This window comes from Triturus cristatus, chromosome 5_2 (genome assembly GCF_964204655.1).
Source record: "Triturus cristatus chromosome 5_2, aTriCri1.1, whole genome shotgun sequence".
NCBI classification, from domain to species: Eukaryota; Metazoa; Chordata; class Amphibia; order Caudata; family Salamandridae; genus Triturus; species Triturus cristatus.
Genome location: NC_140588.1, coordinates 251,322,405 through 251,394,493, shown reverse-complemented (window position 1 = coordinate 251,394,493; position 72,089 = coordinate 251,322,405).

Genomic DNA, 72,089 nt, shown 5'->3' with positions numbered 1-72,089 from the left:
ACAGTCACTCTCACACTCCTCCCAATGTTGCAGGCTTTGGTCAGTGCCACCAATTCTGCCACCTGAGCGGATTTAACTCCTTTCAAAGGTGATGCTTCCACAACTTCCCAGACTTTGCACACATCATATGCAGCACTCAACACTCCTTCCTCTGTTCTCAGACAAGATCCATCCACAAACAACACATGATCACTTTCAGGCAGTGGTAGATCTTTTATGTCTGGCCTTGGCTTTGTACAATAATCAAGTACATCCAGGCAATCATGATCAACATCATTTCTCACTCCCACACATTCAGCATCAGGCAAAAGTGTTGCTGGATTCACATTCACACATCTCTCCAGGCTTACATTGGTTGCACCAAGAATGACTTTCTCATATTTAGTCAGCCGGCTATGAGACATGAACTGTGTCCGGCTCCTTGTTAAAAGGATTGCCACATCATGAGGTACGAATACCCGTACAGGATATCCCATTATGATTCCCTCACTTTGTTCCAGACTTTTGCAGGTAGAAGCTACTGCTTTTAAGCAACCTGGCAGTCCCACAGCTACTGGGTCAAGAGTTGCTGAGAAATAGGCAATTGGCCTCCTCAGTTGTCCATGTTTCTGGATTAACACTGAAAGTGCACATTCATTTCTCTCACTACAATACAGCTCAAATACCTTTTCATTATCAGGCATTCCTAGGGCAGGAGCTTCACATAGTCTGTCTTTTAACTCTCTGAATGCAGCCATTTCTTCTGGGTTTAGTTCCAATGGGTCTTTCACCTCACTTTTGGTCAATTTAATCAATGGTTTGGCAATCAGGGGAAAGTTACTTATCCACTGACGACAGTAACCCATCATTCCCAGGAACATTCTCACCTCTCTTTGTGTCATTGGGGCTCTCATTCCTCTAATGATTTTGATCCTGTCAATGGTCACTTTTCTCAGGCCTTTCTCAATATTATGTCCCAGATACTGGACTTCTTTCTTACAGAACTGCAATTTGGCTGGAGATACCTTTAATCCTCCATCTGCCAAGTGATTCAGCAATGCAATGGTGTCTACTTCACAAGCTTCACGTGTTTTTGATGCCACAAGTAGGTCATCAATATATTGGACCAAGACCGAATTTTCAGGCATTGTCAGACTTTCCAAAGACTTCTTCAGCAATTGATTAAATATTGAGGGTCTCTCTGTATACCCCTGTGGAATTCGGCACCATGCCAAAATCCGTTCTCCAAATCTAAAAGAAAATATTGGCTGGCTGTCATGATGCAATGGGATTGAAAAGAAAGCATGACACAAATCAATTACCGTATACCATTCTGCATCATGGGGAATCTGATACAAAATTACTTATGGATTTGGCACAATGGGACAACATGGCACAACAATCTTGTTAATTTTTCTCAAATCCTGTACTATTCGGAACTTTCCATTAGGTTTCTTCAGTCCCATTATTGGTGAATTGCATGGGCTGCTCAATATTTCTCTTAACACCCCTTGCTGGATCATCTTTTCAATTAAGGGTGTTATTCCTTCAATTATTTCAGGTGTCAATCTGTATTGCGGTATGTTTGGGTAAACCACTCCCTCTTTCACAGTAATCTTTACTGGATCTACATTCCTCATCAGACCCACATCTTCGCCAGTAAAATCCCATACTGCTGCTTTCACTGTCTGTTTCAACTCTGGGGGTATTGCATCAGGATTAAATATTGCATATGTTCCCAAAGCCTCACATTCTCTGTTATCCATGGTCATTCTGTATAGAACATCCTCATCAGGTGTCTCAAAGGTTATTGCATCTGGAGTACAGAAAATAGTGCAATTCATCTTGCACAGCAAATCCCTGCCTAACAAGTTCACAGGGCTCGTGTCACACACCACGAATCGGTGCATGTCTGAAAATTTCCCTATTCTAACCCTTACTGGTTCAGTAGGTAAAGTCTTAATCTGTGTGTTGGACACACCAAACACTTGGATTGCTTCGTCCGAGAGAGGAAGATTCTTTATATCAGCTGACCTGACAAGTGATCTCGTGGCCCCTGTGTCAACTAGAAAAGTGACATTTTCACCATTAATTTTTCCATCTACAAAAGGCCCTGCCTGGTCTATTTCTAGAGTTGCGCCAAGTACGCACTCCTCTTCCTCTCTTCGGCAATGTCAGAAGTCTCCCTCGGAGTCACTTCCCTCATTCTTCAGCCAGTACTGAGAAACTGCACTTGCGCGTTTTGGTTTGATTACCTGCTCTTCATCGTAGAATCCCGACTCTTGGCTGTACTTCTGAGATCCTCTTCTCTGTGGCAAGGATGGTTTTGGCACCTGATTCTGCTGCTTATCAGCCTTCTGCTGTTTCCGATGCTGACCACACCCCTCACTCTAAACCTGTGAATTCAATGATGGATTATCGTCATTAGTAGACGGTGGATTCTTACACTCGGATTTCCAGTGCCCCAATTTTCCACAGTTGTGGCATGGGAACTTTTTCTTGGCTTCTTCGATGTTCCCCTTTCCTTTTCCTGGACCAAACCTGGGCTTATTTCCTGGGTTATTTGCCTGTTCAACCAACTGAGCTTCCTGTCTTTCTGCAACTTTCACCTGTGCCCACATCGCCTTTTCTTTTAGCTTTCTCTGCTTTGCCTCGATCTCATCACTGAAGTATTTTGCATGTCTCAGAATCTCATCAATCTTCTTACTCTGCCAGTCTACGGTGTGCTGCCGTATCATTTCACTGATTTCAGGCCGCAAACCGTACACAAATCTATACACAAAATGACTCAGATCCTTGTCACCCAGATGTTCATCTCCACTGAACTGCTTAAAAGCTAGTATCAGTCTTTCATAGTAAGCGTGGACTGATTCTTTCAATTCTTGATGTGTTCGATCTATTTTAACCCAGTCTGTCTCCTTGGGGGGGGTACTTTATTTTTCAAAAAGGCCATAACCTGCTCGTACTTCTTCATTACCTCCGGGTCTGGAGCTCCTGTTTTTGGGTCTCTCGGGTATTCCTTAGTGGGCCAGTCTATGACTATTTTACATTCTGCCCACAGGTCTGCTGGTACAATTATATCAAACAGACTATTCAGGTCAATCCACAGTACTTTTGACAGCTTTACAAATCTGTCGACCTGTCTGTACCACTCGACAGGCTTTTCCCTTAGTCGAGGGAAATCATTCGTAAATGATAAAATATCCTGTCTGGTCCATGGGACATGTACGTACCCACCTCCTGGAATCTCTCTCATGGGGTAAGCTGTCACTGCCTTTCTTTTTCTTTCAGGGGAAATGCCGAGTAAGTTCTATCTGCCCCATCCTCTCGCTTTCGGTACCATCTGTCTTTCCATCATTCTACATCTCCCCATTTCTTCAGCAAGGCAATCATTTCCTTAATCTGTCCTGTTCGGCCTGCATTGTTCAGATTCTCAATATCCTTGTCTGAAAAATCCACTCGGTAAGGCTTTTGTAAAGCTTTCACCTTATCCATGTCAATTCCCAATTCATTGGCTATTCCTTTCAACCTGTCGTGTATGTTCTTTGCCCTCCACGTGATACTCTTACACAGGAAGACGATCTCCCCTTCCTGATAATCCTTCAGCGTTTCTATAGGTATTGTTCCTACTATCATCTCTTCCATTTCCATACGTAGCCTAGCTACATCAATTCCCTGTGACTCTTTCTCCTTTTTCTGTAAAGTTTTCAGCCAATCATTCAAATCCTCAGCAGTTATCACAGATTTTTCTGCACCCCCTGGTTCTGTCACTCTTTGCGGTTCTAAAATTGATCCTCTGTTCCCTTCCATACATCCAGAATTCAAAATTGAGTTAGTCTGCACACTCAATTCTCCTCCACATATGGTATGTCTCCACTGATTTTCCCCTGTTCTCCACTGAGTTTCTCCTGCTCTCATTTCTGCCTGCTCCGGAGGAACAATCAATCTATTTCCCACATATGGTACCGTCAATTCATTCTCACCCGTCCTCTGCTTGTCAAAAATCGGCATAACCGGGCCTATTGTCACAGGCACTGTAACTGCCTCAAGATTTTTAGTCAGTTCTCTGATTTTCTCTGTCAGTTCAAAGGTAGTTCTTGCTAGTTCTCTGGTCTTTTCATCCTCAAGTTCATTCTCTCTTTCTATCTCTCTCTCTCTCTCTCTCTTTCTCTCTCTCTTTCTCTTTCTCTTTCTCTCTCTCTATCTTTCTCTCTCTCTCTATCTCTCTCTCTTTCTCTTTCCGCCAGAGAACAACTACTTTTCAACCCAGGGGTGTCTCTCATCGTGGTCACTGTTGTCCCTACCTCTGGTTCTCGTCTATACGGGGGTGGTCTTTTATAGAGCATGTCCTCTAAGACATCATCATCAGACTCATTTGCCCCATATCTCCTGGGTTCTACATTATGTTCTTTCTCTGTACACTTTCTTCCTCCTGATTCCTCTGCCGTTCTTACAGGATATAATCCCTCGGTCATACTGGCATCACGCCACCTTCTCATCCGGTCATGATGGGTTTCGCGATCATACTTTCGCCCAAACATGTACCTGTAGTTACCCCCACTCCTCTGCTTTTCTCGCTCATGTACTTCATCTTCCCATTCCACCAATGCCTCGAATTGTGTCGGCCTAGGCCGAGGCTCTAGATTCATCATCTTCTCCCGTAAATTTCTTAACACGGCCAGATTAAATGAGCCATGTTCTGGGAAAGCCAAAACCCCATCCTCTCTAGGATACTTCGCCCAGTTGTCTAACCAAATACAGGTATGATACCCATATTTTGCAACCTTAAAGGATGCGGGGGTTCTGGTCGGAGGAAGTAACTCTCCTTCCCTAGTTATAATATCCTTATCCTTGTCGAACCAGGTCTTTACTTTTCTGAATAAGGACTTCTTTTTCCTCTCTCCATTATGGTAATACATTTTCTTGTTTTTCGTAACTCTTAGTCTGTTCTACAACTGTACGATGTCCTATCCAATTGCAGCGCGACTCACACTAATGCACCAATCTGGAGCGTTTACGTCACTGACTTCAGTCTACGAATCCCAGCGCGACTCACACCAATGCACCAATCCTGGAGCGTCTACGTCACCCTGTACTCCTCCCAATCCCTGCGCGGCGTACACTAGTACACCAATCACCGTGCTTCCACCGTTCCAACCTACTGTCCAATCACAGCGCGGTCTCCCTGACGTCAGCAGTCGCTGCAGTCACTTCTGCTCTTGTCTCCCATTTCTCGTCTACCCCTCCTTTACAAGACTACTTAGTAGACTTTGTTTCAATTTCTACGAGTCTGTTAGTTACAACATTCAAACATCTCCATTGTCTGCTTCGCTAGCCACAGAACAGCAAAAAGACCTTTCCCACGAGAATTCTGCCTTTCCCGAGAACAGCGCTTACCTCTGCCCTACTACAGAATCGTTACTTCCGTTGATAAAGTAGCACATTCCTCTAATTTACCCTTCTTACAAGCATTAATTAACTGTTTCCCTCCGGAATGTTCCTAAGAGTCTCACAATTAACCAAAATTGCCTTCTCATTCACGCACTTTTATACCGGAAAAATGTAGTACATTCACACAGAATTCTGTCTTTCCCGAGAACAGCGAACAGTCTGCCCTACTACAGAATTATATCACACGTTAACAAAACAACGCTTACCTCTGTCCTGTCCTTCTAACAAGCTCCGAGAATACCTATTACTTCTCTAGCGGTAAGCTTTAACGGAATACCTTACGGATCCCTGAGATTTAAGGCCAGAGTTTTACAGATAACCTTCGCTATCATACACACTTCTTTCACACAGAAAATACGTTTCTAATGGCAACACTCGGCGATGCTACCTCATCGAACCCAGACAATGCGACGTGTAACTTCAATTGTCACACGTTTTCCCCTGTCTGCATACAGGGCCAACAATCCCGCCTTTTTCCGAGAGCAACACTCCCTCTGCTCTACTACGGAACTGTCACCGACTTCCTACGTCCCAGAAGCCGTTCACAATACATAAAACTCAACACAACTTCAACATAAAGTGTTAGTACCAATATCAATCAATAATCAGCAAGCCTATATACACGCAATTTCGCTAGACCAAGACAATAGCTAACCATCATTCTGCTACCAAGAAACTGGTGCAGATCGGAGCTTCCAAATCCCCTCTACTTCCACGGACAGAATGATTCCACAGTCACACACGCATACACACATCACACACTGGTGGGGCCCATTACACCAACATTCAAACCTAAATCACTCTATCCGTGCCTTGCAAAGGAGAAAGCACTTTCACAACGTACCTTATCCAATCTGCCTGTACTTTGAGGTCAATGCGACCAGTTAGTTGCTTGTAAATCTAGCAAAATACATTTCAAAGAATACACAATAAATTCAATAAACATGACAAGAAATAACCACCCGAGACAGAAATTCAAACAGATTGTTCATTTATCTCAAATTGTAAGAAAAGCCAATTAGGTGCAAATTCATTTCTCTCATATTTACCTATTCTGTCTAAATGTCAGATCCTAAGTCAGAACCGGTCCTCTGTAGAAGAATTAGAGTTTTCCTGCCGTTATGTAGAGTCAACGTCCTCTCCGTCAGCATTGGGACCTCGGATCATCAGCTCGGGAAGAAGTGGCGCTAGACCTCTCTAGCCTACTATTATTTATACTAAAATTTACATTTCATAAAGTAACAATTCTTTGTTCAGAACGGATGAATGGCAGAAATAATGTCATCTTAGTACATTTTTGATATTGTGCGAGATTTTCCCACACCTAGATTGTTCCAAATAATGAATAGCAGAATTGAACGTCCATGTCTAATTCGATACATTTACGGATGTCTCTACTAGGTGAATTTGTTTCAATAGTGGGTTCATTATAAGTCCATGTGCAACATTTCCATCTTCCAGGGGCACTTGGCTGTGTTCCTGGACTTGTCGTCATGTTTATGGCTTTTCAGTTCATCGGAGGTGCAAGGTCACAGGCAGAGCGAAGCCTTTTGTAAATTTCCAGCAACTCCAATGCAGGCTGCGGGTGGTGGCCATTTTATGACAGGCCACAATGGACAACTTAAGCAAAAATAAACAAAAAACATAATTACTACACGGAATTGATTATACAGTGTTATTTCCCTACTAATACCCTTATGTGTATGTATTTATCTAGCCATTTGTGACATTTAAAGCCATTAATGCATATTAATTATAAGCGCAAAACACAATAACATCACATAAGCAACATCCATTTCTGTCAGTTTGCTCACCAACTTAGTTCACTTATTATTTTAGCCATGCAATAGCATTCCAACGTGTAATTCTCTTGTTAATAAGGTTGATTAGACAACATTTGACAAACTTTTAATACTTAATAATTAATCAGTAGTACTTTTAGTTATAACATGCTAAAAATAAGCAGGTATTCGATTTTATAGTAAAAACCCTGCTCCATCACTTCGTCCCCCCTACCCCTGCACCATCCACACTTCCCACTCCCATGCCTGTCCCAAGCACACCCAGACATTCCAAGCACGCACCCCACCAGACACAGGCAGCACACCAACACGTAAGGGCAAGCGCACACCTCCTCACACGCACACTCAGGGGGATGAAGGCACACCCACTGGGTCTGGGGCACACAGGCATACACGCAGCCACAGTCCGAGTCCGCATGACACACTACCCAGTCCCTCCAATGTCACTCCCCTCGGCTCCCCTACCACACAATCACACAAGGAGGCCTACTTGGCTGTGCTGGGCCTCAGCCCCTCTGGCTCACCAGCAAACAAGAACGGCACTCCACGGGTAGGGGAGTTGACTCCCCCCCTGTCCACCCCCTCCCCCAGTAGCGCTGCACCCCATCCCTCTGACCCCCCCCTCCTTTGAGCCTGTGGTTTCTTCGGGTGCAGGGGATACACTGGACGACCTGGTAGCAGTGTGCAGCGCCGAGCTCAACTCCACCTTTGGCGCTGCCCACCCCCTGTGGTGGAGGCGTCCGTCCCTGCACCCACCACGCCCACCCTTACACCTCCTGTCCCTGCGGTGCCTGGTCCTTCCCCCCATGATGCCCTCCCCAGTCGACAAACCTGAGGGTTCTAATGTGCAGGCTAGCTAGGGGAGACGCGTGGCCATGTGTCCCCCCCAAGCACTTCTGATCTGGACTGGCCATGTGCCTTTGTAAATAGTGTGCTTTAATAATTTTGCTTTTAATGCTGAATAAAGCATTTTCTTTTCACTTTGAACACTATTGCATTTTAGGTATTGATGTGGGTGCTGATACTCCAGGAGTTGGGGTTGTGGTAATGTGTTATGTTTCAGGGAAATGTTGTAGTCTGATGCTCATGGGGTGGACCATGGTATCTGCGTGCCATCACAAGGTCTCTGCAAAGAATCTTAGGTCGTGTGTGCTATTTGTGTTTGGAGACATTGTCCCAAGGAGTGTTCCTTTCTCTGTGGCACCTGACATCTTCCCTGCACGGAGTTGCACAATTGTTGTGCTGACCTCTGTCTTCATTTCCTTTGTTGGTGACGGATCCCTTCAACTATGGCCATGCCTGCTCAGCAATGTCTCCGGCTGCATCGTCTGTGCCATCCTTGCTAGTCACTGTACTTGGGTATTGAGTATGTTGTAAAGCCTTAATGGCGAAATTCTCCATTTTCCGCACTATGCATGTGTGTTATCCCAGCCTAGCACACAATTGGTACTTGTTCTGCAGGGTATTTGGGCACCTGACTGACAATTGTGGGCATTGTATCTGTGGGAACTCCACCCTATTCCTTCCATGAGAGGCAACATCTTGGTGGCTGTCCCAACACCTGTAAATTCCTATCAGTCCTGGGATGTGCGTGACAGTGTGTGTTCCCTTTGGCTCTTTTAGTTTAGTAGGCATTGACATGACTATACAGTCTTGTGGCATGATCTCTGTGTGTGTATTGTGCCGCATCCGCCAGGGGTGGGTATGCATGTGTCATTTGTCCTCACACCCACATGTGATGTGTCATGCAGTGGGGGAAAGACATCCATCCTCATGGGAGTGGGACACTGCTGTCAGTGATGTGTTGTTATGGCACTATCAACATAGTCGAACGTTAGGGATGCGTACATACACCCATGGAGTTGTGGTCATCTGATCATGATGTACACACCCCCATGTCTCTGTCCACTGCTGGTATTCCTCTGCACCCACCCCTCACATGTCTCTGTCTACTGCTGGTATTCTTCTGCGCCCACCCCTCACATGTCTCTGTCCATTGCTGGGAGTGATAGGCACCCACCCCTCACATGTCTCTGTCCATTGCTGGTAGTGATAGGCACCCACCCCTCACATGTCTCTGTCCACTGCTGGGAGTGATAGGCACCCACCCCTCACATGTCTCTGTCCACTGCTGGTATTCCTCTTTACCCACCCTTCACATGTCTCTGTCCACTGCTGGTATTCCTCTGCACCCACCCCTCACATGTCTCTGCCCACTGCTGGTATTTCTCTGCACCCACCCCTCACATGTCTCTGTCCACTGCTGGGAGTGATAGGCACCCACCCCTCATATGTCTCTGTCCACTGCTGGGAGTGATAGGCACCCACCCCTCCCATGTCTCTGTCCACTGCTGGTATTCCTCTGCACCCACCCCTCACATGTCTCTGTCCACTGCTGGTATTCCTCTGCACCCACCCCTCACATGTCTCTGTCCACTGCTGGTATTCCTCTGCACCCACCCCTCACATGTCTCTGTCCACTGCTGGGAGTGATAGGCACCCACACCTCACATGTCTTTGTCCACTGCTGGGACTCCTAGGCAGACACCCACCCATCCACCCGCACCCTTGGTGCAGTACACTGCTGTCCTGGCCATGAACACACCCCAATATACTGGTTATATGCTGCACCATGGCCTAAGCCAACATTCGTGGCGTGTGTACGCCTTGTATCACAAATGTACTGGTGCCCTAGGGGTACGGATGATGCGGTCCGTACCCCCCGCTTTCATAGGTTGGGTATGGTCCGTACCACGCGTACCCCTACATCACCACTACAATGGTGGTACGGGCCGTACCCATGCCCTCAGAGCGTGGGTATGGCCCGTACCAGCATTGTAGTTGTGATGTAGGTGTATGCGCCGTACCCACACCCTCAGAGCATGTGTACGGCCTGTACCACGCGTACCCCTACATCACCACTGCAATGGTGGTACGGGCCGTACCCACGCCCTCCGAGCGTGTGTACGGCCCGTACCATGTGTACCCCTACATCACCACTGCAACAGTGGTACGGGCCATAACCACGCCCTAAAAGCATGGGTACAGCCCGTATCACCATTGTAGTGGTGATGTAGGTGTACGCGCCGTACCCATGCCCTCAGAGCGTGTGTAAGGCCCGTACCACGCGTACCCCTACATCACCACTACAATGGTGGTACGGGCCGTACCCACGCCCTCAAAGCGTGGGTATGGCCCGTATCACCATTGTAGTGGTGATGTAGGTGTACGCGCCGTACCCACACCCTCAAAGCGTGTGTACGGCCCGTACCACGCGTACCCCTACATCCCCACTACAATGGTGGTACAGGCCGTACCCACGCCCTCAAAGCATGGGTACGGCCCGTACCACCATTGTAGTGGTGATGTAGGTGTACGCGCAGTACCCACGCCCTCAGAGCGTGTGTATGGCCCGTACCACGCGTACCCCTACATCACCACTAAAATGGTGGTACGGGCCGTACCCACGCCCTCAAAGCGTGGGTACGGCCCGTATCACCATTGTAGTGGTGATGTAGGTGTACGCGCCGTACCCACGCCCTCACAGCGTGTGTACGGCACGTACGACGCGTACCCCTACATCACCACTACAATGGTGGTACGGGCCGTACCCACGCACTCAAAGCATGGGTACGGCCCGTACCACCATTGTAGTGGTGATGTAGGTGTATGCGCCATACCCACGCCCTCAGAGTGTGTTTCCGGCCTGTACCACGTGTACCCCTACATCACCACTACAATGGTGGTATGGCCCGTACCCACGCCCTCAAAGCGTGGGTATGGCCTGTATCACCATTGTAGTGGTGATGTAGGTGTACGTGCCGTACCCACGCCCTCAGAGCGTGTGTGCGGCCCGTACCATGCATACCCCCACATCACCACTACAATGGTGGTACGGGCTGTACCCACGCCCTCAAAGCGTGGGTACAGCCCGTACCACCATTGTAGTGGTGATGTAGGTGTATGTGCCGTACCCACGTCCTCAGAGCGTGTGTACAGCCCTACCATGCGTACCCCTACATCACCACTACAATGGTGGTACGGGCCGTACCCACGCCCTCAAAGCGTGGGTACGGCCCGTATCACCATTGTAGAGGTGATGTAAGTGTACGCGCCGTACCCACGCCCTCAGAGCGTGTGTACGGCCCATACCACGCGTACCCCTACATCACCACTACAATGGTGGTACGGGCCGTACCCACGCCCTCAGAGCGTGTGTACGGCCCGTACCACGCGTACCCCTATATCACCACTACAATGGTGGTAAGGGCCGTACCCACGCCCTCAGAGTGTGTGTACGGCCCGTACCACGCGTATCCCTACATCACCACTGCAATGGTGGTACGGGCCGTATCCACGCTTTGAGGGCATGGGTACAGCACGTACCACCATTGTAGTGGTGATGGGTACGCGTACGCGGGGATTGGTGGACACGCCCCCCGAAGTGACCAGACCCTGGAGGTAATGTATGGACAGTATATGGTATTTTTAAAATTAGGTAGAGGTTATGTTTCCTGCCCCTCGCCCCTCCTTTGCCCCTGGGTGTTGTGTTGTGCTGTCCTTCTGCAGCGTGCGCGGCGGTTTCGGTGCACCAGGTCGTAGGCTAGGAGGGCCGGGATGACACATAGGATGGGGTCCATGGCTGTCCGTCGCATACCGCTGCTCCTTCTTTGCGTCATCCTCAATTTCCCGGGAGTTTTTGGCTGCTGTAAAATATTTGCCGTGCGCAATGACGTAGGCATGAATCGTACTTGCTGGTCCGTAAAACGCTGCCTGACTCCATCCGGACATCACGTATGCGATGTCCCGGATCGGAATTGTGGGTATTTTTTCGCCGCACGTAGGGCCTCATTTATGAAAAGTGACGCATCACTGCGTGAAAACAGTGATGAGTCACTTTTCACTGCGCCCTCCCTGCGACTCTAATGATGCGTCATATTTACAGTATGACGCATCATGTCGCAAGGAGTCACAGATACGTCAGTATTTCTGACGTATCTGTAGGCGCAAAAGTGACGCATTGCTGGAGTGTGTCACGAAAGTGACGCAACTCCAGCAATGTGTCCTTTCACATGGGGCACGCCCCATGTGAAAGGGCCTGCGTCAGTCTTACGCCTGCTGTGAGGCAGGCGCAAGATATTGACGCATTTGCACCCTAGAAGTGGCGCAGTGAAATCTCGTAGATTTCACTGCGTTACTTCTACGATGCATACTTACGTGGGAACGCCCACCCTGCATTCATTATACCTGACACAGGTATAATGTAGCGCAGGGGTTTACAAAGTGACGCATCTACCTAGATGCGTCACTTTGTAAATATGGTGCAACAAGGTCCAGTTTTTACGCCGCTGATGCGTCACAAAAAGTGACGCACCGGCGGCGCAAAAGTGACGCAAGGACTCATAAATGAGCCCCGTAGTTTTTTATGATTCGTACGGAAATGGTATTTCTGTACGAATCGTACTTGCTGCTTTGTAAGGAGGATTTCCCGGGTACGAGTCGTATGGAGAATACGCTCCGTACGACCATTCGTACCCGGGTTTTACAGGATCGGAATCGGCACCATAGTTTGGTATTTCAGAGCACGCTACATTAAACTTTCCAATTTCTTTTTCAAACCGATCAGTGCTAATCACTTTCTCATCTCCTCCAACATCTGTAATTGTCAAACTTTCACTTTCTACGAACTGCTCTTCTGAACCAAAATATCGCATTTCAATATCATCACACTTTTTTTGAACATCTGAGAAAGACCCATATAAAAGACTTCCATTCAGTTTACTTAAACTTAATGCAGGACTTTTTACATAGTACAGTTTCCTTATAAAGTTCCACATTTCTGAATGGTGTACTACTAACATCCTCAAATGATGAAAAACACTTTTACAAACTTTTCTTGAAAGACAAGCCAGAGAATGCCCATACTTCTCAGTATATTTTCTTACATTACATGGATCTAGTCCTTGTAACAACTTAATCTTCTGTTTTATACTTTTCGGAATATATTATTGTAGCAAATTTCACATTATATTAATGGATTCCTGTCGAATACTACAAATGCTACTACAACTCCACTTATACACAGGACCTCGTGGATGTTTCCCTTGCACTTCTTCAGCTATTAACTCTTCTGCACTTTTACCAACCATTTCCTCCTTTTGGAAGAGGAACACCACCCTGAACTTCGTAGCAACGACCTCCAGTATCAACTGCAAATGATAAACTATTTTCCTGGAAGTAACTTTCCTCATTAAAAAAAGGCTCAGTACTAGAAGTATGTCTCCAATGTCCACTAAATATTTTACAAAAGTTGGTTCTGTTCACAAGTCTTTTTTTTCTACTTTTGTCTTTCAATACTTTGACTATTTTATCCAATACTTTCATTATCTTTGAAATCAAAATGAACAGCTTCTGTTTCAAATTGAAATCAGTATCCCCTATACTTTCAATACGCTACTTCTCTTTGAATTGGATCATTCTTCTTTTATAGTTGCAGCATGTTTTCAATATATTCTGAATCACTCTAGATCGAAAAAGTCTGATGATGTTTTTCACTTCTTCTAGGCATTTCCAAATTTCAATCCAAACGATTTTGAAAAACAAAAAATAGATTCAATTATTTTTCACATTTCTTCACTATGTTAAAATAATAACATACAATTGCAAAACTTCCACTAACAACTTCCAGACCCAGTGCTGCAATGTGATGGAGCACAACAGATGAGCACTAGGATGACAAGTAGTGCCATGGAACATACAGCAAGTATTTATTTAATTATTTACATACTCCTTTACAATTTATATATAACTGCACTACCTCATACTTTTCACCTCTCCGCCACACCCCACCACCCCACGCCCCTTTCTATGCAATCCACCGCACACAACTTTATAAATAGTATTTTAAAAAATGTTAATCTATGTACTTAGAAGGATATTATCAACCAAACAGCACACATAAAAATTTCCATTATTACCTAACAATTTTATCAACAACTTTGCAAACATAACACTGCACCCAGGGCTTTAACTGGAGGGGGTGTCTGTGGGGATGTGACCACCAGCACATTATTTTTGGGAACCTCAAAATGGGTCTTTATAGGGCTCTATTTTCCAACCTCACAAACATAATCAGTTTTTTTTTTCTTAATTGTACTGTAGCGACACTGTGAGAGCATGCACATTACTCACTACTTAGAAGTGCAGACATCATGCCAAGTGACTCACATTGTAGAAGGGAAATCCTTTAAAGAGAGCCATTTTCTCTCATTATTTCCCTCCTCTTCTTGCAACGCACCAGCAACATCATTGTGGGGTGATTAGCAGACAGACAACCAGGCGCGAACGCCCATTGCCCCGGACACTCTGACACAGCTTCCCGGGCGCACACACAGAGCCACACCCGAGTACTTTACCGGTCTTCAAAACATCATTTTTTGTAAAGGAGACTCTGTTCTTTTTCACCCCTTTTTACAACCCCTACATGCCCACTCTGCCTATTGCTGAAAGAATTAGGCTCCCCCGAAATTTCCCTCTGGTTGTGCCTCTGCAAACAACCACAACAAGGCAACTCCAGCACGAACCTGCTCTCACCTTACACACGGTCTTGTTTTAGTGCTACGAAAACACACACTTTGCCTGCCTCACTAAGTTCTCACACGCCCTCTTTAATATGAACATAAAAGCTTTCCAATTACTTTTATATTCCAATACTTTACTTCACATGGAAATATAGAACTCAAGGTTCTCACCACCCCAAATTAGCTCTCTGGTAAACTTTCTCAAATATAAGCAGTACAGGTATTCAGTATCTGTCAGTCACGGCCACTTTAAAACAGTGTACCTATAAACAACTCGACAAAACGTTATGTTTCTAAATTAACGTATTACACTTAAAAGCTCCTTTACATTTCTTTTGCTAGATGAACGTATTAAAACATGGGAATTTGCCAGAAAAACATATACCATACCATAAACCGATTCATAAATGGGCACACTGCCACTGCACCACCCTCTTCCCCATCCTTAACTTCACAAAATTAAAGAAAGAGCCACACCAAACCTAGTAAACAAACTATACCAATACAAGAACTTAATTTCAACAACTGTCTACCGGAACGCTCATGAGCAAAGCGTATTAAAACATACAAATTCATAGGCAAAAACATATACCATGCCATAGGGCACTTTATAAGTGCTCCCATTGGTACTACATCACCTTCAGTAGCTCGACATCTGCACGTTACTAAATTCTGTGTTTTAATTAGAAACATACCCACTTCTCCCACACCCACCCCCGCCCTTCCTTAACCGTACAAAATCAAACAGAAACCCCCACCATTCCTAGTAGCGCCATTATACCCATACACAGGCTTAATTTTAACAGGTGTGTGCCGGAACACTTATCAACAAAAAGTATTCAAACATGCAAATTTGCGGGAAAAACATAAACAATACCATAGCACGGTTAATAAATAGGCCCACTCAAACTACATTACCTTTACTAACTACACATGCCCACGTTACAAATGTCCGTCTTATAATCAGCAACATATGCATATCCCCCACCCCCACCCATACCCATGCTTAACCTTACGAAATCAAACAATGAGCCCCTGCGCTTCCGTTACCGCCACTATAGCCATAGATAGACTAAATGTCAACAGGTGTCTGCCAGAACGCTCATCAGCAAAAGCTATTAAAACTTAAAATTTTGCAACTCAAACATACACCATACCATAAGACGGTTTATAAATAGTCACAGTACCACTACACCACCTCAACACCTGCCCTTGCTTAACATTACGCAATAAAAGAGAGAGCCCAAGCAAACGTAGAAGTGCCACTATCGCAATACACAGCCTTAACTTCAACAGATGTCTCCTGAAAAGCTCATCAGCAAACCGTATGAAAACATGCAAATTTGGGGGTAAAACATATACCATGCCATAGGGTGCTTTATAAGTGTTCCCAGTGGTACTACATCACCTTTAGTAGCTCCACATCTCCACGTTACTATATTCTGTATTTTAAACAGCAACATAACTACCACCCCCACACCCACCCCCGCCCTTGGTTAACAGTACGAAATCAAACAGAAACCCCCCATTCCTAGTAGCGCCACTATACCCATACACAGGCTTAATTTTAACATGTGTCTACCGGAACACTTATCAGCAAAAACTATTCAAACATGCACATTGGCGGGTAAAACTTAAACCATCCCATAGCACTGTTTATAAATGGGCCCAGTGAAACTACATTACCTTTAGTAACTACACATGCCCACGTTACAAATATCCGTCTTATAATCAGCAACATACGCACCTCCCCCACCCCCCACCCATCCCTTGCTTAACCTTACAAAATCAAACAACGAGCCCCAGCACTCCCGTTACTGCCACGATAGCCATACATAGACTTAATGTCAAAAGGTTTCTGCCGGAACGCTCATCAGCAAAACCTATTAAAACCTGCAATTTTGCAACTCAAACATACACCATGCCATAAGACGGTTTATAAATAGTCACAGTACCACTACACCACCTCAACACCCACCCTTGCTTAAATTTACGCAATAAAAGAAAGAGTCCCAGCAAACGTAGAAGCGCCACTATAGCCAAACAGAGGCTTAATTTCAACAAATGTCTCCCGAAACGCTCATCAGCAAAACGTATTAAAACATGCAAATTTGCGACTAAAACATATCCCATGCCATTGGGCGCTTTATAAGTGCTCCCAGTGGTACTAGATCACCTTTAGTAGCTCAACATCTGCAAGTTACTATATTCTGTGTTTCAATCAGCAACATACCCATCTCCCCAACACCCACCCCCACCCTTGCTTAACCGTACGAAATCAAACAGAAACCCCACCATTCCCAGTAGCGCCACTATACCCATATACAACGTTAATTTTAACAGGTGTCTGCTGGAACACTTATCAGCAAAAAGTATTCAAAAATGCAAATTGGCAGGTAAACCATAAACCATCCCATAGCACGGTTTATAAATGGGACCAGTCGAAATACCCCACCTTTACTAGCTAGTCATCTATATGTTATGAAAGTCATTTAAACACTCTGTAGAGTGTATAGCAGGGCATGGGGAGAGTAAACAAAGTTCTAATTCCCAAAATTTTGATATACAGTCCCTTTACTGTATCTATATTAAAGAAATTAAATGGAATTAATAAATTGACGAGTGTCTCAAAAGGGATAGTGAAGCTCACCATCAATAAAACATGAACCCATTCAACACCTACATATATCCGCCACAGCAACACAGCCCGACAAATAGTATCACTTATAATCACATGTAGTTCTCTAATGTCAACAAAGTCATACAGAACATAAACCGCACATTTACAATTTTTTTATCTCTCATATTGTAAAACATCTCTTCTACAGACGCACTCCCCAACTACTTCTATTCCATAAGAACAGACAATAGTTAATACGTTTACTACCATATATTTTAGTATATCTACCTTTTTATTATTCACTAGTCAGAAACTACAAAAACTATTCACTATACCCAAATGCAAACCAGAAACCATATTCATATTTATCTCAACTTAGGATCACATGATTCAAACTATGCGTACATATAAAAGGAACGTATCACTTTTCCTATCTCCATCTCCTCTCCATGTAATCTCCAAGCACTGTACACGGCCCCACTGTACAACAACCTACCCTGGCTTACATTCAAACCTACCTCTCAGTGTCAAAAATAAGACCACAACCTGCCCACATAACATTTCTGCATTTCGTTTTATCGCTTTTAACTTAATAACACATACGTCTCCTACCACCACCCCCCCACCCCACTATTTCCACAAAAAGTATCAGCTGCAAACGTGCAACATTCTCTTTATCTCCCCAAATATATTACAAACTCAAATTAACGCTGTACCTCATTTTCAAAACAATACAGTCCTATAAAGATGACAAACTACACTTCTTCTCTGTGAAAAATTCCTAAACATATATAAATACTTATATAACAACAGCTCAAATTTTTTGCATATTTCATAACCAATATCAAACACCACGCTTTACCAACACTATATTACTTTGAAATAAAATTAAAAACATCACCTCAAATACTTAATCAATACTATAAAACACATAACACACCTTGTTCATTTCTAACTCACCTTTTTAGTTGTTATCCAGATTTCAAATGACACACGCATACAATTCTCTCTTTCCCACATAGTACATGTAAAGCTCCGACTTCATCAAGAATTAAACCAGGAATGGCACAATTTCTCTGTCGCTCCATACATAAATACATGTAAAGAACAAATCAGAATACTTGATTCCTTCAACGACATTCCAAAACTTACCTCTATTGGTTCATTTTGAATTTTCCTTCCGAAAAGCTACGTATTATTCCGCGCCACATACAGGTCACAAGTTCATCCTATTTTATCACCACACTTTCTGTAACCTTCTATGACACCTGCAGGTTAAAAGTTCGTCATTTTTGTTTTTAACCTAACGATATACTTTTGCAACATTTTATCGAACATTTAGCGGCACGTGCCGGTTAAAAGTTCACAATAGGGGTCAGAAGTTCATCAGCTTTATTCCCAACTCCAGCAGCACCTCACCTTATGCCCGCAGCGCCATCAGACCCGTAGGAGTCAGTTCTTTTCCACTTTCCAAATACCAAATTCATTTCATACACACGAATTTGCCTTCGCACTGCCTATATAACACCCCCTAAGCACCATACACAAGTTACAATGTTCGAAACAAAGGTGCCTCCAAGTAGCTATAACTACATGCTGACACCACTTGCACAGATGTGGCACAGCGGCCAGAGCACATGACTTCACAGCATATGACACACAGTTTGGGCTCACGCTTTCATTCCCGAGTCTGGCAACAGCTCAGCTTAGCAGCATGAGACTCTACAGACTACCTCACATATTTTCCGTACCCCAGAACTTTCAGACCAGTACGGGTCAGTAGTTTGTCCTAGTAGTTATAAACACATGCTGACACTACTTCCACAGCTGTACTGCAGCAGCCACGGCACATGACTTCACAGCATAAGACACACAATTTAGACTCACGCTCTAATCCCCGAGTCCCATACCACCTCACCTTAGCAGCATCACACTCTAGGCAATACCTCACTTAATTTTCGTAGCCTAGCACTTTCACACCGGTAGGTATGATTAGTTCACTTCACAACCTCTCTATAGCACACCCTAAACACCCCACAGAGGTGCTCCTACCCTCCTATTTCCCACTTTTTTGCCCTTTTTTCCCCTTACTCGCTTCAATGGAATAACAAAATGGCGGCCAACACTTCCTCCTTCCATGAGACTCTAGACAATACCTCACATATTTTCTGTACCCAGGACTTTCACACCACTACGGGTCAGTAGTTCATTCTAGTAGGTATAAACACATGCTGACACTACTTCCACAACTGTACTGCAGCAGTCAGGGCACATGACTTCACAGCATAAGACACACAGTGTGGGCTCACGCTTTAATCCTCGAGTCGCGCACAAGCTCACCTTAGAAACATCACACACTAGCCAATACCTCACTTAATTTTCGTAGCCTAGAACTTTCACACCGGTAGGTATGATTAGTTCACTTCGCACCCCCTCTACAGCACACCCTAAACACCCCACAAAGGTTACAATTCTCCTACCCTCCTCTTTCCCACATTTTTCGCCCTTTTTCCCCCTTACTCACTTCAATGGAATCACAAAATGGCGGCCAACACTTCCTAGTTGCAAACGCTCGCAGCGTTCGCAGGCAATCCGCAGCAAGCTCGTGCTCGTAACGCCTCAGCCAATCAGATGGCAGAATTCCCAAATATCGATATCTGTAAATTTCGATATTTCTCAAAAACTACTGAACGGATTTACACCAAATAAACAAAAGCGTGCTTTCTAGACCAAGACCCTTCTCCCTGCCAAATTTGGGGTATCTCTGTTCACCCGGTTGACCTGTAGCTTTGTCTAAAGTTTCCTAGGGAAATTAACATTGAAAAAACACATTTTGGGACCCCCCTTTCTTCTCGGCCCCCTTGACGAATCACCCCCAAACTTTCAACATAGGAGCTGATCTCAACAAAGAATTAGTTGGTGAGGAGAGCGACCCTTGACCCTTCCTGGAAGGTCGCTCCCCACGCCGCACAGCACCACCTGTGTGTACGTGCCCTTGAGCCCCAGCTGCCGCTGCTGACAAGAGTTCGAGGCTCTCCTCCACCCGCATGCTACCACCTGTGCCTCATCCCTGGTGGCCAATGGTAGGCCGTAGGTACTGTTATTGTGTTTCTTTAGTTTGTCTGTGCTGCCTTACATTATATTGTATTGCTGTTGCCTTACATTGTCTTGTATTGCTTCTCTGGTTTGTGCTGTTTTGTTTCCCCTTTCCGATTTTGTTATTCTCCCTTTTGCCTTCTGTACCCTTTGCCCATTTTTCCCACCACTGTGTCCCCTGCGTACCCGCCCCCCACTCGCCCATGCGTTCACTCCCACTTCCCAGCGGCTCCTCCCTCCCACTTCCCCTTCTTATGGTGGCCGCTGCGCGGTGAGGAGAGCAACCCTTGACCCTTCCTGGCAGGTCGCACCCCACGCCGCACACCACCACCTGTGTGTCCGTGCCCTTGAGCCCCAGCTGCTGCTGACCAGAGTTCGAAGCCCTCCTCCAACCGCAGGCTACCACCTGCGCCTTATCCCTGGTGGCCAGTGGTAGGCCGTAGGTACTGTTATTGTGTTTCTTTAGTTTGTCTCTGCTGCCTTACATTATATTTTATTGCTGTTGCCTTACATTGTATTGTATTGCTTCTTTGGTTTGTGCTGTTTTGTTTCCCATTTCCTGATTTTGCTATTCTCCCTTTTACCTTCTGTACCCTTCGCCCGTTTTTCCCGCTGCTGCGTCCCCGCCCCCCCGCTCACCCATTTGTTTGCTCCCACCTTCCAGCTGCTCCTCCCTCCCACCTCCCCTTCTTATGGCGGCCGCTGTGCAGCCATGCATAGCGGGCCCGTCTACGCTCGTCCGCGCCTGGACCGCGCCCAGCGCCAGAACCCCTGGCCCCCGTGAATGCCACGACACCCGTCTCCGCTACGATGCCAGCACCCTCCATGCACTCAACACCGGATGATCACACACCTGCTTCCTGGTCACCCCAAAACGCACCCAAGGACCCTTCTCCTGCCAGAGCTGCAGCTTCACCTGCCTCCAAGCCACCAAACCGCCCACCGAGAAAGGACGCTACCACCTCAGATGCATTTTACTCAACACCCGCTCCACCAGGAAACACTCCATCGAACTCTGGGACCTACTTGACTCCACCTCCCCAGACGTCGCCTTCCTGACGGAGACTTGGTTGAACCCCTTCTCAGTACCCAACATCGCCAAAGCCATCCCTGATGGCTACAAGACCACACCAATGGAACAGGAGGATGAATCGCCATCGTCCACAGGAACACCCTCAGAGTCTCGACCAGCACCGATGACACCCTCAGCACCGCCAAACACCTGCACTTCCAGATCCACACTGATCCCAACACCACCCTCAGAGGAACCCTCATCTTCAGACCCCCGGGACCACGGCCACAGTTCAGCGTTGCCATCACCGACTTCGTCAGTACGCACGCCCTCGCCTCCAAAGACTACAGCCTCCTCGGGGACCTGAGCTTCCACCTCGAGAACAACAACAATACCAACTCCACCACCTTGATTGACAACCTCACCAACCTCGGACTCAGACAGCTCATCACAACACCCACCCACTCAGCCGGCCACACGCTTTATCCCATCTTCTCCGCAAGCTCCCACGTCTCATTCAGCCACACCACCGAACTCCACTGGACTGACCATCGCTGCATCCACTTCACCTTCCCGAAACCCAACATGCACCACCGCACTCAACAGATCCCTCGCCGATGCTGGAGCAAAGCCACCAAAGACCAGCTACACACCATCCTCACCCAAAGCCCACCAGACAGCCACGCAGCCCACAAGAACGCCATCACCTCATCAGATCCACCAAAAGGGCCTCCTTCAAAGACCGCCTAGACAACAATGCACACAACAGCAAAGAGCTCTTCAACGTCGTGAAGGAGCTCTCCAACCCCAGCTCCAACCCCAACGACATCCCACCTTCGCAAGACCTGTGCGACGCCCTCGCCAGCTTCTTACATTGCAAGATCGCAGACATCCACAACAGCTTCAGCACCCTGACCGCCCCAACAATCACCGAGACCTCCGACCTCACGGCCACCATCCTCACCGATTGCCTGCTCACCAGGACCAACATAAATGACGACGACATCATCAAAATCATGAACACCATCCACTCCCGCTCTCCATCTGACCCATGCCCACACAACATCTTCAACAAAGCCAGCGCCACCATCGCACCCCATCTCCGCAAGGCCATCAACATATCCATCGAGACCGTGACCTTCCCGGAAAGCTGGAAGCACGCCGAGATCAACGCCCTACTCAAAAAACCCAAGGCTGATCCCAAGGACCTCAAGAACTTCCGACCCATCTCCCTGCTCCCTTTTCCAGCGAAGGTCATTGAAAAGACAGTCAACAGACAACTGACCCGCTACCTTGAGATGAACAGCATCCTGGATCCATCCCAGTCCAGATTCCGCAGCAACCACAGCACCGAAACTGCCCTCATCACTGCCACCAATGACATCAGGATCCTATTGGACAACGGCGAAACCACGGCCCTCATCCTACTGGACCTGTCAGCCGCCTTTAACACTGTCTGCCATCACACCCTACGCACACACCTCCACAACGCAGGGATCCGAGACAAACACTGGACTGGACCACCTCCTTCCTCTCTGGCAGAACCCAGAGCGTCCACCTCCCCTCTTTTCGATCCGAAGCACCGAGATCACCTGCGGCGTACCCCAAGGATCATCCCTTAGCCCGACATTGTTCAACATCTACATGGCACCACTCACTCACGTCACCCGACTGCGTGACCTCAACATCATCTCCTATGCCGACGACACCCAGCTGATCCTCTCCCTCACCAAGGACCCCCTCACCGCCAAAACTAACCTTCACAAAGGAATGAAAGCTGTCGCCGAGTGGATGATGAGCAGCTGTCTGAAGCTGAACTCAGACAAGATGGAAGTCCTCATCCTTGGCTCCACCCCCTCAGTGTGGGCCAACTCCTGGTGGCCGACCGCACTGGGAGCAGCACCAACACCCACCAACCACGCATGCAACCTAGGGTTCATCCTCGACTCAACAATCTGCATGACCAAGCAAGTCAACACCGTCTCGTCCTCCTGCTTCAACACCCTCCGCAAGCTCCGCAAGATCTACAGGTGGATCCCCACCGAAACAAGAAGAACGGTCACCCAGGCCCTCGTCAGCAGCGGGCTGGACTACGGCAACGCCCTCTACGCAGGAGCCTCCGCCAAACTCCTGAAACTACTGCAACGCATACAGAACGCTTCTGCATGCCTGATCCTCGACATCCCTTGCCACAGCCATATCACACCCCACCTGAAAGACCTGCACTGGCTACCCATCAACAAGAGGATCACCTAAATACTCCTCACCCACGCTCACAAAGCACTCCACAACACCAGACCGGCACACCTCAACAGACGTCTCACCTTCTACACCCCGAACGGCCAGCTTCGCTCTGCCGACCTCGCCCTTGCCACCATCCCCCACATCCGAAGACCTACTACCGGCGGCAGATCATTCTCCTACCTCGCCACCAAAACCTGGACCACCCTCCCCATCCTCCTACGGCAGACCCAGGACCTACTTACCTTCAGGAGGCTACTCAAGACCTGGCTATTCGAGCAGTAGCAACACCCCTCCCCCCAGTGCCTTGAGACCCTCACGGGTGAGTAGTGCGCTTTACAAATGTTATGATTGATTGATTGATTGATTGATTGATTGATTGATTGAAGTTGGCTGCCAACACTTCCTGGTTGCAATGTTGTGTAGCCAATACGAGCTGTCCATTTCCTTGCACAAGCTTGTCATTTTTTGAGATTATTCACAAAGGACATGCAACCCTAGTTAACACAAACTTTATTCTTTTAAATATCTCAACAACGGCTGAATAGTTTTACACTAAATAACATAAAGCACAATCTGCGTAACCAAATCTACCTTTCTGCTCAAAAAGAATCACCAACACATTTTTGTTGCAAAATTTCATGAAGATTTGTCAAACTGCTTCAAAGATATAGCCAAGTCAAAAAACACTTTTTCTATGGAAGCATCGTCCTAGCGATAGCTACCTACTGGCGACTGCCAGTAGGTCATATATATATATATATATATATATATATATATATATATATATATATATATATTCACTGAAAAAACCATAGGTTTCAGGGGTGTTATAGTTAGCAGGACATTTCACTCGTACAAAACCATTGAAATTCCTCTGTAATAGTTAGTTCTACTAACTATAACTCGCGCGCCCGTAATCCACTGCTGATGATTTCACATATTACATCATTTTTTTTTTTGTTGCATCTTTTATATAGCGTGAACTCGACCCGAAGGTATTGGAGCGCTGTACATGAGCACCGTATTTACATTACATATTCAGGCACGGGGAGATTAAGTGATTTGCCCAGAATCACAGGATGTGGACGCGACCTCAAGGCTCGAACCCTGGTTTCCTGCACCAAAGTCAGCAGTTTAAGCCGACGGACCACATTCATGACATGGTCAGTGACATCGCTGATGACATCACTGATGACATCTCAAATGACATCACTGATTAAATCACTGATGACATCATCTGGTGAATGTGGTTTGGTTCAATATTGAAATATATATTATATATTTCGCAATCTGTATTGAAGACTGACTGGATGTATAAGTGTCTGGATGGAGGATTTAGTAGCCCTGTGATTGACTGTGTAAGTGACTAATTTAAAGTGTCTCACTAAATATATGGGATAGTGATTAAACTGTGTGAATATCTGTTTCACTTTATCTCTTGTTGTGTAAACTACTACATAAGTTGGTTAATAGCTATGTAAAGTCTATATTAGTATTAATTATTTAAGTGAGCATTTGTATAGGATAGTGAATGTGTGTGTGGTTGGATGGGAGGTGCGTGACTGTCCAAAGATGTATAAATAGTTGATTTGTTAGGTATATGAGTTAAGACTGCACGTGGAAACACTTGTTTGGGAGAGTGAATCTCTTTATGGGTGTGGTGATGAGTAAATATATTTCTCAATGATACATGTCTAACAAAGTAGAAATATAAAAGGCAGTGTATGTGACAGTTGTTGTTTATGAATAAGTATACTTAACACTCAGTGATTGTATGAGTGACTGTATCGAAAACTGTATACTTGTAATAGTGATTTTATAACACACTAAGTATGAGTTACTATCTATATATGAATAAATGAAGTGGTGTTTGTATAAGTATGTAGCTTAGTAAATGTAAGTATGATCAATTGTTTGCATAAGTGAGTAGGATGACTGCATAAGTGAATAGGATGTGTGCTGGTGTTTAATGTCGATGTAGGTGTATAAGTATATTTAATAATGTTCTATTGATCTTTGTTAGCATGTATGAGTGAATCTATAGGTAAGTGTTTAGATGTGTGTGTAGATGTAGGAATCACTGAGTGGGTTTTTAGAAACTTGTATTGGTGTGTCAATGGTTTCAAATATGCTACTCCATATTTTATAATGAGTGTTGAAAGGTTAAACTAGTGTATGATGAGGTGTATCAGATTGTCATGTGGATGATGCCATCAGTGATGTCATCAGTGATGTCATTTGAGATGTCATCAGTGATTTCATCAGTGATGTCACTGACCATGTCATGAATGATGTAATATGTGACATCATCGCAGTGGATTGCGGTTGAGCAAGTTATAGTTAGTAGAACTAACTATAATGGAGGAGTTTCAATGGTTTTGTACGAGTCAAATGTCCTGCTAACTATAACACCCCTGAAACCTATGGTTTTTTCAGTGAATTTCTAAGGTTTTTTTAAATCCTAATTCCTAACTATAACATGTCTGAAACCTATGTTTTTTTCATTGAATTTCAAAGGTTTTTTAAATGCTAATTCCTAACTATAACATATCTGAAACATATGTTTTTTCAGTGAATTTCAAAGGTTTTGTAAATGACAATTTTTAAATATATTAATTGTTATATATTTTTTTATATACTGATTTACCACATTTTTTTAAACTATTTATTTTTAGATATTTTTTTATTTAAATTACATTATAATTACATTATACATTACATTACAAAATATACTTTCTCAGAATGAATTACTTTAGCGTAAATACTTTGCAAATAGGCAATAGACTTTTAAGTACAGTAGTTACAATTGTTGCAATGCGCAACACAATTTCAGACACAATGCAACATTGAGCTCAATGTGAATTTCTAGTTAAATGGAATTAGTTACTTTATGGATTACTTTTCTAACCACAGGACTGGATCCTAGATTCAGTCCTGGGACATCTCCTGTAAACAGTTGAGTAAAAGCGTTTTGGTTACACTACTGATTTTTAAGGAATATTATTGTATTTTAAAAGTTGACACTTAGAAACTTTTTCACATAGAATAACCAATGTTATCCTATGAGAGGAAATTCACTTATCAGGTAAGTAGTGTTATCGTTACTTTTTCTTACTCAGTGGTGGATCCTGGATCCAGCACTGGTGCATCTTCTGTAAACAGTTGAAAGAATGTGTTTAAGTCATACAGGCGATTTTTTAGGAATATTTTTAGTTTGTGAAAATAGACACTTAGAAACTTTTCAGGTGAAAACCAGACAATGGATTCCTATGGAAGGAAATACAAGTTACTGGTAAGTATGGTTAGAATTACTTTTCAGGATTAATGCTGGGCTAAAAGATGCAGCACTGGGTTCTCTCCTGATAACAGGTGAGTAAATCGGAGTTCGTTGTTCGGATGATTTTAGGTGAATATTTAAAAGTTCCAAAACTCCAAACTTAGAACAATTTTCCAAGTGAAACCAGTCAATGTTAGACTATGGAAGGAAATTCAAGTTACTGGTAAGTATGGTTAGAATTACTTTTCAGGATCAGTACAGGGCTCAAATATGCAGCACTGAGGTCCCTCCTGATAACAGGTGAGTAAATCGGAATTCATAGTACATCCAGTAAGCGCCACAGAGCAGCGTAGCAGAGAGATGTAAAAAAGGTCACGGCCTGCACCACCTCTCTGCAACGCAGCGCAGTGGCGCTTCCTGGAAGCACCTGGAGGGCTACTTGGCCCCCATGGTCCCTCAGGTTTGAAGTGGAATTTTTTCCCCAACTTAAAATGCGCCACAGGGCGTGTTTGCACACATCACGTCAGGCCCTGTCCCCTCCCTTCACCACTGTGTAAATGCGCCCTGTCACCGTTCTAAGTTGAGAGATTAAGTCCCCTTGAATACTGAGGGTCCCTGGGGTGCAACTACCCCACCAGCTACCTCCAGTAAGCATCACAGAGCTGCGTTGCAGAGAGGTGTAAAAAGGGGCGTGCCCTCAGAACACCTCTCTGCAACGCAGCTCCCTGGCGCATACTGGAGGTACCTGGTGAGCTAGTTGGCCCCCAGGGACCCCCAGTATTCAAGGGGAATTTGTTCCCCCTCAGCAACCGTGCCAGGGGGCATATTTGCAGAGTGGTCCAATGAGGGGGCGTGGCCTCCGTCCGCGATTCCGTTTTTTTGTATTATTATTTTTTGTTAAGAAGGGGGGTTGTGTAGCCATCTTGGAATGGTCAAATGTAAAGTATCTTATAACGAAACACTGTTGCATATTCTGACATACTGTGTCAAAACTATAAGATAATCATATTCCTGGATTCAAGTGAGTAAAACGTCTTGTAAGTTGATCAATCGTGAAATATACACATGGTGGAAAAGCTTGCTACCAGTTCAAGGTGGTACAGATTCCAAAATTGAACATCCGACAAAGCATGATGTGCAATATGATGCTAATTAAAGCAAATGTTACAATAAATATCGAATTCAATTTGATAAGTCCAACATTAAAAGACGTTGTTATAAACATTACGTTAGCAGTGCTACTCCATTGAGCCCCAACTCGTAAGGTGCACCAATCCAAGGCAGTAAATAATAAGGAAAGAAAAAAAAAATCAAAACACGCTCAAGCATATAAAAAAATCATTGCTAAAATGGAAAAAGCGATAAGGTGTTAAATCGTCTGCTTCACAGTGCACGCCCACTTCGTAACTTGCAAATGGTTTTTGAAGCATAATATTACGGTCATTCCAGACATAGTGCGAGAGTATCAACTAATCATTAAACTAATGTAATACAGACAGGGCAAATGCCCTATTGCATTCATAGACGAATGTCAATATAAAATACTCCTTACTCATCCAATGTGCTTTCACAGATCCCAAAATAAAGTGCCACTCAATTAAGTTCAGAGTCCAAAAATAGGTTGACATCAAAGATCTATTCTAGAGACTAATGCAATCTCAAGTTGACAGCTGGTGAAAAATTATATAATATACCAATACCATGTGCAGAACAATTCAGAGGAAAGGGTAGGATGCCCGTGCTGGTGAGTGCATGTGAAAGGGCACCTTCCTTCGCTCCTCTTGAAAAACATGAGGCATAAAAACATTCAGTTAAAACCAAATACATACAGAATCCAAAGCACATCATAGAATTGGAGGAAACAGGAAGTTAAAGAAAAAATATATACGATGTAATGCAATGTAAAAATTCAAAGAACCCATATCTCAAAACATTAACAATGTAGCTGGTCAATCCATATTTTGCAGATTTACAGTCCTTCTTTCAGATGAATGGACAATTCCTCATCCATATTCAATCCACCCAGGCTCTTAGTTAGAAATTCAATGATATATCTAGATTCACGTTGTCTCAAAGCAAGAACCCTATCTCCACCCCTGGGATTTCTAGGAATGTGTTCCAGAATCATATAACTTAAATCAGAAACATTGGCAAAGTGGTATTCATTGAAATGTCAAGCAACAGGATATTTAGGGTCATTATTCGCTATGGCCCTAAGATGTTCAAGAATATATATATATATATATATATATATATATATTCAGTGAAAAAACCATGGGTTTCACACACGTTATAGTTAGGAATTAGCATTTAAAAAACCTTGCAAATTCAGTGAAAAAACCATAGGTTTCACACACGTTATAGTTAGCTGGACATTTCACTCGTAAAAAAACAATGAAATTCCCCCGTTATAGTTAGTTAAGCTAACTATAACTCGCGCACCCGCAATCCACTGCTGATGACGTCACATATTACATCACTCATGACATGGTCAGTGACATCACTCATGACATCACTCATGACATCTCAAATGACACTAAAACACAATTACCACATTACAAGGTCTTTGAGGGATTAATAACGAAATACTGAAAATCTGGAAGAAAGGGACCATCTAACTTCTGACTTACCTGACCCACCCAACAATTTAATTATCAATTTATATTTAATTGAAATTGCTTGTAAAAATGTTTTTTTTTTCGAAAATTTTCTCTCTCAATCTGAAAAAAAGAAAAAAGTATTAATATTTAATAAAACATTATATAATACAGTACACGTATTTACATATTTTCCAAAAACAATTTTTTGCCATTTTTTTGCTGTTTTCAGAATATATTGCATCTCACTATAAATCGTGAAAGCAATTGCATTCATCACTTAACAGCGGGCAAAAAAAAAATAACAATCTCAAAGATTGTTTTAAAAAAGCCCAGAATCTCTTTTCACTTAAACATAACATTATAGAAATGCAAAATATTCAAAAAAAATATCATCTAATAACAAAAACTTTTTCTTTAAAATACCGTCTGACAATTTTGTTACAGAAGCATAATCACAAAAATAATATATCTCAAATAACTCCACAATGCATCTGGTTACCTTTCCTTTAGGCCAAATGGTAATTTTAAAAATCTTTTTTGATTAAATTTCCAATGGTAATCCAATAAAATTCCAAAATTTAAATTGTACAGATGTTACCGATTCTCTCTAAATTTTTGGTTTCCGAAAGATTCATTAGGAATTAAATAAGTCCACAATACAATTGGTTACCTTTCCTTTAGGCCAAATGGTAATTTGAAAAATCTTTTTATTTGAAAATTCCAATGGTAATCCAATAAAATGGTAAAATTGTTTTGTACAGATCTTGCCAATTCTCTCTAAAATTTAGGTTTCAGGAAGATTAGATAGGAATTTGCTAAATCAAAAGGCAAACGTTGCTTGAAAATCAATTGGGAATCATTACACAGTGTCCAGCCTTTTTCACATTTAAGATAAACTGTGTAATGTCCTGAAGTTACAGTAGATCCTTCATGGAAAATTATTGCAACTGTTACAAAAGTTTTTCCTGAAATTGATAATTGCTGTCCTATAAACTTCTTTATTAAAGTATCCAATTTTGAACCATCAGCTCTACATCGTTGCATCATTAAAATTACATACTGTCCGTATTCCTTTAAAATTAACGTTGAAAACATGTCAGATTTACACTCACTGCATTCCATGCTATGATTAGCATCTTTAACTAATTTAGCAAAAGTGACTGTTTTACTCTCTGGCAATGTTAAATAAATAAACCTTTCAGAATCAACATTAGAGCCACATGTATTGAAACAGTTTTCACAACTATGTTCCCATTTATAAGAGAGACCAAACATATTTTCAATGTGTACCCCTTCTTCTTCCAGTACCTGAAGAAAATACATCAAGAATTCCTGTGCGTCTTGCTGTACATTTTGAGAAAACTGTGTTCGTCCTGAACATACATCTAAAAGTTTTCTAATTTCAGTAGCACTTTCTATTTTAGTTTTATCATTACTCAGCTTTTCAAAAAGGAGACTCAACTCAAAACAGAATCTTTTTCTCTGATTTACTATTATCTGCTCTTGCAAACTTTCCAGATAAAATACAACATTCAGCACTACATTAGCGTAGCAGTTGACACCAGAGCTATTTTCAAAATGACAACCTACAACCTCTTCAACATTTTCCTTTTTCTTTTTGCTTGCAATTACATCACTCCTCTTTTTTTTCCTCCTCTCTACATCCTCATTACAGATATTCTCAATTCTCCTTTTTCGAGAAACAACACGTTTTTCCAACACAGGATACTGACCTAAATGAGGAGCATAGGTTCTTCTTAATCTTTTATACTCCTTTACACAGTTTGCATCAGCACTAACTTTTGAGTCATCAAAGTCTATCATAAATAAACCAGATAATGTTTTCACTCGTGACAAAGCAACATAAGCCATACCTTCTTTGAACACAGTTGAACCAATGTTTACAAAAGCACAATCTACAGTCAATTCTTGAGACTTGTGAATAGTTACAGCATATGCTAGAGAAAACGGAAACTGTTTCCTACGTACATATAAGTCTTTCACAAGCATGAAACGAACTGTACAACGACAAATGTCTATAACTTCTTCTATCTGATCAAATTTTATTTTTAAACATTCAATTCCATCTTTTTTCTGGAAATTAATAAAACCCACAACTCTTCCCATAGCTCCATTCACTAAACCTTTTTCAACATCCAAATTTCTCCTTAAAAATACTCTACAGTTCATGCAAACATATAGATTTTTTTCTAATCCAGCAGTTTTGGAAATGTTCTTCTCTAGTGAATCCAATTTATTTTTCAGTTTGCCTGTTAATGTACTAGTAATTCATTCATGCTGAATTTTGTCCACTGCTTCCAATTTCCTAATCTCTTCCTTTTCCAATTTCAAAAGTTCCTCATTGAATATTGAGCATTCACGTAGAGTTGGCATTAAGCAGATGACACTTTTCTTTTCTGCAATGTTCTTGTATATTTTCTCTGCAACTATTTCTTCCTTTGGGAATAAATTATGTAGCAACCGAGTCTGTAATGCTTTCGTGCCAGCTTCAGTGAGTAGTCCAATTCTGATATCTTTCAGAATACTTCCATATTCTTCATCGTTTGCTTGCCTCATATTAGTAGTAAGTTCCTTGTACTCAAAGAAGGTCCAAATATTTGCATTACCAATGCTTCCCAATGACTTCTTTGTGTCTTCATGTGTCACAGTATTAAACACTGGTTGTCCTTTAACTGGAGTAAGCTGTAGAAGATCCCCAAAAACTATGACATGTTTTCCACCAAATAACACGTCATAGTCTGTCCTTAGAATTTGCTGCATTCTTAAATGCACAAAGGCAAGCATTAAGTTTGATACCATGCTCATCTCAACAATAATGAGAACTTGCATCTTCTTCAATACTCTTGAAACTTCCAAGCATGCTTCTCCAGTTAGCTTGTGGTATTGTATTTTGTTCTCATGCTCCACTGGTAACATTAGCAAACGATGTAAGGTGATTCCTTTTATGTTATATGTTGCTAACCCAGTTGGAGCAGTAACCACACAAGACAAAGTTGAATCCGTTTTTTGCTGTAGGTAGCTTCTGATGACTTTTATTAAGAAACTTTTTCCAGTTCCAGCTTGTCCGCTTACATACATCCTGATTGGTTGAAATGATGTGCATGAGCACTCTTTTTTTTCATGTAGTAATCCGTGATCAATTTTGTTTCTGATCTCTTCATAAATTTGTTGCTGCTCTTCATTCAGTTGTCTTTCCAAATTTGGTAAGTCTATAAATTCTTCTTGAGCTTGATTCATAGCCGTTTCCACTTCAGTCATAGCTATTGCAGCTTCATTTTCAACGATTGGTTGTCCTAGGGGATCTTTACTGAGTGTTCCAGAACTTTGGCTGTCTTGAGAACTGTCTCTAGCTACTTCAGCTGCAATTGTAGTTTCCTGTTCAATTTCTTCATTTAACATTTGCACATAATTTGTGAAAGTACTGCATTCTATGCTGTCTTTGCAAGCATTAAAGGAATCTTCATAGCTTTGAAATTCTCCCAGTAGTTCGTCCTCTGAACGCCATGGTTTAAACAGCTGTAAAAGAGCCAAGTAGTAAAATTCCTTTTTGTCAGTAGTTTCGCAACTGAGCTTCCTGTGATTAATCAAACTTCCTTTTGTTTGCTTCACCAAACATCCTTTCTCACCAATGACTTTATATTTTCCATTGTTGATGTCTTCTGTGGCTTTCCGTGAATAAATGTAGTTCTGCAGCACTTCATAGAGACACATGTTCTCTAGATGAAGACTTCTCTTTGGGTAATATGTGTCCAACATGTTTGATTTCAAAATATCTGTACTTTCTGGGTCATTCTCGGCCAAATATTCAATTTCTCCAACAGATTTCAGTACCCGATTTCTCATTGCTGCAAGGCCTAAACTTCCCCAAATTATTCTTCTTGATTTCGAGTAGAGACTTGCAGAAGATAACCTATCTGAACATTCGTAGGATCCAATTTCTCGATGCGATAACATCTTTAAACTGAAACTGTACGTCTTCTCGTGAGAAATCTCTTCCCACATTTCTTTCAATTCAGTTTTTTCTGATTTAGTAATGTAAGACGTTACATATCGAGCAACAGCAATGGAATTGTCAGCTACATACTGTATATCCATGTTAGCATTCCACATGGATAAAATGACTGGGTTGTAGTCATTTATATTTTTTGATTCTTCTTTTCTTTTTAGGTTGTAGGTATTCTTAGGTGATTTTCTTGTAATAGTATGTCTCACAGCTGACATAAAACTGTTTACTCTTCCTTTTGAAAGAACAGGTCTAGGAAATCCAAATTGACATTTAGTGTAGAATTTATCTTTCGTCTTGTACTTCCGTCGACAGTATTTTCCACACCGATGACTTTGGAAACGTAAAACTTGCTCTTTTAACTTTTTCTCTTCTGTGCTTTTTGGTATAGCACATGTTGCATATTCTTCAATGAAAGATAACACTGCTTCATCAGTATCTGTTCCAAACTTTGGGGCATCCTTGATCCACAACAGCATATGAATATGAGGAGCACCTCTTGCCTGGTACTCTTTTCTCCAGAGGAAATCCACAACTTCTCCAAGAGGTGGATTTTTTTTATTGCAGATGAAGGACATCATAGCCTCAAATCTATGATTGAAATATCTGCAAACATTAACCGGATCCAATGAGAACAGTTCTCCTGCTGTCTTGTATTCGATGTTTTTAATGTTTGAATTTGCCTCTCGTAGAAAATCCAGTAAATCATCCCAAGCGTACTCAGCACAGCTTAGGGTAAGGAACCATGTTGGTGTTCCTAAATTCCGTAACATGCATTTTAATTCACCATGGCGTCGGTACCAATATTCATTTGTCCCACGCTGACAAGCCATCAGATTGATCAGTTGTGTTTCCAAATGATCATCTCGGTGCTGCACTTTCTCCATAAAATCCTTAGCAGACACATTTTGTAAATGTACTCCACTTTTTAAAATGTGATTTACTGCATAAGACAATGCAGACAAGTCGCTTTCAAATAAAAGATGGAACAAATAAGGAATACTTTGTCGAAATCTTGGATCTTCTGCATATAGTCTTGTAGTCCCATACTCAGAAGCTGGAATCTGTTCTGGACGTTCATCGTATCGTCCTCCTTTTCCTGTAGGAAACAGCTGGGGAAAACATTCAGCTTCCAAGCTCTCCTCCCATACACTCACGGGAGTTCCTTTTGCTTTCTTCATCTGAAAGAGATCAATAGTGTCTCCCATAACTTCTTTTGAATGAAGAGGATGTATGCTAAAATGTTCATAAATTTCTTCTTCCTTTGACTTGTCCACTTTTTCAATTTGTCCAGTTGGTGTTTCTGTGTCTTCTTGTAAATCTTCTTCTTCTTCTTCTATATAAATTGATTCATACCATTTGTTATTCCTTTTCAAATACAAATTTGCTCTTTGTACTTTCCGTACATCTACCAGCTCCTGCCAAATCTTCTTATTCTTTGTAGGTACACCATTAACCAGAATAACTAATGGTTCAGTTTCCAAAGTATCTGCATCAATAGTTTCCATATTTTTTTTTCAAATCCAAGGGCAAATACACCACTCTACCTTTTAAACCTCTCAGTAAATCTGAAGGAGGTAATTTACCAGTTTTGGGCTCCATACGTACTATGGTCTGGAACGGATGAACACATTGAATAATTATAGACTCATATGTATTTAATTCAGAAAGTTCGGCAGGAATAGCATCCAATTCTAAATTATTATGTACAGCTCTGGTCGGCATTCTATTTTCTTCTAACTTATTAAAACAGTATTTACAAATACGCTGATCTTCACCCAATTCAAAACAATTTTCAAGAAATATATATGTGGCAAAATCCTTCCACTTATAATTATCTTCATTTTCACTTTTTCTGTAGAGATCAACATTCCTGGTTTGTTTTTTATAATGAGTTCTGCGGCAACAAATACAAGTAATATTTGGTCTTTCATTAGAGATTATTGCAAATTTTGTTATGTGATCAATAAATTTCTTACTTACAGAGGGTTCTACATTCTCTTCCACTTCTTCCTCATTTACTGTGTCCTTTTCTGCACTTTCTTGTTCTGGACCAAAGTAACAAAACTGAATTTCATCAGTAACCTTCTCTACATCTGATACCGATCCACGGAACAGCGCCCTATTCAATTCATCTAACTTTATTGCTGGACTTTTAGCAAAATACAATCGTCTCACAAACTTTCTCATTTCAGTATGATGAACAGCCAGCATCCTAAAATGATGAAAAACACTTTTACACACTTTTCTAGATAGACAAGCCAGAGAATGTCCCTGCAAACCAGTATTCTCTCTCACTCTGCATGGCTCTAGACTTTGAAGCACCTTAATCTTCTGTTTAACACTTTTTTTACTATATTCTCTTAGAAACTCACGAAATTTATCAATAGATTCCTGACGCACAGTGCAAATAGTACTACAATTCCAAGTATACACTGGGGCTTTAGGACGTCTCCCCATAGCCTCATCCGCCATCACTTGTTCCTCATCTCTTGGAACCATTTTCTCCTTCTCCATTATACAACCATTTTTCACTTCATAAGCACGACCTCTGGTGTCAACTGCATGCAGCAAACTATTACTTTGAAGATAACTCTCTTCATTAAAAAAAGGTTCACTACTTGAACTATGCATCCATTCTCCTAAAAACACTTTACAAAAGTTTGTTCTTTTCACTAGTCTTTTCCTTTTGCTTTGTGATTTCAGTACATTGACCATTTTATCTAATGTACGCATCCTGTTCAAAATTAAAATGAATAGTTTCCTTTTTAATTCTAAAGCCTTTGCTACAATGGCTTCAATTTCTTTTTTTCTCTTATAAAATTTAGCTTTTTTCTTATATTTCTTCACATCCTTTATCAAATTGGACATAACTCTTCTCTGAAACATTTTTCTACGAATCTCTTTAAACGCTGTTTTTCTTTTTAAGTTAATCTTTATTGTTTCTGAAGGTATATTTGCATTAACTAAATGCTCAATTTTTTCCTGTTGTTTTCTATTTAAAACATTCTTTCCAGTACAGACATTTTGTACATTTTTCCTTTTTTTGAAGATATTGTTTAAAAAATCTTTTGTCTGCTTACCAGTAGACTTTCTCTTTTTCCCAACATGAGCATCTCCAACTAACTTAGGTCCTCCAGTTGTCTTCAAATATAGATTTGTTTTGTGGTTTTTCCTTAGTCTGGATTTTGTAGGCATCTTAAATTTTGTTCACTGCTCTTCATCAATATCTGAAAAAAACAAAAAAAAAAATCCTTTATTTTATTTAAATATATTACTATATTTTTTATGATCTTTTCAAATCTTAAAATACTATGTACCCCTTTCCTACAAGTGAAAATCACAATACCACCATCACAAATTAAATATCTAAAAACAATTCCTGTGTGCACACAGAGTCATGGTTTGATATTAGTCAGAAAACGAAATTTCTTTGCCAATTTGAAAGCACACTTACTACTCTTTTTTTGGCAAGTGATAAGTACTTTTACAGTCTGACACATTTTGAACCCACTTTTCAGATTCTGAAAACAGCACATGTCCAAACAGCTTTTTGAGACCAGGAACATGTGTAACCTGGGTGACTGACTACACTCCAGCAAGGGCAACCAGCCTTAGTGATGCTGAATGTATTTGCATTACTGACTGCAACCTCAAACCCCACTCGGTTGTAAATACTATGCATGATTCTACAGGATAAGCAGCTGGGTGTGTGCTAAGAGTCTGCTTCTGCAGAAAAATAGCTGCCCCTTTCCTACTAATGCAAATGTAAAATTACCAGAGTAATACGCAATAAATCTCTGTCTATAATTCCTCTTTGCACACAGAGTCATGGTTTGATATTAGGCAGAAAACGAAATTTCTTTGCCAATTTGAAAGCACACTTACTACTCTTTTTTTGGCAAGTGATAAGTACTTTTACAGTCTGACACATTTTGAATCCACTTTTCAGATTCTGAAAACAGCACATGTCCAAACAGCTTTTTGAGACCAGGAACATGTGTAACCTGGGTGAATGACTACACTCCAGCAAGGGCAACCAGCCTTAGTGATGGTGAATGTATTTGCATTACTGACTGCAACCTCAAACCCCACTCGGTTGTGAATACTATGCATGATTCTACAGGATAAGCAGCTGGGTGTGTGCTAAGAGTCTGCTTCTGCAGAAAAATAGCTGCCCCTTTCCTACTAATGCAAATGTAAAATTACCAGAGTAATACACAATAAATCTCTGTCTATAATTCCTCTTTGCACACAGTCATGGTTTGATATTAGGCAGAAAACGAAATTTCTTTGCCAATTTGAAAGCACACTTACTACTCTTTTTTTGACAAGTGATAAGTACTTTTACAGTCTGACACATTTTCAATCCACTTTTCAGATTCTGAAAACAGCACATGTCCAAACAGCTTTTTGAGACCAGGAACATGTGTAACCTGGGTGAATGACTACACTCCAGCAAGGGCAACCAGCCTTAGTGATGCTGAATGTATTTGCATTACTGACTGCAACCTCAAACCCCACTCGGTTGTGAATACTATGCATGATTCTACAGGATAAGCAGCTGGGTGTGTGCTAAGAGTCTGCTTCTGCAGAAAAATAGCTGCCCCTTTCCTACTAATGCAAATGTAAAATTACCAGAGTAATACGCAATAAATCTCTGTCTATAATTCCTCTTTGCACACAGAGTCATGGTTTGATATTAGTCAGAAAACGAAATTTCTTTGCCAATTTGAAAGCACACTTACTACTCTTTTTTTGACAAGTGATAAGTACTTTTACAGTCTGACACATTTTCAATCCACTTTTCAGATTCTGAAAACAGCACATGTCCAAACAGCTTTTTGAGACCAGGAACATGTGTAGCCTGGGTGACTGACTACACTCCAGAAAGGGCAACCAGCCTTAGTGATGCTGAATGTATTTGCATCACTAACTGCAACCTCAAACCCCACTCGGTTGTAAATACTATGCATGATTCTACAGGATAAGCAGCTGGGTGTGTGCTAAGAGTCTGCTTCTGCAGAAAAATAGCTGCCCCTTTCCTACTAATGCAAATGTAAAATTACCAGAGTAATACGCAATAAATCTCTGTCTATAATTCCTCTTTGCACACAGAGTCATGGTTTGATATTAGTCAGAAAACGAAATTTCTTTGCCAATTTGAAAGCACACTTACTACTCTTTTTTTGGCAAGTGATAAGTACTTTTACAGTCTGACACATTTTCAATCCACTTTTCAGATTCTGAAAACAGCACATGTCCAAACAGCTTTTTGAGACCAGGAACATGTGTAACCTGGGTGACTGACTACACTCCAGCAAGGGCAACCAGCCTTAGTGATGCTGAATGTATTTGCATTACTGACTGCAACCTCAAACCCCACTCGGTTGTAAATACTATGCATGATTCTACAGGATAAGCAGCTGGGTGTGTGCTAAGAGTCTGCTTCTGCAGAAAAATAGCTGCCCCTTTCCTACTAATGCAAATGTAAAATTACCAGAGTAATATGCAATAAATCTCTGTCTATAATTCCTCTTTTCACACAGATTCATGGTTTGATATTAGTCAGAAAACGAAATTTCTTTGCCAATTTGAAAGCACACTTACTACTCTTTTTTTGGCAAGTGATAAGTACTTTTACAGTCTGACACATTTTGAATCCACTTTTCAGATTCTGACAACAGCACATGTCCAAACAGCTTTTTGAGACCAGGAACATGTGTAACCTGGGTGACTGACTACACTCCAGCAAGGGCAACCAGCCTTAGTGATGCTGAATGTATTTGCATTACTAACTGCAACCTCAAACCCCACTCGGTTGTAAATACAATGCATGATTCTACAGGATAAGCAGCTGGGTGTGTGCTAAGAGTCTGCTTCTGCAGAAAAATAGCTGCCCCTTTCCTACTAATGCAAATGTAAAATTACCAGAGTAATACGCAATAAATCTCTGTCTATAATTCCTCTTTGCACACAGAGTCATGGTTTGATATTAGTCAGAAAACGAAATTTCTTTGCCAATTTGAAAGCACACTTACTACTCTTTTTTTGGCAAGTGATAAGTACTTTTACAGTCTAACACATTTTGAATCCACTTTTCAGATTCTGAAAACAGCACATGTCCAAACAGCTTTTTGAGACCAGGAACATGTGTAACCTGGGTGACTGACTACACTCCAGCAAGGGCAACCAGCCTTAGTGATGCTGAATGTATTTGCATTACTGACTGCAACCTCAAACCTCACTCGGTTGTAAATACTATGCATGATTCTACAGGATATGTTACGATTCCGTTCCCCAGTTCAACTCTCCTCAGGATTCTGGCGATGCAATAGGGGTTCCACCTCTCGACACCCCCAACTCCTGCACTGATGGCACGGAAGGTTAGGGTGATCAAGAAAGGGAAGGGAAGGAAGGGAACAGCAGGGAGTAGAACCTGTAAAGGAAAGACAATCTACAAACACGAAACAATAATAAAGGATTGTCATGGAAGACTACTCTCTTACATTCTCACTAGTGGCTACGCTCTTTAATTCTCGCTGCCAAGAAAGATCCCTTCTTGGAATATAAACTCATACAACCATAAGTAATACCAAGAACACCAATCTGTATTCTTCTTCACATATATGTACTGTCACTTAGCACAGCCCACTTCATCACACACATTCATTCATGGTATGACTGTAATTGAGGTAAAATAAATAGTGCCCCTTCCCCTGCGTGAATCGGTAATGTCCGGAACATGCTGCCCTATAAACTTAGGATAAACGAACTGCTGTGTTCATTGGCCTCACACAGCGTTTTTAGAAGAGGTTCAGAAACAACACCCCCCTATAATTCGTGAGTCCAAAACAAAAGGTCTTCTCCTCAGGAACGAGACTTCGGAAGTGCTCAGGCAAGGCGACAGAGACTGGAACCAGCTTGGTCACTCGCCGCAACGGAGAACCGGCGACGAGCTCTCTTTCCACTCGGGATCCGGAACGGCTCGCTATCCTGAATTACGCACGACGTCCTGTGCGGGCGTCGATCCTTTTGAACACGCGACTCCTCCCCCATCCGGTCCTAGCGCATTATGGGGGTTGTAGGCCATGCAGGCGCGCACAACCCGATCCCTTACAGTAGGTCCCCCGCCCCAGCGCCTCCTAGAACCGGGCTTGTCCTGGTGTTGACGATAAAAGGCACGGATTCGGGCCGGTGCATGCACGTTGTCGCATGGTTCCCATGAATCCTCTTCTGAGGTGTACCCCTTCCACGAGACGAGGTACCACAAATGTCCCCTCCGGTACTTGGCGTCCACAATACGACGCACCTCATACTCCTGTCCTGTCTCCTTCTCTAGCTCAGGGGGCTGCCTCTTCTGCCCTCCCACCGCCGGCTTCAAAAGACTACAATGGAAGACCGGGTGGATCCGAAGAGAGCCCGGAAGTCGCAGTTTGTAAGCTACTGCATTGATCTTTCTCACCACCTGGTACGGGCCAATGTACTTGGGATGGAAAATGCTACGCAGTTTGAAGCGTATATTCTTTGTGGACAACCACACCTTGTCCCCTTCTCGATACTGCGGTCCCTCTGCGCGGTGCCTGTCTGCCCATCGCTTGTATGTCAGCTTGGTCTTGATCAGGTGATTCCTCAAGGAATCGTGCCCCTTACGGAGCGCTAGCATGTGTGCCTGGACCGACGGTTGAGTGTTCGATACTCGTGGCAGGGCTATCGGCAATATCCGTGCACTGAAACCAAAATTGGCTAAAAAGGGAGAGACGCCGATGGAGCTATGCGTCGCGTTGTTGTAGGCCAATTCGGCCATCCATAACAGGGCGACCCACGAGTCTCGTGCCTCTTCCGCGTAACATCTCAAGTATTTTTTCAGCGTTTGGTTCAACCGTTCTGTTTGTCCATCCGTCTGGGGATGGAAGCTGGTGGACACTGCTGACTCGATGTGTAGGGAACGACACCACCCCTTTCAGAAGCTGGCTATGAATTGGGGGCCTCTGTCCGACACTATGACCTGCGGGACTCCATGGAAACGCACCACGTGTTGAAGCACTAAATGCGCTGTTTGGCCCGCTGTCGGGAGATTTTTACAAGGGATGAAGTGACCCATCTTTGTCAAGCTGTCTACTACCACCAGAATAGCTGCATACCCCTGATCCACCGGAAGTCCGGTAATGAAGTCCAGACTGATGGTCTGCCATGGTAACTGAGGTGTGGGCATGGAAACTAACTTGCCCCTGGGTTTGGATGTATCCGATTTACCCCTTGCACACGTCTCACATGCCACTACCCAGTTCCTAACGTCCGGTACCAGCGAGGCCCACCAAAAGTATCGTTGTACCAAAAGGGTGGTTTTGTGTATGCCGGGATGACCGGCCAACGGAGACTCATGACACCAAGCAAAAGCCCTTTTCCTCAGGGCCTTTGTAGGGAGAAACAACCGTTGCTCCTGAAAAGGAAGCCCCTGTCGGATAGACCGCTCAGGTCCGTGATCAGCCCACCTGTTCCAGGCTTCCGGACTCTTGCTGTGCCGTATGGTATCCAGATATTTCTCAGCCTGTATCACGCAAATTACCTTGGAGGATGGGATGATAGCTGCCTCGGATCCATCGACTTCCTCTCCGGTGGTTAACATCCGGGATAGAGAATCCGCCTTCCTATTGTCCGCTCCAGGTCTGAAGATAATGATGAAATTATACTCCTCGAAGAAAAGCATCCATCTCATTTGTCTGGGGTATAGGCGTCGGGCGGTTCTTAGGTACTGCAAATTTCGATGATCGGAGTACACCGTGATCGGAAACCTAGCCCCCCATAAATATGGACGCCACTCCTGGAAAGCCTTCTTTATGGATAGTAACTCCTTTTCGGCGATGTTGTAATTTCTTTCTGCTGGGAGAAGCTTCCGGGAGAGATAAGCCACAGGATGCAGCTGTCCTGTTTCCTTGTCCCGTTGTGACAATATGGCTCCAACTGCTTCGTCAGAGGCGTCGGCCTCCACTATGAAAGGAGTATCCAACTTAGGATGACGTAACACTGGTGCTGAAGTGAACGCTCTTTTTAGGAACTCAAAAGCCTTTCCAGCGGCGGGAGTCCATTCAAAAGGCACTCCCTTTCTGAGAAGCCTGGTGATCGGAAGGGCCTGTTGCGAGAACCCCTCTATAAAGCGTCTGTGGTAGTTGGCGAAGCCAAGAAAACACTGCGTTTCCCTAACATTACCGGGGACCGGCCACTCTTGTACCGCTTGGATCTTTCGTTCTGACATACTCATTCCCTCAGGACGAAGAATCACCCCCAAGAATTCCACTTCTGACACACCAAACTCGCACTTGCTCAGCTTACAGAACAAGCGCTGCTCTCTCAAGACTCATAACACTTGTCTCACATGTTCTGTGTGACTGCTTACAGATTCCGAATAGATCAAAATATCGTCTATGTAGACCACTACTGTCCTATCTACATAGTCCTTTAGTGCGTCATTTAAGAAGTACTGGAATGCCTCCGGGGCGTTGCACAACCCGAACGGCATTACCAGATACTCAAAAAGCCCATTGCGTGTCTTGAAAGCGGTCTTCCACTCCTACTCTGGTAGACAACCTGAGTTGTTCTGTCTGTTCGATGAGGAGACCTGAAGTGAGTGGTTTTCCGTCTACCGCCAGCACTTCCTCGGGGATTTTGCGAGAAACCTTCCTTATTGCCAATTGGTCTACCAACCCACTATGTATAAAGTTTCCTGTGGCCCCTGAATCCAACATGGCCTTAATCTGATGTGACTGTGGGCCGTTCTCTAACCACATAACCATCTCTATATGTCTTGCGGTGTCTCCCTGACTGACAGTGGCCAGAGAAGGGATCCTCCAAAGCTGCTCGCCTGTATTCTCAGGAGTTTCCAGCGATACGTCGTGCAGATCCTGACTCGTGACCGAGGCTAGGGTTTTACGATTCCGGTTATTCCCACCCGGTCGTTTGGGTCTAGCTGGGCATTCTCGGACATAGTGTCCCTTCTTTCCGCAGTACATACAAAGCCCCTGGGTTCGCCTACTCTCCCTTTCCACTCGGGATAGTGGAGCACGAATGGCACCCACCTCCATGGGCTCTGGTACCACAGCTTGGCTGGTCGCGTCATTCCTTGCTCTATCACCCCTGAACCTCTCACCGCCTCGATCTGCTATGCGTCCATCCTACCGCAAAGCTAAGCTGACCAAATTGTTGCAAGTCTGCGGTTGAGGATCTATTCTGGCTATGACATCCTTAAGCTCTCCACATAACCCCTGGTAGAAAAGAGACATTCTTTTCTCTTCGGGCCATGCCGCTTCAGCCACCAATCTATTGAAAGTGGTCAGATATGTCACTAATTCTGTCTTTCCTTGTTTTAAAGTTAGAAGCTCTCTGTCCGCACTGAAGGTGGTAGTGCATCTGTCAAATACCCCCTCCAGGGCGGCTCTAAACTCGTCCCAATCAGACAACACACGGTCATTATTTCTTACTAGCGGCACCGCCCAATTGGCTGCGTCGCCCGCTAAATAAGAAATGCCAAACGCCACTCTGGAGTGGTTAGTCGGGAACGAGGACGGCCTACAAGAAAAATGCATCAGGATTTGAGTCAAGAACACCTGTATCTTTTGGGGGTCCCCTGTGTACCTCTCGGGGTTGGCTAACGGAATGGGTGGGGGCACGGTGACTTGAATGGGAGGAGTTCCAGGGCTAGCATTAAAAGGGTTCCTCGACAACCGTTCTACTCTGTCCCGTAACGCCGCTGTTTCTGTCCTAGAGGCCGCCAGTTCCTGTTGGACTGCGGCTAGTGCTTGCAACACCTCATCCATACTGTACCCTATCGCACCCCCCCAGAACCGGGAGGAGATTCAATACTTGGGTGCGTAATTCTGTTACGATTCCGTTCCCCAGTTCAACTCTCCTCAGGATTCTGGCGATGCAATAGGGGTTCCACCTCTCGACACCCCCAACTCCTGCACTGATGGCACGGAAGGTTAGTGTGATCAAGTGAGGGAAGGGAAGGAAGGGAACAGCTGGGAGTAGAACCTGTAAAGGAAAGACAATCTACAAACACGAAACAATAATAAAGAAATGTCATGGAAGACTACTCTCTTACATTCTCACTAGTGGCTACGGTCTTTAATTCTCGCTGCCAAGAAAGATCCCTTCTTGGAATATAAACTCATACAACCATAAGTAATACCAAGAACACCAATCTGTATTCTTCTTCACATATATGTACTGTCACTTAGCACAGCCCACTTCATCACACACATTCATTCATGGTATGACTGTAATTGAGGTAAAATAATAGTGCCCCTTCCCCTGCGTGAATCGGTAATGTCCGGAACATGCTGCCCTATAAACTTAGGATAAACGAACTGCTGTGTTCATTGGCCTCACACAGCGTTTTTAGAACAGGTTCAGAAACAACACCCCCCTATAATTCGTGAGTCCAAAACAAAAGGTCTTCTCCTCAGGAACGAGACTTCGGAAGTGCTCAGGCAAGGCGACAGAGACTGGAACCAGCTTGGTCACTCGCCGCAACGGAGAACCGGAGACGAGCTCTCTTTCCACTCGGGATCCGGAACGGCTCGCTATCCTGAATTACGCACGACGTCCTGTGCGGGCGTCGATCCTTTTGAACACGCGACTCCTCCCCCATCTGGTCCTAGCGCATTATGGGGGTTGTAGGCCACGCAGGCGCGCACAACCCGATCCCTTACAGGATAAGCAGCTGGGTGTGTGCTAAGAGTCTGCTTCTGCAGAAAAATAGCTGCCCCTTTCCTACTAATGCAAATGTAAAATTACCAGAGTAATACGCAATAAATCTCTGTCTATAATTCCTCTTTGCACACAGAGTCATGGTTTGATATTAGTCAGAAAACGAAATTTCTTTGCCAATTTGAAAGCACACTTACTACTCTTTTTTTGGCAAGTGATAGGTACTTTTACAGTCTGACACATTTTGAATCCACTTTTCAGATTCTGACAACAGCACATGTCCAAACAGATTTTTGAGACCAGGAACATCTGTAACCTGGGTGAATGACTACACTCCAGCAAGGGCAACCAGCCTTAGTGATGCTGAATGTATTTGCATTACTGACTGCAACCTCAAACCCCACTCGGTTGTGAATACTATGCATGATTCTACAAGATAAGCAGCTGGGTGTGTGCTAAGAGTCTGCTTCTGCAGAAAAATAGCTGCCCCTTTCCTACTAATGCAAATGTAAAATTACCAGAGTAATACGCAATAAATCTCTGTCTATAATTCCTCTTTGCACACAGAGTCATGGTTTGATATTAGTCAGAAAACGAAATTTCTTTGCCAATTTGAAAGCACACTTACTACTCTTTTTTTGACAAGTGATAAGTACTTTTACAGTCTGACACATTTTCAATCCACTTTTCAGATTCTGAAAACAGCACATGTCCAAACAGCTTTTTGAGACCAGGAACATGTGTAACCTGGGTGAATGACTACACTCCAGCAAGGGCAACCAGCCTTAGTGATGCTGAATGTATTTGCATTACTGACTGCAACCTCAAACCCTAAAAGTATTCCTCATTTACACCTGTACACCTTAATTTATGGTGAAAACATAGTCCATAATATTTTACATGTTCCTTACATTTAAATTTCTCCCAAAATACAAAATGATAAACACAACTTCAACAAAAGGAATTCCAATTCTATTATTCATTTCTTAATTTACCACATACATTCCCTCTCAAACTCATAACTGACCTTTAAAATTAGTTAGTTGTGAAAGAAATGTGGCACTCAAACAGCAGATTATCAGAGCCAGGATCTCTGTTCTGTACACCTCTCTCCTCTCAGCAGAACCAGATAATGGCAATTTTTCCCTCTCTTTTTCCACACATATACATGTTAATTTCAAATCTCAGTGCTTCCCCCTTTTTTTCAAATGTAATCACACATTTCGATTGGTTGAAAACCAACCCTTTTCCAAAAGTACCCTTCCCCCAACTTGACTTCTGCCTAGTACCCTTCCCCCAACTTGACTTCTGCCTGCTACCATAGCAACAGCTCATGGAACACTGCTGTGTGAAGTCAGGTCAGAAGTTCACCACACAATGTTTCATTTCCAAAGAGCAAGAGTGCTTGACTTTTCTAACCTAACAGCAAATCCATAGTAATGTTCTTTGGTAACACATTTTTCTGTACCAATACAAAACATGCTTCTATAAATTGACACATACAGCCTAGTTTTTAGTGTAGAATGGTATGAAACAGCCAATGAGTTCTTTTTATTTAAAAAAATATATGTATGCCTCCATTTCCAAACTGTCTTTCATTTCTTTTTCCCATTCTACTGAAATACACCTCCTGAGTGCATCCAGATCTCCTTTGAAGATGTTCACAGTGTGGATTGTAGGGCACAGCTATGTCTTCTGGAGTGAAAAGTATGCAGAGAAAACAGGTATGGTGAGAGACCTTGCTTTGCCAAATGTAGACATTAAATGGATTGGTCAGAGAGGGTTAAATTGGCACCAATTGATGCCATTGGTGAAATCCTTCATGCAAATCCAACACCCTGACCTCATAATAGTGCACTGTGGTGGCAATGACCTAGGCACTTTGACTGGGGTAGGTCTGGAAATGCTTATGAAGGAGACCTTTGCACAACTGTTTTCACTTTTCCCTAAAACTGCCTTTGCGTATTCTAACATATGCCAAAGGCAAAAATGGAACTGGTCCAATCATTTTTGTCCGCAGATTGACAAAGCAAGAAAGCACGTCAACAAATCTGTTTCTGCTTTCCTCCGAGACTATGGTATGGGTTCCATTTACCACAACAACTTGCGTTACGACATGCAAGACATTTATAGAGGAGATGGTGTACTCTTCACTGATGAAGGGAACAGAGTCTTCCTCTTGAACCTTAGACTCTGCGTCGGTACTTACTTGTAGGTACCACTAAAAAATCACTTCAAAAACACAACGGCTCTTTTTAGAGCCCCCTAATATCTAAACACTTAAATCTGAATTTTATTTCTTTTTTTATTTTTTTTTTCTACCGTACGCGTACGGTAAGCTTACCGTACGCGTACCCCGCGATTTTTTTTAAAAATTAATAAATGTTTTTTTCGTACTTTTGTGTCCTTCTTTGACCCCCTTTCAAATGTTAGGGGGTCTGTAACTCTCTTCCTTGCCCCCTTTTCACGTTATCTCCCTTTTTTTTTCTGTGTGAAACACACAAAATGGCGGCCGACACATCCTGATTTCGTCCGATTCGAATGTTTACAGTCATGTGACAACCAATCAGATTTGAGCTCGCGCACGGCGCCGTACGCGTACGGTAAGCTTACGGTAAGCGCACGGAGCGCGCTTACAGATATATATATTGATTTAAATGCTATTTTCTCAGGAACTACTGAACAGATTTACACCAGACCTACAAAAGGCACTTCCTTGACCTGCGGACTACCTCTCTGCCAAATTACAAGTAATTCTGTTCAGCCGTTCGGGCTGTAGCTGTGTCTAAAGGTCCTATGGAAAAATGCATGGGGAAAACGCGTTTTGGGACCCCCCTTTTTTCTCAGCCCCCGCTTGACGAATCCCCCCGAGACTTTCAGGGTAGGAGCGGAGCGTAGCGACCCATTAGTTTTGAAAATTTCGCGAGGATTCGTCGACCGGCGCCAAAGTTATTCCAAATAGAATGTTGCGGATTTCCTATGGAAACAGGGTCCTAACTATAACTACCTACTGGCGACCGCCAGTAGGTAGTTATAGTTATAGTATAGTATATATTCACTGAAAAAACCATAGGTTTCACACATGTTATAGTTAGCGGAAATTTTACAGAAAAAAACCAGTGAAATTCCCCCGTTATAGTTAGTGCAGGCAACTATAACTCACGCGACCGCAATCCTCTGCTGATGCTAATACTGTATTTAGACACTTATTTGCCCATGTCTTCTTCCATACATTTTTAGCTATACATATATTACAAATATTTTTTTTTCATAAAGACACATATGTCATCAGCAGAAGATTGCGGTCGCGTGAGTTATAGTTGCCTGCACTAACTATAACGGGGGAATTTCACTGGTTTTTTATCAGTAAAATTTCCGCTAACTATAACATGTGTGAAACCTATGGTTTTTTCAGTGAATTTGCAAGGTTTTTTAAATGCTAATTCTTAACTATAACGTGTGTGAAACCTATGGTTTTTTCTGTGAATTTGTACGGTTTTTTTAAATGCTAAGTTACTTTACGCCATTCGTGGCGTGCGCGCCCACTTAACACAGTTCGTTCCGTGCGCGCACAGTAAGCACGCGGTGCTTACTGTGCTTACGGTGCTTATAAGCCATGCGCAAATGGTGCCCTTCGGGCACCATTTGCACACGGGGTGGAGAGAGTGTGGATAATTTTTTCTTTTATTATTTTTGTTAGTCTGATAAGCCCTGCACATTTGGTGGCCTGCGGACACCAAAAGCACAGGGGGTGGGGAGAGTGTGGATAGTGTTGTTTTTTTTACATTTTTTACCGTACGCGTACGGTAAGCGTAATCGGCGAAATTAGCGAAAAAATAAAAATGGCATTTTTGGCCTTGGGGGGTCTTGGGGGACTCCCTCATCATGGCTATGTGTGTGTGAGCTGTCAAAACAGCTCCGTTACATGTGTATTGGTTTTATTTGACTACCTAACTCTCAGTGCGAGAGAGAAAATGGCGGCCGCCGCTTCCTGGTTTCGGCCGATTCGAATGTTTACTAAGATCTAAGAGCCAATCAGAATCGCGCTCGCGCACGCCACCGTACGCATACGGTAAGCTTACGGTAAGCGTACCGTAAGCTGGCTCAGACATATATATTGATTTAAAGGCTATTTTCTCAGAATCTACTGAACAGATTTACACCAAACCTACAAAAGGCACTTCCTTGACCTGAGGACTACCTCTCTGCCAAATTTCAAGTAATTCTGTTCAGCCGTTCGGGCTGTAGCCCTGTCTAAAGGTCCTATGGAAAAATGCATGGGAAAAACGCGTTTTGGGACCCCCCTTTTATCTCAGCCCCCGCTTGACGAATCCTCCCGAGACTTTCAGGGTAGGAGCGGAGCGTAGCGCCCCACCTATTTTGAGAAATTCGCGAGGATTCGTCGACCGGCGCCAAAGTTATTCAAAATAGAATGTTGCGGATTTCCTATGGAAAAGGGGTCCTAACTATAACTACCTACTGGCGACCGCCAGTAGGTAATATATGTAGTCTGCAGTGTTGGAAAAGCAGGAGGGTGCATGCAGCCCCCCTCCCGGACATATTTCAGCATTGGGGACCCCATCCCTCGGTGCCTGGCTGTATTGGAAAAGGGGGAGGGGGCACACAGCACCATTCCCCAGGCTGATCCCAGCCCCCAGAGGACCCCATCCCCTACGGCCTGTCTGTATTGTCCAAAGGGGGAGAGGTGCCTGGCCAACCAAGACTGGGTGCCCTGGTGCCCACCAAGGCCACCCACCAAACATTTGTTATGGGCTGTGGGGAGAACCTCAAGACCCCCAAGGTCCTAGCCAGCTCCCCGCCTCCAGCAGGGACTGGCAATGCTCCCGCCACATGGAACAACTAAAAATGCTGCTTCCGGCAGGCGGGAGCAATCTTGTCATCTGTTTCCCTGCCCGCTTCTGTAAAGGCAGAAATACAGATAAAAAGTCTGCCCCCAGCGGGGGGAGCATTTTTTATGCTCCCGTCCACTGGAGGAGGAGTTGGTGTTTTTTCTCATTTGGTGGGAGTTTTGAAATTGCACTTCAAGTGAGAGCAAACACAGGTTTCCCTGCCTGGGACAGTGTAGACAGGGATACTTCTAGGTTCCGGGGGAGGGCACGCAGGGACATAGCATGAGCTGACCCTGGGGTTGGGGTACACAAGGCTGAAATTGGCCTGGGAAGGAGGCCAAATACCCCACTCACTTTCCTAATAAGACTTGGTCCCCAAGGCCAAAATAAGCCTGGGAGGGGGCCATGCATGCCACCCTTCAAACAAATATATATATCAATGTTGGGACCTAGCACACCTGGGGAGCTTAAAAAAACAATCTCAGGACACCACAGTTTTATTTTGCCACGGTCCTCTTTGAATTTTCAGCAAATATTTTGAAAAAGCGGGATCTTGAGAGAGCCCACCACCAGTCCTCGGGGTGAAGGTATCACTACCCTGACCGCATTTCTTATTCGTTTGCTCTTTAAAGGACTCAGGACGGAGTCCTGTGTCCTAAAATGGCTCCCACCACTTCCTGGTTGAGGTGATGGCAACCATGCAGATCTTATTTTGTCTAGAAATATATTAATCTTTTTCTTTAATAACTCTAAAATGACTAAACAGATGTACACCAAACTACAAAAAGCATTCTTTCTAGATCAAGATCTAGATTTCTGCCTAATTTGGTGTAATTCCATTCAGCAGTTCAGGCTGCAGTCGTGTATAAAATCCCTATGTTAAATTGCATAGGGAAAACACATTTTGGAACCCCACGTTTGACGAATCACCTCAAAACCTTACATACAGCAGCTGCAGTGACTGGAACACTGATTTTGAAAAATGTTTGAAGATTTGTCAAACTGTGCCAAAATTATTAGCAAAACAAAAAAAAAATTCCATGGAAACTTGGTCCTAACTATAACTACCTACTGGCAACCGTGATCCCATAATAGATAATGGGACTTAGATTTCCCTCCGCCAAGTTCGAAATCATGCCCTTAATAATGTTATAATATAAAGCGTGTCATTTTTAGTAAGGCAAACTTAATGACTTTGCCGAAGGGTCAGAACACCAAAATTAAAAAATTTAAACTAGTGGCTTTACTAAGGAGTAGACTTACTGAGGACTGAGGACTTGCTCGTGCTCTCCACTGGGACGGTGACCACAAGCGGAACCGAGACTCGCTCGGACTTCCGTATCATGGTGATCGCGAACGCGGCTCCGCTGTATTTCCGTCACTCTTTAACAAAAGGTGCCCCTCCCTTCAATTTCACTGTCCCTATAGCCACTGTGCTACTCTCTGCCAACCTAGGTGCATATTTAGCATGCCCGACGGCATCTTCAAACCCTGAAAACTTGCTATATTCGAGCAGTTCCTTGCGGGTGCACCTTCCTACAATTTCACGATCCCTGCAGCCACTGTGCTATTTTCAGCCGTCCTAGGCGCATACAAAGCACGCCCGTCGGCATCGTCACTAATTGCCCAGAACCCATCGACATATCTGCCCTAGTATTTAGAGCAATTGTATACAAGCATGTCATCTTAAATGTCCTGAAGATGATCCCAGTGATTATAATAGGGATCGAAACGTCGTCGACAAATTGTACACCATATACATTGACAAAATTGCAATGTTGAACTTGTAATGGTGTGCTTATGATATTGTGTCTGTTGTATCTATATCTAATGTAAATGCAGACACGCTTTCCCTGCCTGAACCCTTCCCTTAATGTTGTTTTGTATGTTTGTGTTAGTAGGATGCAGGTTGTGTTTTTTCGCTGATTTCTGTCTTTGTATATTAAAAACTGTCCGGCTGGACAGATAATATAGCACTGATTGGGTCTATATTAATTGACACTTTATTTAATTGTCTAAGGACCATTGTCTTTAGAAATAATTTACTAAGGAGTCAGCCTATCAACGTGCATAAATCAGACCTATTGTATTTGTCAATGAATCACCAATAATTATAATCAAATGTTCATTATTTCATACTTTACAATGTTTAATAAAAGTGATTTTCATAAAAAAATGTATGAAGTTTTATCAAAAAAATCAACATGTCTCAGTGTTTCTGTTAACATTTTACAGCCCACAGAATACAGCCATGTTAACAACCACAAGGGGGGCTGGCACTCCAGGCAAAGTGCATAGACCTCCAGCTAGGAGCACTCTAACAGTATGACAACCTCTCCTGGGGTAATAGATTTAGTGACCCAGGAGACTCACTTTGTCTTTTTTTAACATTGCTTGGGGGCTGATGCACTCCCTACATCCCCACACAACATTAGAAGAGTGCTTGGTAGTGCCCCTGCCCCTATGGAAGCATTAACAGGATCACAACATTTAAATGCAAACCCTATAGGGTATTATGGGAGGCTCCAAGCCAGAGCAGTGAATAATAAATGAGCTGCTTATTTATCATTCTTTTATTTAATTTGTGGGTGTCCCAATACCCACCTAGAAGACCCTTATCTTCATTTTTTGTCGGAGACCACAGGGGCAATCCCCTGGAGACACTGCAGCCACCCGGCTCCCTGAAAGCACCCCCATGGACCACGCAGGAGCCTGCAACATGTTTTTGTATTTTTCATTTTGTATATCAAGTAGGGTGGCCCAGTGCCCACCTAGGGTTCCCCACAATTATTTTTTCATTGGTGTTTGCAAGGCAAGCTCAAAGGCCTGGCCCCTCCTGCTCCCTGCAAGCAGCCCTATTCTATGGGAGGAGCCAGACTGGTGCCAGGAACTTTTTTTTTAACTGGGGTGCTCTGGTGCCTACCTGGGGTAACCTACAGCCAACAATAGAGGGTATTGGTGAAGCCCAAAGGCCCCCATAGCCATGCATGCTCCCCCACCAGCACTCACCCCAGGTGTGGTGGGAGATGGCATTGCTCCCAACCTGCTGGAGCAACATTTATTTTGCTCCAACTTGTCAAGATCAAGACTTTACTTCAATCAATCAAAATCGTAATAGCACAGATACACAAAAAACAAAGTCAAACCAATCAAGCAATATCTGCATGCTAAGTAAACCACCAAACTACAAAACATTATACTCTTGGGTCCCAATTTTATAGTGCAAAACATCAAATAAGTTCCCCAGTTACAGATCAAAATCATCTAATACCAGTAAAAACGACCCAAAGGTTTATGTACTTAAATACTCATTGATGTGTGTAAAACAGCAATGAGTCATGGGCATTAAAGTGCAATTTTTCATTTGACCAGTGCAGATGTTGTACTAAAATGCAAGATCTTCTAAATCTCCTAGTGCAAAATAGCAATAAGCTGTAAAGGTTAAAAATCACATTTTCTCTTTAGTCAATGCCAGTATTATGCTAAAGTGTGAGATCTTCTGAAACTTCTGCAGCCCACATATTGACCCTGGACAGTAGGAGCGCGATTCACAGAACTAACTTAAGACAAAATCCTAAACCTACTACCATTTTCATATTCACAGAAGGCACTTACTCATTTTGGTATTCACAGAAGACACTTACTCACTTGGGTATTCACAGAAGTTAGGAGTCCTAACTTTAGGACTCCTAAATGCCTTCTGTGAAAACCGAAAGTCTTAAAATTAGGATTTTTCTCAGTTTAGGAGTCCTAAAGTTAGGACTCCTAACTTTACTACTACTAAACTGAGAAAAATCCTAATTGTAAGGCTTTAGGTATTCACAGAAGGCATTTAGGAGTCCTAAAGTTAGGAGTCCTAACTTTACTACTACTAACTTGAGAAAAATTCTAATTTTAAGACTTTCGGTATTCACAGAAGGCATTTAGGAGTCCTAAAGTTAGGAGTCCTAACTTCTGTGAATACCGAAATGAATAAGTGCCTTCTGTGAATACCAAAATGAGTAAGTGTCTTTTGTGAATACCAAACTGGTAGTAAGTTTAGGATTTTGTCTTCAGTTAGTTCTGTGAATCGGGCCCATGATCTTTATAGGGCAGAAGGCGGTGCAAAATAGCAATGTACAATAAAAATGATCTGTTGGGCTCTTCCACCGGCATATGTGAAATACCAAACAATTTAAATAAAAACACCACTAACATTCACACGAATTAAAATCTAGGGTTGATATACCAATCATGGAGGTGAGAAAGTGTTTAAAATGTAAATACATTGTAGGCTAACTACGCAATATCTGTGAGCCCACTTATCACAAAAAGCTCTAATACGGAGGGACAGATAACTAAATTGTAAAATCAATCCCCGAACCGTGCTCTGGTGCACAATTTGTTTGCGTCAACCGACCTTTTGTACACAAGTAGCATTTTAAAGTTATTAAATTATTGCTTAAGGTACATCTACTATTGCGGATGGTTTCTGCAGTTACATGCTCCCAATATGCCAACTTGATTTCAGTTATAGTGATGAGTTGGAGTCCTGTGGCCTTACCCAAACCCTCCTCCACTCCAGTGGCTCTAACATACACTAGCCATGGTGTTGTTTGGATATCAGGAAGGGACAATCAATCTCTTTGAGGTTCTACATATGCTGCTAGAGCAGCAATGTCCAAGTCTGTGCCAGTATAGCACTGGCCTAAGCTAAATCTTCCTGGACATTTTCCTAAAATCTAAATCCAGATGCAATGGAGTCAAAGGCAACACCATTGGAAGGGAACAAAGGGACCTACTAAATCTATTTTCTGTGACTGAAAGAATATTGCATTTAACATGTCCCCAAATTTCAGTGCAAAACAAAATGGCTCCCAAAGCCTTCACATTGTAAATCTCAATTGCTGGAGCAGCTCTTTTAGATTGTGGTTTATTAAAAATCTTCAAAAAAATTAAAATATAATATAGCATAGAGCGGTGGGATTTTTAGACTTGCATAAACAAAACTAAATTTAGAGTAAGTCTTATACCTACCTAAGCAATCAAAATTAAAAACTTCCTCTAGTTTCAGTTTTCGGAATTCAGCTTACATTTATAATTTTAGCTTTTTGCAGGGTTAAATATCATGAATTTCATTTTAAAGTTGTTAAGCTCTAACCCACGTTCTTTGCAGAAATCATTCAAATCATTCAGGAGCTACTGTCGGCCTTTAATTGATTTGGAAATCAGCAGAGTGTCATTCACAAACAGTGGTGTGGGCACTCTACTGCCTGCACTTTAGGAGAGTCACAGCTGTCTCGGTTCAACCAATTCACTCCATTGTTTATTTAAAGTTAGAACAATGTGGAGACATGACACATCCCTGTCTGACCCCATGCAAAATTTGTATAGGATCAGTGAATTGCCCCTGTTCCCCCACCTGACTCTAGCATAGTTGGCCTCATGGAGCCAAACAAGAATTGTCAGTGATTTTTGCAGAATGCCCATCTTATCTAAAGTTGACCAAAGTGTTGCCCTTGGAACTAGGTTGAAGACTGCACACAAGTCAACAAAGGTTACACAAAGCAGACCCCTGTTGACTGCTACAGAATTTTAAAAAAATGCAGTTGAACCTGAATAGCTGATTAACCGTACTAGTAAAACTTCTGAGCCCCACCTGGAACTCAGCAATTATGTTCTCCACCTCAATCCAGTTCAGGAGGTGTACCAGAGCTAATTTACAGAAAATCTTCGGTGAACTTTGTGAAGCATTAATTAAGCTTGTCCATGGATATTTACTCAGATCACTGTGCAAGCCCTTCTTATAGACTGGAATATTCAAAGAAGGAAGCCAAATAGTGAGAACCTTCATTCTATTTAAAATGGAATTTTAAAGGTGGTTCAAATAAGAGCCCTAAACTTTCAAAGGTGATTTGAAGAGCTTATTTGGGATCTCGTCAGTGCATTGTGCTTTTGCTGAAGAACTACACCTAATTACCTCTGCCTTCTCCCTGTACTCAAGAGTAAGAGGAGTTTTGGTCTTTAGCTTTGCTGTCAACAAAGGATCTTACCAGGGAATTTCCTTATGACTCTTACAGGCACACTTAGAGTCTCATTTATGGGGAAATGGCATAAGCAAGAACCACAAGTCTTCTTGCTGCGCCGCCCTATGCCAAAGTGAAAGAGCAGGAATACACTGTATTTATGAAATATGGTGCATCCCTATCCTTTTTCCCTGCTCTGGTGCACAATTTGCTGCATAGCCCCAACACAGGCACCCTTGTGTTGCATGCAGGATTGTTTTTGTACAATAAGGGGCATCTTCTTGCACAAAAACAATCCCAAGAGGTGTTTTCCGCTTTCTATGTTTGCTGCAGAATGCAGCACATGTGGAAAGTGGGAAACTGCGTTAGGGACGCAGACTTAACCAGGCAGTATGTGAACCATGCAGTCTTCACCAGAGTTAAGTCTTAACAACAGGTAAATCTTAACCACACATGTTTGAACCACGTATGCCTTAACAACGCAATTACCTGAACCACACATGCCTGAACCACTCATTTTGGTAAGTAATCATATGTTTTTGGGTCAACCTGTGAGGTTGGCTTAAAGCCGCTCCCTCTGGGGATGTCTGCCTCAATGCCTAAAGTGTTTAACATGTATTCCATATTTATATCTGTGACATCACATTCACTCTCCCTTGATAGCATTTTGAAAGTCAACAATCCTTCTGCTTCTCTAATTTGTAAATCAGAAAAAGGTTGACTTACACGATCAGTACTGATTGATTTTTTCATCTTATGAATTTTATCTAGTTCCAGTTTTCGCACAAAACAGTACAAGTCAATACGTGCTTGTGCATAACTGAAACCAATACGTGGACGCAGACTTAACCATGCTGTATGTGAACCATGCAGTCTAAACCAGAGGTAAGTCTTAACCACAGGTAAGTCTTAACCACGCATGTTTGAACCATGTACGCCTTAACAACACGATTACCTGAACCACACATGCCTGAACCACTCATTTTGGTAAGTAGTTATATTTTTTTTAAAGTAATTATTTATTGTAAATATGTAAACATGAATATACTTAAATAAGTGTTTAAATATATGTATATATATTTAAAAATATATTTTTTTTAAATCAGAGGGCAAGACACACCATCCTTCTTTGGCACACATATTTTGTTTCCAGTGAACAATCCATTATAATTCATGATGCATTTCAAAATCTGAGGAAGAAAATTCCACAGTGTTGGAAATAAATTTACAAGTGTCACACCGGCCACATTTGAAAAAGCCTCTAGTTCTATTAAGCCACGTATCCTTTATCAGAGTCTTGTGTAATAGTTTCTGGTCAGAATGTCCTCCAATGTTTTACCCAGTGTCTACAAGTGATAGAGGGTTTCTCGGGTAAGTCTTGATGTATGATATGGTCTTTCCTTGCAATATTCCAATGCTTACCTATTAGATGTTTAACCTTATATGACGTAGAATCATAAATCATGATAAATCTCGTATTATTCTGTTGTTTAATTTTTTTGTCATTGGGATAAAGGGGTTGTTCTCTCGATAGGGGTTCTGCTTTTTTATAGCGGCTATGTTCAATGTTCTGGATCAGTAACCTTGTGTCTGGAATCTTTTTCTCATCAATCGTTTGTATCCGCATTACTGCAAATTCTTTATAACCTCAATGTTTCCACAGAAGGTATACTCTCTATTAAGTTTCTAGGGTGTTGACTAGAATGATGTAAAGTGCTGATGCCTGCTGTAGTCTTTCAGTATACTGAAGTATGTATCTTATCATCCCGAACATGTACAAGTACATATATATAAATGTGATCTCTTAAGAGCTCATTAACACAGGAAATTTTTAAAGTACAAGTGTTTTGATTTAATTTAGTGACATATTTGTCTGCCTTTTCTTTTGACCTCGACCATAGAATAAACAGGTCGGCGATGTGCCTGGTCCAAATTAGAATACTGTCCAAGTACTCCTGGTTGGTTTCTGCCCAGGCCACCCGCTTCTCTCACCAGCCCATCAACAGATTGGCAAAGCTGTGGGCAAAGCAGGTGCCCATTGCAGTCCCCATAATTTGGTGATAAAAAACACCACCATGAATGAAAATGTTCTCTTTTAGGCAATAGGGAATCATGTCAATCAACATTTTATTATGCTCAATAAAACAAGCCTGTCTAGTTTTTAAATATGACTCGCATGCTTTTACTCGAAATCATGGTCAATGCAGGTGTACAAATTTATTACATCAATGGTGATCATCAGATAAGTATCATCCAAGTCCCATTCTCAATTTTGTTTTAAAAATATCCACTGTCCCTAGGGAAGGGAGTGCAACTACAGAGGGAGAGAGAAATGAATTAATTTAAATTGCTGCATTTTCCAGGAAGCCGTTATTGAAAGACACAGTAAGTCTGCCAGGGGGATCAATTAAGCTTTTGTGTACCTTAGGTAGTATATAAAAATCCAGTACCCTGGGGAATTAAGGTTTAAAGAAAACAAATTCATCATGATTAATAATGCCCCTGTCTCTCCACTGAATCTGTATAGGTCACCATGTTAATCAGCTCGTAGCAGTCTTACTGCGGCAACTGTCTCATGAGTTCTCCCTCATACCAGTGGGCATCCATGATAACTGCATTTCCTCCCTTATCAGAGCTTTCTATCATGATTGTTTTATCATTTTTTAGATGGATAATAGCTTGATGTTTGGATGAAGACAAATTGTCACCTTTCTGTGGACTTTTGTCCTGCATAGATATACGTTCTTGGGTCAACATCTCATGAAAGACATCTATGTTTTCCCAGGGTAGTATGGGGATGACCTGTGAGTGTGGCTTAAAGCCGCACCCACTGGGGATGTCTGTCTCAATGCCTAAAGTGTTTAACATGGATTCTTCTGATCCAGTGTCTTTGTTGGTGCCTTTTCTGCACCCCCTTCCTTTTCCTTTTTAATCTTGGAGGTGGGTGATCTTGTTTGGGTTTCGCCACTTGTCTCAAGATACAATACTCGTTGTGAAACCCTGACACCCCAGCTCTTCTTGTTGGTTCCCCTACATCTTCATTATCAGTACTAAAGTCCGAGCTGGATTCAGTTTATACAACATCCTGTCTTTTCTGTATATCTTCGCGATACATTGCTTTTCTAAAAATGCTGTACTTCCTCGCAAAGGTTAGAACTCGCCCTTCGGCATAATTGTGTTTATCGTGCTGAAATTTCCAATTTTTTTGCCTTAACATCATTTTCATGCCTTCCAAGTCTCTCATTTATTTTCACATGTAAGTCCTACAGGGCCTCTTTATCATATGCATTCTCCACCTCCGATTTGAGTGCCTTAAGTTCATTACGTATTCTTGCCAGATCTAATTCAGCATATTTTATGAGGATATCTAACATTACACTGCTGGATTTAGCAGTGTGGTCTGCCCATTTCTCTAATATACCTGGATTTGGTGTTTCGTATGTGGGGACTGTGAATATTCGTAGTCCATGTGGCACTAGATTGACTACTACGTACCGTGTCAGTGACAGCAGTTTCCACCACTTAATGATTTATTTTTTAGGCAGTCTTTCAATGTTAGCCATTTTCTGTTAAAGGATGCAACTCCTGTGTTGCCAATCCCGGCTTCGGTGATACTGTTTCCAGTCTCAATGGTGTCACTGAAAATCTCTTTTGCAGCTTCCATCCTTAATGAATCCCTATATATATATATGATTAGATATTCTACTACTAGAGGGAAATATATTTAAACTTAATTTTACAAGTAAAATTAAATTATAATATTGAAAGGAATGTTACACTTACTATCAGGGTATAGGATGCAGGGTATATAAGGGCTATCGGTGGCACAGTGTATTAATACTCATATATATTTTAACACCTAAGAATTAATTGATAGAGAAGCATATATATTTGAAATAAATTATACAATCAAACTTAAATAATAATTTTATAAACAAAAGTTACACTCACTTTAAGGGACAGGATGCAGGGGATATAGGGGTGGAAGTGCATTAATACCTGGGTATTAATTGTAATGCCTGAGTATTAATTCAAAGAGGGGTACATAATATTAATTATATTATACAATTTATCCTAATTAATAATTTTTTCCCAAAAATGTTACACACAGTATTAGGAACTTGTTGCCAGGGATATAGGGGCTATGGGTGTGGAAGTGTTTTAATACTCTGGTATAAATGTTAATACCTGACCATTACTCAATACACACTTTAAAGTCTAAAATGAAGTGAAGAAAGCATTAAAAGAGAAAAGTAAAAGTGATTCAAAGATTCATATAATACAATTCCAAATAAGTAATTTATATATTAATTTAATAAACAATGAAAAACACAATTATTTCAATTGATTTTCAAGAAATAAAATATAAACAAACAAGAAATAATTCTTAACATAACAAAAAATTAAGTTTTTTGAAATGCACATTTATTTTTCACAATTTAATAGGGATAATTTTAAATTATTAGACATAGTGCTGAATTTTGAAAAAAAATATTTTTATACTGTTTCTCAGACTTTCCCATTCATTTCAAAAGGAGAAAATATCCTTTTTCTATTTTGCCAGTTTCAGCTCACATACGAGGTTATACGTCTGTTTTGCCAGTCGGTAAAGCATTGCGGCAAGGCCAGAAGGAAGGAAGATCTTCGTCCAGGTAAGCATGTTTCAAAGTGCAATTCTAGGTACAAAGGTCGCTATCTATAGTGTAAAGAGAGCGGGGGACATATATAGGTTAAAAACTGTATTACTGTAAACGTATGTTGTTATTTTAACCCAAAAATCACTTGAGTACACGTTGTTTTAATGTACCCTCGCCGGGATGGTCGTTTTTTTAAAAATAAAGGTTTAAAATAGTAGAAGATAGAATTAATATACTTCTATTTTAAATCTGATTTAGCAAAAAAAATTGCATTCTTTGCATCACATTTTTTGCTTTTTTTTACCCTGTGGATTTGTGAAGAGGACATCGAATCAACATTGGAGAACGACTGTGTGGCAGATGGGAATTAAGGCTAAGGAAGTTGCTATTGAAAAATGGTTTTAACATCAAAGGTGGACTTGAAACGATTGGAAGAAGACCATTTTGTTTGACTGAATAAGGCTAATGTAGTAGCCTTTAAAAAAGTTAATTTTTCTTGGAGAAGATGTCTCTGAATAAGGCTAATGTAGCTGCCTTCTAACAAGGGGAAAAAAAGGATTTGTGGATAACATACAGGAACATTGGATGGAAACCATGGGAATTAATGCTAACATAGTTGTCTATGAATAATGTTTTTTTTTTTACAAACAAAGACAAATCGAGAACATTAGGGGAAGACAACATGGCTGCAGTCGATTAAGGCTAATAAACTTGCCTTTACTAATTAACTTTAATGAGAAGCTGTCACTTTGAGGACTAAGGCTAATATAGTTGCCTTTGAAAAAATTGGGTAACATGGATAAGGCACTGGAACTTTGGATGAGGAGTATGTAACTGCTTGGGAGTAAGACTAACATAGTAGCCTGGATAAATACATTTTTAGAAAAAAGAAGTAAGCTTCGTAACGTTGGGAGAAAACAAAATGTTTCTGGAAAAAGGGGCTTTAGATGCTTTCAGTTTCTGTTGGTTTTTCCTAAAAAGAAATTATGGATGGATTTGTGGAGTAACATTGGATTGTGCAAGAATTGGAGACACATCGTGACAAGTGGATCGTAAAAAGGTACCATGAGTTGAAAAAAGTAGACTACAATGGGTAGGAACCCCAACTTTCTTAAAATTTAAAATAAAATAAATTGCAAAAATTCCAAACTATTTAGTTAGAGTTTAAAAACTAGCAAGTACCGTAGTTAAGGGGTTAGTCAGTGTTAGAAATGTTACATGTACGCAATACTATCAAGGTAGTCTGAAGCCACCATCAGCGAAAATTGTTGAAGTTTATCCAAAAGTCTTTCAGACATTTATTTACTTGTTTTTAGGGATCCGTAGGTTCAGGCCACCTAGCAGTAATTGCACATGCCTTATTTCCTGTAAACTCTGTTCCTTCTTCGAAAATTATAGAAAATGATAGAGGTTTGGGCGATGTTTGCCTATTGATTTGTTGAAGGAATTGAGCCATCCCTCAATGGCATTTTTAGTTTTCGCACCACATTCTAAGCAGGTCGCATAGGATTTCCACCATTCAATGTGATATATTGGCTTCCTCCTGTGACCCGACCTGCTTAGATGGCTAATCCATGGATCCTCGAAGTAGATTAGTAAAGGGGCCAATTTCACTTCATTTTTGGTAAAATATCCAGGTTCTGTAATGGAAGTGTAGAACTCATCTACACTGCCAGGTGATATGAAACATAATGTAGTTAAATTGCTCAATTTGAATTGTAGTTTTCTGCTTGACAAATAGTCCTCAACCAAGGATGATTTTTGAATTTTCGACAATATGCCTGATAAAAGTTGAAAAAACATTGCTGAATTTGGGTATCAGGGTATAATCTGATTACTGTGTTAATTATTGTTAATTTGAAATCTATAATTACTTTTCCAGGACTTTTATTCAAAGTTTTGGATTTGATCACTGTTAAAAATTCAGTGAACATTGAGGAATATTTGCAAGGGAGCAAAGCATACACTAAAGGGGCAGTTGTGTGCCTGTGCAATGTGAAGAGAAATATTGCACGGACCTCCAATGAATCCCGGGTTCTGTTAATCTCTCTTTACAATAGAGAGAGCAACTATATTTTTGTTACCTGTCGTCGATTTCACATAATTGGCTTGTTTAGAAGATTCCATTCCTGTTAATTCTGTGGGAGAAAGAAAAAAATATGTTAAAGTGTTTGTGAGTTGGCAGTTTTTCAGTTTGATTTATTTATGCTGTTTTTTTCTGTGACAGAATACAGATGTATTTATTTGATGCATTTTATGGGGAGAGGGATCAGTAAACTATTTGCTGGTGACAAAAAATTAAAGTACAGTAGTTTACTTTTGTTGATATTTGGACACTGTACCTGGGGGTTTAGAATGACAGAAAAGATGGTAGTTACCTGAGGTGCTATGGTCGTTGCTTGCTGAATAAAGGTTGAGATGTATTTCTGTTGTAGAAAATGGTTTAGTGATTAAAGGTTTTCAGACTTTTTCTTCTAATTTCTTTCTGCGTGAAATGAGAGAAATGGATTGATATTTGTTGTGAATGTATATTATTAAACTTTTTTTGTTTACGGTCACATACAATTTTTTATGGCAGAATTTATTTTGTTATATTCAACTTTTGATTGCACGTTACAGTTACTGCTGGAAATAATTCCTATTTCCTCTTGCAAAAAGTATATCCTATAAGAGTAAATGGCAAAATTAAGAAAATTAGTTGTATTTATGACTTTAATTGTTTAGTACATTTGTTTCTAAATGATCAGCACTTACAATAAGGTAAGTACTCAGTGGAGTATGACTAGTAATTAATCTTCATTCACTATCCAGCATCTGCCCTGAAGTAAGAACCCGGTGGAATAGGATAGTAAATTAGGGCTTAGTCACTGTCCAGTACATGGCCTGAGGTAAATAACCAAAGGAGTTGAAATAGTAATTTGTCACTAAATCACTGTCCTGAGCTATGTACTCAGTGGAGCAGTACTAGTAATTTTTTTTCCAAATCACTGTCTAGCACATGCCATTAGGTAAGTACCTTTTGGAGATGGATTAGTAATTTTGCACCCCGCCGTCACTGACCAGTACCTTCCCTTAGTTAAGTAATTGATGGAGTTGGAATAGTTATTTAGCACCCAGTAACTGTCCAGCACCTGTAATGATGTAAGTATCCACTGGAGTAGGAATAGTAATTTTGTCCTCAATCACTGTCTACCTCCCTCCCTGAGGTAAGTACCTGGAGGAGTAGGAAAAGTAATTTAGCCACATGTCTCTGTCCCAGACCTATCCATTGGTAAGTGCCTGGTAGAGTTAAAATAGTAATTTTGCACACTGTGTGGCACTTGTTTTGAGGTAGGTACTTGGTAGAGTCGTATTTGTAATTGAAACTCAAAGTTACTAAATAGCACCTTCCCGAAGGTAAGTACCCAGTGGAGTAGGCATAGTAAAGTTGACCACAGACACTGATCTGCAGCTGCCCTGAGCTAAGTCACTGGGTACATTGGAAAAATAAATTTAGACTCCACTCACTGTCCGAATTCGGTCAAGAGTTAAGTATCCTGTACAGTCTGTACACTAAATTAAATTTTACAGCAGAAGATGGTGTGTAACCAACCTTAGAACTGTTCTACTCCTCCTATATATACGCGGCACCTGTACAAACTCTACATATATTGACACTATCACTACATTTTTACTGCTGCTGTCTGAGTGCATAGCCTTGAATATTAATGTACAATGTCAGTGCACAACTATTATCTTATTCAACCTCTAAACCATCCAGTTATCCATACTTTGATCAATCAACTGTTGACTCATCCATTCAATCTTTCCATTCACTCAGCCATCCAACCGTTCATTCACTCACATTCATCCACTCACCCAACCACACAACTAGACTTACACACACAAACTTGACATTCATTGAAAAAATGCTTTCACAAAACAGAAAGATTTATTGACTTTGTCAATGCGTTTTTAATATTGCAGCCTAAAACACTGTGATTTTGTTGTAAAACACCTAGAAAAATAATTAACTAGATAATCTTGTCTTAAATGAAAGGGAAGCGTGCAGAAATTCTAATGTGATTCTGTAATATATTTTGTGAATCGCGCTTATGTTCAGCTTGTAAAAACTGGTTCATCTACTATCAAGTCAGAGAGAGCTTTGGAACATATAAGAATATCATCTGTTGAAAGAAGTGTCGCTCCCCGTGAAGGACTGTGGAGTGGAGACTAATTTTACAAATCTCTGGACATTAAAGGCTTCTCTGAGGGACAGAACCACATGAAAAAGAAAGTTTAAGACTTTTCCAGAAGGAGACTTCTCTTCTCTTCTGAGACTGCTAAGACAGAGGCAGAGAGAGTAGTGTCCACCTGAATTAAATCCAGCAGACCAATGGTAAATAAAACATTTTCCTAAAGCAGCCCTTCTGAAACGTCTACCGCGTGACTCTGGAGTGAGTCTAAGAGACTCAGCTGCTGAGCCAGAGAAAACCCTGGGACAACCCGTGACTTTACACAGTCCTACCTAGACCTGATCTGAGGAGTCTCTGCAGCTTGATAACACAACTAGCGCCCCAAAATCCAGGCTGAAGAGCTACACATATATTCATGACCTACATATTAAGCAAGGACATTTGCTACAAGCAAGTGAAGCACTGATTTTAGGGGACAGCATTTTCCAAAAACTATTATCTTTAAAAACTGTACCCCTGAGGGCATTGTTTTGCTTCAGTGCCACATATGAATGCATTTATATCTTCTAATGGCTGTTGTTGAGAATCACAGCCAGCAATTTAGTGTATTTAAATGCAGAATTCCACATTCTGCCTCTTACTTGTAAAGCTTCCATATTCATTTTTTGTTTTAATTGTGCTTGTGTTGTTTGTCACTTCACTGTAATGTTCTTTTGGTGTTGCTGCCTATGTGCGACATGCAATTTTCTCCAAGGAATGCGTTACTGCTTGGGGCAATATACCAAGGCTAGGTGCTGGATTTGTCATAGACACATATTTACTTAATAGGAACTAGAACATGCACATCTTAGAGCAGCACTGAGGCCTCATTTAGTAAGTCATGGATAGTACATCCATCATTGGAACTTGTATCACAAAAAGTTGAAATATGTGCAGAGGAAGGATCACGCATTATACTTGCAGCAATTGAACACAAAGCCTTCAAGACATTCTCTTCTGCACAAAATGCAGCACAAAACAGCAGAGTCAGAGCCACTTGGATAACGCCTGCTTCACTTTTTCCCAGAGGTCTGTTCCTCGGTGACTCCTGCTGACTATTACCTGTGTACTGCCAAAGCCAAGAGCTCTGTGTTCTGCTCACTGGTCCACATAACTTAAGTGAAGTGAGTCTTCTTACTCTTTGTCCCATCCAAAGCCTTCTCCATCACAGTGAGCAGTCATACAATGGCAGAACAGTCAAGCATGAAACTACTGGGATGTAATGTACTAGGAATCAATCTACCAATGTGAAATTTGCTTTCATCTACCTAAGTCCTTTATTTTGTGCAAATGAAGCTGCCAGAAATTCTACAACTAACATTGACATACATGTGCCTTTATGCAAACATAGTCTAAGAGATCAGCAGGCATATTTCTCACTGCACTCAAATGATTCGGTAAAGCTGGGCTGGTCTATAGGTGGGCTAATGCCCATTATCACAACACTGCCCTGTCCTGAAATTCTATAGGTATGAAGGGACACCGATTGTCAGCCCACAAGTTAATTAAATAACTATGTGCCAGCTTAAAGCCAAGAGCGGCTGTTCTCAATGTTGTCCCCATCCATGGTTATCAAGCCTCATCTTATGGTGCTACTAATATCAAGTATCCAGATTGATGCCGGCTGTGTCACTGTTTGATAATAATAATAATCACTATTTGTAAAGTGCAAACATATCACCCCTTAATGTTTCACGGTGCTATAGGCCGTCGGGGAGATTAAGTGAGCTATTGCCTAGAGTCACATGATGCCGAGCTGTCGCAGAGGATCGAACCATGAGTCCCTCACGCCGCAGTCAGATGCTCTGGCTGCTGCGCCACACCTCTCCCTCTTTCATGACAAGACACAACTTTCAAAACTCATCTGTTTATCAAGCAAAAGTCCATATGTTGGACATGTGCAGGGGTGCCCTCTTAAGAACTGGCTGTTAGGTAATAAGGGAAGTAACATTTCATGGGGGGACTGCACAATCCTTGCCACGCTCATGCCACAATCCTTTTGGCTACTGTTTACAGTAATGTCCTTGCTGGATGACCTTGCTAGTAGAGCCAATGTGTTGAAGAGGTGTTATTCTCTATGGAAAATTGTCCAGAATAAAATGGACTATGAACAGGGCAAGTAACTAGCACATGAATTTCTGCAGTTCTTGTACGTGGTGTTTTCTAGCATGCGTGTTCCTTCTTCTTTTCAAACTCTGTGTAGCTGGGTTTGTACTCCGAGTCAGTGGTGCTGTCAAAGATCAGTGATGCACTCTTTTCTGACCTTTGGGAGGGCAACTTATGATGTTATTCTCTTGTTTGTGATTCTCACAACCGAAGTCTCTGTCAACAAGATTGCAAGTGATGAGAGATGCAGTTGTTGTTCAACATGGTAAAATGCTGCTCTTTCCTGAATCTGACAAATGCCCCCTGTCCACACCTATTCCAAGAACCTTCAAGTCGGATTCCTCATGCTTGGGATTTGCTGCCTCAGATTCTGCAGATAGAATTGTTGATATCTGACAATGTCTCTGGAGAACTGGACTCTTTACTGTCTTGGCCGTATGGAATGATGGTGTACAGCTCCAGCTCTACCAGGCTATAATGGCACAGCAGGTGCACAAACACACCAGCCATTTCTGCTCTGTTGTTCCCACAGCAAGGAAATCATTCATAAAGAGCAAACATATCCCCAGTCATTGATGGAATGACTTGCAAGTATGGTGTAGCATAAGTAGTATACACATGCACAAACGCAGGAGCAGGTGGACAGTGTGGTTATGTCATGCTGTAACCAGCCTGCAAAAACTTAATTTGCAAGGTATCTAACTCCCTCTCAATCAGTGCTGAGCTATGGTAAAAGTCAAGTGACATCAATAAAGTATTGCATAGGGGGCATGACTAGCAGCTGAAGGGAATGGCCGCACGCTAACGCGGCTTCGGAGCCCTCGCCGTCTATCCTGACCTTAATCCTGTTATAATCCTGCAAATTACCCCTGAATGGAGGGGGGACCCGGCCCTAATGTCCTGAAGCGATAACCGGGGGCAGGATTCTGTCTGTGGCAGCGGAAAACCGGTGTGACTTCTCCGATGCGGCCGGAGGTCCGCTTCAAAATGGCGCTGCACCCGCGCGCCACTGTGTGAAGTTGTGGAATCGACAGGTGCCAACTAGCGGGTACTGTCTAGTGGAACCGCCCTGAGACAGCAGCTGCGCCCAGAGGCAGAGGGCAAGTGAAAGCATACACCGGCCAGATCCACTCGGAGACCCCACATGCGCCGGGAGACGGCAGGCCCAGGCCGCCAGAAGCGATCGCAGTAAGCTGGCCACAGCACTACCTGAGGCCCCGGCGTCAAGGACCTGATGGCTTACGCTCCTGGATAACCGACACCGGAGGCAGCATCATACGCATACTCGCGGTGAGTGCTGCAACGCGGTTCACACGCCCTAACGGAACCTCAAGATGACTTCTGTGGTGCGAAAAGAGGGCCGGCCGCAGTCTTAGTCGAGGCCCCGGCTTCAGAGGCCTAGTGGGCCGCTATTTCTCATAGACAGCATTGGAGGCACAGATCGGTGCACGTCAGCGGTGGAACACGCAATACAGTCCGCACTCGCCAGCGGATCCTTGCCAGAACTTGTGTGGCGGTGAGCGGCGATAGCCTGTTTTTCCACGTGGAGGGGGGACAGGCCTGAAAATCAGACGGTGCAAAGATATCCACCGCACAGCCTAAGTTACAGGCTCAGTAGTGCCGGGGGTGGGGACTTGAAAGGAGCAGCCGGCAGGGCACGCAGTAGGTCTGAACCTACTCCCGCTAAACACCTAACCCCTTCCCCTATACTGAATGGAGAGGGAAGTGGAGGGGGCGGATTCAGCTGCCATAGTGAGCCACATACTGCCCTGCTCGCAGAGACTTCTTACCTGCTCTGTCCCATGCTCCGTCCTTCGCCCACTCTCCTGCTAGTGTGGGGTCAGTAAACCAGGAAACCAGATAGGCCGCCAGGGACCTATACCTTCCCCCTGGGCAGGCAACGGCGAGTACTGGGATTGGTCCCTGGAAACTCAGGTATATTCTGAATATTGCAGCTTCAAAATGGTGACCGAAAAGGGCATCAAAACGCCAGCACAAAACAAACTCTCCACATTTGCCTGGTCGAACTTGGGTGAAGGAAAGGAGGCTACACCACCGGGGGTCTCAGTTAATCAGCAGAACCCACCGCCGCAGCAGGAATTGACGCTCCAAGACATCATGGCTACCATTACAGGAGTACGAACCTCTCTGGAGACTCGTATCGATACTGTAAATATTAAAGTTTCCCTCATAAGAACGGACCTTAGAAAAATGGAATCCAGAGTAAAAGAAATGGAAGATGTCACAAAGGTATTGAACAAAGATAAGTGAGCCAACTATAGGATCAACAGACCAAACTCGAGAGACAGCTGGATGAGTATAAAGGCAGGGTGCGTAGAAATATACGGATCCTGGGAGTCCCAGAGCGCATGGAGGGCCCCACGGTGGACCTATTTGTTGAGGACCTCATCCTCAAACAACTGCAGCCATAGAGACTCTCAAAATACTTCGCCCACCACGTCCTGGGGGAAGACCTAAACCAGGAGCCCCTCCAAGGCCAATAATAGCACGAGTTTTTAATTTTAGGGACTGCGACATCATACTATAGACTGCACGTGCTAACCAACTGCTTAAATTGGAGGACAGTGTGCTCACCTTTTTCCAAGACTTCACCACTAAAGTTCAAGCCCAACGTTGCAGTTTTTTGGTGGTCAAGCGGGCACTGCGAGATAAGGAGGTGAAGTATGCCATGCTATTTCCAGCAAAATTCCGAGTTGAATCAGAAGGCAAGGCTTGATTCTTCTCCTCCCCTGATGATGTGTGGGAATGGCTGGAGGGCTGGTGCCGAGAAGAGAAACCACATAGAGATCGAAACGACGGACCCCGAAATGGCAGAACTGAGCACAGCACCGGACAACGTAGTGACGTGGCCAGAAAGGAGAAGGAGTCGGACTCAACATCACGCAGCTGAAAGAGGTAGGAAATTGGTTCTGGTTGAGCACAATTGGACATTTCCCCTGGACCATAACAAGTGAATGTGCTACTGCTATGGAAGTAAGGATGTGAAGACTTTACTATAAGACATTTTAATGACATGGCATGTGGAGGGGCCGGGATCCACCCTGTTATGCAATTGTGAAGTGATGCCATCCTTCAAACATGGCGGGGGTATGGCTGCAACCAAGCACCTCTTCAATAGGGGGTGGGGCGACAGGCACTCTACCTTGTTGGGGAGTGGGTAGTTTGAAATCCACTGGCAGTGGGGCAGGGAGGGGGGAGGCAAGGGAGAGGGGGTAGTGTATTAATGTTCTATGTTTGTTTTTTAATCACAAAGCGTCATGGGTCAGATTCCATTGCCTCTGTACTCATTTCAACTGTAAAGTATGCATCCATGTGGTTCTCTAGCTGGGCCAGGCTTGACTGCCCTTCCATGTCTATTCATCTGGTTATGAAAATGTTGAAAGGGGTGGCTGCCCCTCACAATGTGCCTATAGGTTTTCACAAGCTTTATACACATAATCTATGGCTGGGACTCAGATAGAAACGTCATTATCCATTCTAACATGGAACGTAAACTGATTGGGGGACAAAATAAAGCATGGGGTTGTGTTGTAGCATCTTAAGAGACAGGCCTTCGATCTAGTTTTGATGCAAGAAACGCACTTAGTGGGGAATAAGTGTAAGGCCCTTACTCGGTGGGGTTACAAGTTGTTGGTCCATGCGGGGTTTACGTCGGGCTCGAGGGGTACTGGTATTCTAGTTCAGAAAAGTCTTGCACTCACCCCCACCTGCACATGGGCAGATCCTCAGGGGTGGTTTGCAGTTCTAGTGGCCAGCTGGGAGGGAAAGCCGTTAAATGTGGTCTCGGCGTATTTTCCCCTGCCCTGGGTAAGGAGGCGCTTATTGACTTAGGGAAAATTTTGGTAGATCTCCCTATTGGCACTCTAATTTTGGGAGGGGATTTTAATATGAATATGGACGACCATAGGATAGATATTCCCAATGTCCCCTGACGCGCCCCAATACATTGATGGAGGATTTCATGCGAGCTATAGGCCTGGCATACGTGTGGCGCACCCTGCAACCAGATTCGACTCACTATACCTATTACTCCAATGCACAAAAGAGCATGTCCCGCATAGATTACTTTCTCACACATCTAGCAGATATCTGACTTTTTAGGCATCCATGTGGCCAGCTGCGAGGCATTTTGGATCACTCTCCCGTGTGGATTGAGCTTACTTATCGCAATACCTTGCATCGTAACACTATTGTCCTCAGTCCCTGGTTGCTCAAAATTCCAGACATAGAAAAGGAGCTACTTATGCAGACAGACCACTATTTTAATAAAAATGTTGGCTCCGTGGAATCAGCACAGATAATATGGGAAGCCTATAAGGTGGTTTTGAAATGGCAGGCCCTGGGCTAAAAGTGGGATTTATCAAGAAAGAAACTCAGCAGCTTTCCCAGCTGGAGAGTGAACTCCTGAGGCTGGAGGGGCTAAATGCCTCCTCACCCAGTGGGGACACCACGCATCAACTAAATGTTAAGCAGCTAGAATACAAAATCCTGGTGTGGGAGAAGACTCGGGCTACGAACGCAGCATAGGGTTTATGAGATGGGAGACAGGGCTGGGAAAGTGTTAGCCTCGCTGGAGAAAAGGGAGCAAGGGGAATGCTGGGTACCCAGAATGACCATCAAAGGGGCGGGACATATCTTGGATCCGAAAGACATTGCAGATGCGTTTGCTGACCATCTAGAAAAAAGTTTATACCTCCTAAGTCCATGGCCCAAAAGATCGTGCCTCACCTTCACAATATGTATACCGAGAGCCTTGAGAAAGGAGCCCTGCCGGAAGACCAGCGTCTGGCTTCCATTGTTTTCATTCAAAAGCCTGGTAAATCGGCTGACAGTTGCGGATCCTACCAACCGATTTTGTTAAT